This window comes from Myxocyprinus asiaticus, chromosome 48, assembly GCF_019703515.2.
Source record: "Myxocyprinus asiaticus isolate MX2 ecotype Aquarium Trade chromosome 48, UBuf_Myxa_2, whole genome shotgun sequence".
In the NCBI taxonomy this organism is placed as follows: Eukaryota; Metazoa; Chordata; class Actinopteri; order Cypriniformes; family Catostomidae; genus Myxocyprinus; species Myxocyprinus asiaticus.
Genome location: NC_059391.1, coordinates 14,403,050 through 14,471,756, shown reverse-complemented (window position 1 = coordinate 14,471,756; position 68,707 = coordinate 14,403,050). Strand labels below are relative to the sequence as shown.

At 37.6% G+C, this 68,707-nt stretch overlaps 2 protein-coding genes and 1 long non-coding RNA gene across 7 annotated transcripts; all 3 read right to left on the bottom strand.

Moving 5' to 3' along the window:
* Window positions 1-10,563: 10,563 nt before the first annotated feature.
* LOC127437772 (alpha-ketoglutarate-dependent dioxygenase alkB homolog 3-like) lies at window positions 10,564-23,779 on the bottom strand. Of its 2 annotated transcripts, none has more exons than XM_051692940.1 (10): window positions 23,688-23,779; window positions 23,165-23,269; window positions 20,474-20,547; window positions 20,351-20,385; window positions 20,209-20,256; window positions 18,369-18,475; window positions 17,143-17,231; window positions 16,769-16,978; window positions 16,145-16,243; window positions 10,564-11,193 (listed from the first exon to the last, which is right to left on the bottom strand). In XM_051692940.1, the coding sequence occupies exons 2-10, from the start codon at window positions 23,238-23,240 to the stop codon at window positions 11,089-11,091; spliced, it is 843 nt and encodes a 280-aa protein (XP_051548900.1). In that variant the 5' UTR covers window positions 23,241-23,269; window positions 23,688-23,779; the 3' UTR covers window positions 10,564-11,088. The 2 variants fall into 2 exon arrangements, with proteins under 2 accessions (XP_051548900.1, XP_051548901.1); XM_051692941.1 differs by having other exon boundaries at window positions 23,165-23,452; window positions 23,688-23,775.
* Window positions 23,780-27,631: 3,852 nt separating this feature from the next.
* Window positions 27,632-46,482, bottom strand: LOC127437771 (very-long-chain 3-oxoacyl-CoA reductase-A). 2 transcript variants are annotated; one of them, XM_051692938.1, is made up of 11 exons: window positions 46,188-46,482; window positions 36,513-36,559; window positions 34,935-35,010; window positions 32,761-32,868; window positions 31,593-31,657; window positions 31,445-31,489; window positions 31,073-31,107; window positions 30,480-30,561; window positions 30,261-30,326; window positions 28,978-29,127; window positions 27,632-28,839 (listed from the first exon to the last, which is right to left on the bottom strand). In XM_051692938.1, exons 1-11 carry the CDS (start codon window positions 46,363-46,365, stop codon window positions 28,732-28,734), a joined length of 960 nt encoding a protein of 319 aa, XP_051548898.1. In that variant the 5' UTR covers window positions 46,366-46,482; the 3' UTR covers window positions 27,632-28,731. The 2 variants fall into 2 exon arrangements, with proteins under 2 accessions (XP_051548898.1, XP_051548899.1); XM_051692939.1 differs by lacking the exon at window positions 27,632-28,839 and having other exon boundaries at window positions 28,985-29,643.
* A 1,491-nt stretch (window positions 46,483-47,973) lies between these two features.
* LOC127437779 (uncharacterized) lies at window positions 47,974-64,829 on the bottom strand. 3 transcript variants are annotated; one of them, XR_007896610.1, is made up of 7 exons: window positions 64,381-64,829; window positions 64,132-64,149; window positions 57,878-57,993; window positions 54,179-54,316; window positions 50,806-50,898; window positions 49,513-49,639; window positions 47,974-49,294 (listed from the first exon to the last, which is right to left on the bottom strand). It is a non-coding gene; the product is annotated as an uncharacterized LOC127437779 (long non-coding RNA). The 3 variants fall into 3 exon arrangements; XR_007896609.1 differs by having other exon boundaries at window positions 47,974-49,639; XR_007896611.1 differs by lacking the exons at window positions 64,132-64,149; window positions 64,381-64,829 and adding an exon at window positions 62,217-62,314 and having other exon boundaries at window positions 47,974-49,639.
* Between the last annotated feature and the right edge of the window lie 3,878 nt (window positions 64,830-68,707).

The following is a 68,707-nucleotide window of genomic DNA, read 5'->3' as shown; positions in this document are numbered from 1 at the left end:
TGACTTTCCAGCCAACATGAAACATGTTCACAACCGATTTTACTTCCAAATTTTAACAGGATATTCAACAAGAAAAATTATGTAGGATAGCACTTTATCCATCTGGTATTGACCGGATTGTGAAAAGTGGTTTCAATATAACATGGTTGGAGTGGAAGGATTAAAAAATAAGAGGGCTTGTTGACATCAGTCGAAAAGGAAAGTAGTTTTGGAGGCTGTGCAAGTTGTTACATTTTGAAAGATTTAGAAGACAAATGTTTTTTTTCCCCTTGTAATAATGTACACCATGCGTAAGACCAGGAGCATGCATTGAGAGGGTAAATAGGAGTCAATTTTGATTTCATGTTAAATTTATACCTGAATCAGGAAGACCAGCTAGTATTTAAAAAAAATCCCCAATGGATATTTCACTAAACTCTCTGACTGAGCAACTTAAAGTTGACCGAATGACCAAGAAAAATGACCAAGTAAATATTAATAGTGGAGTTTTTTCCCCCGCATTGCCTTGAGATGAATATCCGTGGTCAAAAGGGTGGAGTTACAGTGTAGGGTAACAGTGAATTAGAAGTGAGGGAATCCACAGAGATGGATTTGTTACATCACATCCACACCATGGTCAGATGCTTCATTGAAATGGTCAAACATTTAGTCATTAAAAAACATGCTGATTGTTAACATACAGTGACTAATAATTTATTGTTTATTACTGTATTGTTTTCAAATTAAGAGGTGTGTGCATGTCTGTAATAATGTGATAGACAGAGGTGAAAATACCACTTCGAGGCCCTGTATTTTGCTTGGACTTAACCTGGAATACACTACAGGGGCCAAAAAGTCATATATTTATAGTACTACATAGTCACAATTCCAATGAAGGCCACATGTGCTCCACAACAGCCAAAATTAGCAGAGGCAACATCCTGAATTCTCCCTCGTGGACCACAACATGCCAGTGTTGTAATAGATAGCACATAAACAGAAGCTACTCATTTTACTTCAACTAGTTATTTTATAACTAACTTATAAGTTATACTGTTCATATTTTCAGTATTTATGTCATTATGTACAGCTTAGTTTCATAACTTCATTTCATCTTCAAACAAGAAAATATCAGAGCCCATCACAGATTCCTTGATATGCTCCTACAAGGTGATGAATGATTTATCTTCATAGACTGTCTTAAGTGTGAAGTCAGAATTAATGGCACAGCCTTAGATTGATTTACATCTTACCTTTCAGATAGAACTCTGAGCATTAAGACTGGGAATTCTTCCTCTCCCTCTGCACCTTTCACTTGTGGGGTACCTCAAGGTTCCATATTGGGCCCTATTTTCTTTTCTTTATATATGCTTCCCCTGGGTTCACTTTTTAGGAAAAATACAATTTAATATCCTTGTTCTGCAGATGATACACAGCTGTATGTCCCACTTAGTTCTGATGATTCATATTCTGCCATTTTTACATGCTTTGAGGATACTAAATGCTGGACAGCAAGAAACTTTCTCCAGCTAAATGAGAGCAAGACTGAAATTGTTGTGTTTGGCCTCCCTAGCACGGTCTCTGAAATGACTAGCAATCTAGCGATCCTATCATTAAATGTTCACCCCTTTGCTAAAATTGGGGTGTGATCTTTGACTCGGCTCTAAATTTTGAAAAACAAATAAGTGCTGTGGTGAAGGGCAGCTTTTTACAACTCCAAAGGTTGAATGCTAAATTAAAACCATTGCTCTCATTTAAGGATTTGGAGATAGTTATTCATGCCTTCATCTCATCTCGACTTGGCTATTGTAATGCACTGTACATGGGTCTTGGTCATTCATCTCTGTATCACTTGCAGTTAGTCCAAAATGCAGCTGCTAGTTTGCTGACTGGAACAAGGAAGAGGGAAAGTATTTCACCTGTTCTAGCATCTCTTCACCGGTTACCAGTCCAATACAGGATTAATTTTAAAATTTTGTTATTTGTTTTTAAAGCTATAAATGGTTTAGTCCAGGGGTTGGCAACCTTATTGACACTGAGTGCCATTTTATATTTTCCAGGTCAATGGCTGTTTTCAGCTCATGAAAACAGGCTGCGTGATCATAAGGAAGGATTACATCAAGATGTAGATTGGAATGCAGGTGCGGAATTTATATAAATAAAATAGTCTACTCCTCTCTCGCCGTTGCTGGAGTGCCAGTGATTACCCCTCCATGTGCCAATGCTGGCACGCGTGCCACAGGTTGCCGACCCCTGGTTTAGCCCCATCTTATCTTCTGAGCTCCTTAGTCATCAACAATCCTCCAGGACTCTCAGATCCTCTGATAAATTTCTCCTGCATACACCACACTCACGCTTGAAGTTTAAAGGGGGTTGTGCCTTCTCTGTAGTAGGCCCTAACTATGGAATAATGTCCCTCTGGACATTAGATCCGCTCCTACTCTTCTAATTTTTAAATCACATCTGAAGACTTATCTACATTCTTTGGCTTTTGTATGAATGTATATTGTGTTTTTTATTGTATTTAATGTCAATCTTTTTTATTTCCCCTTAATTAATTGTAGTATTTGCCCATGTACAGCACTATGGTGTACACTTGTTTTTAAATGTGCACTATATTTAAATTGACCATGACCTTACAAAGCTCTAGTCCATCCATCCTGGAAGTAATGAAAAAACAAGAAAACATTAATTAGTTCTGTAGCAAGCTATATTATGGGAGCAAGCCACAATCTGAGTCTGGATCTCAGTGTAGTGCTGAGTGCACACTGTGAAGATGTTATTTTTGTTCCAAAGTTCTGCAGGGAAAAGGAGGAGTTTTCCCCAAAGACAGATAGAGATCTGGGTCTTAGTATTGGTGGGAATGGATTTGTGCTGGCGGCATGCATGTTGCTGTTAGTCTTATGTGTCCAGACTCGTGACGCAGCTCTCTGATCTGGGAATTAGGGCGAGTGACAACGTGTCTTCATGAAATTCAAGCACAGGTCAGCCAAGAGAGGGAAAAGGTTGGGCAGACTTTGTAACCCAGTGGTCATGTAGCAGACCTGGAGTTAATGCTGCCTTCAAATCCTCCCTGGAAGCTCCTACTTATGAGTTTCGTAAAGTGCGTTCAAGAGATTACGGTTAGAATAACCATGTTGGGCAATTTCATATTTTTTCTAAATATTTTAATACAGAAAGTTTTAATTTTAATAAAAACTTTGATTTTAATACTTTTTTAGCTCTAGTGCAAAAAATGCAGAGCAAAACATGTGCAATAGGCATGTAAATTACACTTTATATACACCGATCAGCCACAACATTAAAACCACCTGCCTAATATTGTGTAGGTCCCCCTCGTGCCACCAAAACAGCGCCAACCCGCATCTCAGAATAGTATTCTGAGATTATATTCTTCTCACCACAATTGTACAGAGCAGTTATTTGAGTTACCGTAGACTTTGTCAGTTCGAACCAGTCTGGCCATTCTCTGTTGACCTCTCTCATCAACAAGACATTTCCGTCCACAGAACTGCCGCTCACTGGATGTTTTTTGTTTTTGGCACCATTCTGAGTAAATTCTAGAGACTGTTGTGTGTGAAAATCCCAGGAGATCAGCAGTTACAGAAATACTCAAACCAGCCCATCTGGCACCAACTATCATGCCACAGTCCAAATCACTGAGATCACATTTTTCCCCATTCTGATGGTTGATGTGAACATTAACTGAAGCTCCTGACCCATATCTTTGTTACCAATCAAGAACTTTAACCACTACGCTAGATCATTCCCTCTTGGGACACGTAGACTTGTTAGTTCCAAGTCCAACTTATATTGCAGAGATGAGCTTACGTATCGGGATACAAGAGAGGAATGGTTTGCCTTACTTTGATGTACAACATCAATTCCAAAAAAGTTGGGACAGTATGAAAAATGTGAATAAAACAAAAAGTAGTGATTTGTATGTGAATTATATTCACCCTTTGCTATATTGAAAGCACTACACCTAAACATTATATGATGTTTTTCCTTGTGAATTTCATTTAAAAAAAAAAAAAAAAAAAAATTATGTACAGTAATTTCAAATCAGATGATTACAACACACTCCAAAAAAAGTTGAGACGGGCAATTTAAGACTAATAGAAATTTGACGAGTTAAAATAAGGCAATGTGAAACAGCAGATGTTAGACATGTGAGGCAATCATGTCATATACTGTAAGAAGCCTCCAAAAACAGCCTAGTCCTTCAAGAGCAAGGATCATTCGAGATTTGTCAATTTGCCAACAGATGCTTCTGCAAATAATCCAGCACTTTGAGAACAATGTTTCCCAAAGACAAATTGTACAAATTTGGGCATTTCACCCTCTACATTTTACAATATAGTTAAAAGATTCAAGGAATCTTGTCAAATCTTGGTGTGTAAAGGGCAAGACGAAAACCACTTCTGAAGCGTGTGATCTCTGATCTCTCAGACATCACTGTCTTAAAAAACATAATTAATCTGTAATGGATATCACAAACATGGGCTTGGGATTACTTTAGTAAACCTTTGTTAGTCAACACCATTCGTCGCTGCATCCATAGATGCAAGTTAAAACTATGCTATGTAAAGCAGAAGCCCTACATCAACACTGTCCAGAAGCTCTGCCAACTTCTCTGGGCTCAGTCTCATCTTAGATGGAAAGTAGAACAGTGATATTGTGTTTTTTGGTCTGAAGAGTCCACATTTCCAATAGTTTTTGAAAAACACAGCTGTCGTGTTCTCCGGGCCAAAGAGGAAAAGGACCATCCAAGCTGTTACCAGCGTCAGGTCCAAAAGCCAGTGTCTGTATGGGCCAGGGGTGTGTCAGTGCCCATGGCATGGGTTAACTCACACATCTGTAAGGGCACCATTAATGCAGACAGATATGTACACATTTTGGAGCAGCATATACTGCCATCCAGCACAGTCTTTTCCAGGGACGTCATGGCATTTTCAGCAGGACAACTTCAAACCACATACTGGCCGAATAAGTAGAGAGTGCAGGTGCTAGATTGGCCTGCCTGCAATCCTGACCATCTCCAATTGAGAATGTGTGATGCATTATGAAGCGCACAATACGACAATGAAGACCCCGTACAATTGTGCAGCTGAAGACCTGCATAATGGATGAATGGGGGAAAATTCCACTTTTTAAACTTAAACTTGTGTCTTCAGTGCCTAAATGCTTAATAAGTGTTATTAGAAGAAATGGTGATGTTTCACAGTGGTAAACACTTGACTGTCCCAACATTTTTTTGGAGCATGTTGCAATCATCTGATTTGAAATTACTGTACATTTTCAAACAATGAAATTCACAAGGTAAAACATAATATAATGTTTAGTTGTAGTGCTTTCAATATAGCAAAGGGTGAATATAATTTTCAAATCACTCCTTTTTGTTTTTATTATCATTTTTGGAACTGGGGTTGTAACATGAAAGCAGACCCTTGCAGCTGGACAGAGAGTACGGTTTTCAACACTAGTGTACAGGTGCTGACAACAAATCTCTGTGGTCTTGCTCACAAAAGGGCTAGTGGGAGAGAGGCTACTGGCAGCATGTGGGTCATATGACTTCCCAAAAAATATGTTTTGCACGCAACAGCATCATCCTGCAGTTATGAGGAGTGCATCGTGCACCTAGGAAATATTAAAAGCATACTCAATGCCATGTCAGAGTTTAAGTATATTTAAAGGTGCTCTGGCCAGTGACACCATGGAAAATGCACACAGTGTTGTTAGAAAGCCAGACTGAAAATCAATTAATGCTTCTTAAATGCAAGTACAAGAAGAAAGAGTGCACTTGCTCATCAATTTTGCCAATAATGACTCCTTTTACATAAATGATTCTATGTTCAATCATGAAACTCCACCTGGCACAAGCTGATAGGTCCTTTAAACATGTAATCTATCAGCCAATCGGCTCGTATACTCTACGGCCCAAGATGATAAGTCCTTTTGCATGTAATCTGTTAGCCAATCAACCTGCATGCTCTCTCTCTCTCTCTCTCTCTCTCTATGTCTAACATTTAAATTGCCTCAGTTGTTTGCAGGTAAGCTGGTTTCACTGCAGTGTGCTATGAGAGTTTTCACTCTGAAACCCTCCTCCTCCCCAGCAGCACTTGTCTAGAACTGCTTCAATCATGTCTAATTGTGCATCAGCAGCATGTCTTACATGCTCAACACAGCATGAGTATATTCTAGTAGTAGCAAGTCTTCATCCTTGCTCTGCAGCAGCAGCAGCATCGGCATATAGTCCGCCAAGACCAAAACTACCAATATCCATTGTCATATCATACCTTGTCATATCCATTATGACACTTTAAATTTATTTAGAGAATTGTCATTACTGAAATAACATTTTATACAGAAAACTAAAAAAAGCTTCCTTTCTGAAGAAAATGTGCTTACTAATGCAAAACTCACAGCCATAATGCCAGGTTTGTTTTTTTGGGGGTTTTTTTTGGTTTTTAATTGATACTGTGTCCCTAGGTGGTTGCTAGGGTGTTCTGGGTGGTTGTTTATTGGCCCAGGTCAAAAATTAATAAGATAGGACTCTAGTGTGATCCCTAGATATGGCTCGGGTGCCTCCTTAAATCCTTCAAACCCTTCACAGTCTTTAGAATTAAGTTAGATTGCTTAGAAAAGTAATGGAACACCTCTCTTCTTTTAAAACTCTGAAACACTATGTATGAGAGACAGTGACAGTGATGTGTATTTGCAAGCACCACTAACTACTGTGGACCCTTCCTCATCCTAACCCAACAGATACACACAAGCACATACAGAGAGACAGAAAAAAACATAGCAAAGTTAATTGTGGTGGAAAAATAATGGCCAGTGATCCCTTTACACAGCATGGGTCCATGCATTCCAGAACACAAGCACCATTTCCATGCACAGGTCAGTCTTTTAAGGGAAGCTCTGAAAGGCATTGAATTGCCTACTGACAGGGTTGGGAGGGTTACTTTTGAAATATATTCCACTACATATTACAGAATATATGCTGTAAAATGTAATTTGTAACGTATTCCTTTAGATTACTCAAGGTCAGTAATGTTTTCTAAATACTTTGGATTACTTCTTCAGCACTGGTAAATTTTTTCACTTGTTTTGACTATAAAAACTCTGCCAGTACAGTAAGACAAAATACACGTTAAAAATACATTCTCTGAAAAACCTCTTATGCAGTGTTGTTTCTAAAACAAGAGAAATCAAATTGATCTTGTTTTAAGGATTTTTAGATATTTTTACAGGAAAACCATTCAAAAATTATTACCAAGAATACGATTTTTGCCCTAATATCAAAGGTCTTATTAGAAAAAAAGAAATTATGATCCAACGTGAATTTTCTTGGTAAAGAAATATGATCGTGCCTGGTAACATGCATGTAAAATGGCTAGAAATAGCATATTAGCTTAGCGTAATGCTGACAATATACACAAGGTGTATTTCTATTTCTTCTGCTCCAAACTTATTTCAAACTTACTTCTCTGTCTGCTCATATGAATGTAACACATCATAAGATCATAAGAAAGTGTTTCACCGCTGTTCAAATGCACTTTGAATCGCATCATTTATATGTATAAATGTTTTCCATCTGAAAGGACTAAATATTAAATGAAACAAATGACAATAAAATGCAAAGTAATCCCTTCAGTAATCAAAATACTTTTTGAATGTAACTGTATTCTAATTACCAATAATTTAAATTGTAACTGTAGTGGAATACAGTTACTTATATTTTGTATTTTAAATACGTAATCCCGTTACATGTCTTCCGTTACTCCCATACCCTGCCTACTGAGCGTAATGGAACACCAAGTAACTCAAATTAAAGTGCTTCAACAAATTACTGGAAGACTCAAGCAATGGTGTGAGATATATGGTCTGCAGTTTCTAAACATTTTGATAAAGTTCTCTGGCTATAAGTTTGCCTTTGAGATGTCTGCCAAATGGCTGATTTCATCTGACAGTGCTCTGATGCTGTACTTCCCATATTTAGGGGTATTTACACTAAAAGAGTGACATAACAGTCATTTCCCATTTTGGACAATTTGAGCCTTGAACTAAAGGAAATGAATTTGTAATACTTTAACAACATACTTAAGATATCCATGAATTCTCTGAATTCTCTCTCGAAACAGCACTACATATTCAGTATAATTATCCTTTGAATTTAAAGGGAATTTTATCTCAAATGATTGCTAATGATTGCTCAACTGTCACTAAAGCATGTGGAAAGTTAACATCGTCCTTATGGAATCGTCTCACGAGGTTGCTGGTGAAATGTGTGGACCCAGAGACAGCCATTCAGCCAACCACATATGGACTCAACCATGACTCACCAATAACAAGAAAAAGGCTAGAAATCAAGTGTGTAGTTTACCAACTGTCTGAAAGTGAAAACAGACTGTGGGTAAAAACTGCTACAAGTTTTAAATACTAGACAGTCTTCAAAAGAGTTGGCAGCCCTTTAAAAGTGCACTCAGTAATTCTACTCCAATACACTTTTTGTCAAATTCTGCAAATATCTCCTCACAGTCTGCAAGCTGTCCGTTCAGTGGGTGGGCTGAAAAAAAATCTAGTATTTGTACACAGCCCTCACTCTGTAAATGGGACAAAAACAAAGTGGATCGGACCGATCCACACAACACTACTCCAGCCAATCAGCAACAGGGGGTGGTTCTTGAGCGTGCACAGGATGGGGGTGGGGGCAGAGTGAGAGGGAAATTCATTAGAAGAGCGATGGTAAATCTGGCTGATAAGAACTTTCTAAACTCCGAGGACAAATGGCTGAGAAACAGACCAAGGGGAAAAAAGGTCAGATGAATATAAACTAAAAAAGAAGGATTATGATAAGTCGAGGGCTGGGAGCCACGTCAACATCGGCGAGGCTTTTCAGCGGTGGAGAGACCTCCGAGAGGTAAAAGGCCAGAAGACGGATGCAGAAGATGGGGGGGCGGAGCTTCCAAAGAAGCCATGAAGAGAGGGGTGTGTTTGATTTTGGCAGTTGAGTTCGAATACCAACAGTGTTTCTCAGGAAACGCTAAGTGCACCTTTAAGATAAAGTAAACCATACAGTGTTGATAATCATATAGACCATTTGAAGAATGTAAACAAAAACAAAGGAATCAGAACAGTCCAGATGTATTTCCGGATCCTTTCAACAAAGTCTCTTTTTCAAGGTAAGTCGTCCACTTGGCGGCCGTTTTTGGAACGTTCTTAAGCAGTTTTGTCAGCTATTGTTCTATGTAAACAAGCAGCATGAAAGTGTAGCTCCTATCTACTTGAATCGGAAAGACCGAAATCTCCAAAATGGTTGGTCAAGATTATGATAAAAGAACACAAATAAGCATTAAAATCTGATAACACTGTGCAGCTTCACTTGAGCGGTCCGGCTTTCCTTGGCCTCGGCACTTAAGGGGAATAGCGGCCCAGCATCCTGGCCTGTTGCCCGCGACACGTGCTCCAACTCACGCCAGGTTTCTGGGGTTCGGGTCCGGCGACGCACCTAACTCGCACCAGACCCTCCCCGCTATATTCCTGGACCTGTGTTTAAAGGCAGCGGTGATGAGGCTCTTCACTGGGATCATGCGAGTTGGGGCGAAAATGCTCCACAGGAAGGGCGTGTCGTTCTGTCGCAACTGGTATAATAAATTGTGTTTCTGTACCTCAAATCACGCTAAAAACGCAATTATGCCATCTTGTATAGCTAATGCGCGTGCTTGAGTTGATTGACAGGCGATTTCTGTATCTAAAAGGTGACTGGCTATTTTACCTGTAAGGCGGGTTGACCTTTGGCTGCTATTGGGCGTTCCAATTTCTCCCATTAATTTTAATAGAAGTGGCCCATCTCTGCTAAATAGACTCTGTTTTGACGAGCAGGAAATGTTCATGGAACAATTATGTCACTTGAGACCAGTCTTTGAAATGGTCTATCCACATTTTTCCTGATCAACCACTGGGCGGTGCCATGGTGGTTCGAATTGCCAGTTTTCTATTTCTGGTCTCGAGATGCCACTAAAAAAAACTGCAAAAATGAGCGATCCTCTGCAAAAATGGAGAACAACAACCATTTATGTGTTACCTGGAGTAAAAATGAATTTCAGGCTCAACTTGTGCAGATGCTGGCTGTCATAACAACTCAGAATAATTAATGATATCAACGTAACTAAATTCGGACCATCGCTTCATGTCATACACACTCAGGTGAGGCACTGTTTTTAAAATAAATCTCAACTCTGTGAAGTATCGGCATGTTTTTTTGACCATTTTTCCAAATATAATACCTTAAACATTATTGAATCCGCTAAGAATTTACGCCGATGCGAGTGAAAACACTGGAGACCGAAATTGAAAACAGTCAAATTGTGGAACACTTCCACGTTCAGATAAAAGGAGGATAGCTGAAAAACATTTTCAAAATTAGCCAGTGCTGGTGTGCATGCAAAAGGGCATTTGTGAGTCATTTTGGCAAGGAGATTTTGATTGAAAGTTGTGATATCTGAAAATATCAAGCATATGCTGATAATACAAAGATGTTTTGTTTGCTGTAGTCATTTTCTCACCACAACTAAACTGAACAAATTCAGATTTATTGACCCACAAGATGTAATTAAGAAATTGCAGAACATACAATATTTCAACAGCAATTTACCTGTAAAAAGTCCCTTTGGGGGCTATAACTGAAATATGGGCTACTTGGCACTTTTAAACATTTATTTGACGTATATTCCACAAACATTGTAAACCAGTAATATATATATATATATATATATATATATATATATTTATTTTTTATAACAAAAACTATATTGTGAACAATTGCTTGGTGAGAAAATAGTAATTTATGTAAACAAAAATACAACAGTATCAATAGAACCAGATACATTTATCATTGTTTAGGATCTTGAACTGAAAAGAGAATCTCTACTCCTTAAATTTAATAATTAAACCATAATTACATTCAACAATACAGCCATATATATTAGTGCAGATCTTTAAGGTCCTCTTCTCTTGTTGATGTTCTGTGAATATGAGACAGACCTCAACCTTTTGTCCTCATTGACCATCTCTTCTGCAGCTTGGCGTCTCACCTTTCAGCGATCATCTGAATGATTTCCTACCGATATGCTCTGGCTCTGGGTATATGGTGCGGAAGGTGAGGTTTATTCGAGGCCCGCGGTCATGGTATTCCTTTGCCACCTGGTGCTATTAAAAAAATAAAAATAAACATTAATAACGTGAAAAGTTGCACTTACCATATAACGTAGTCATCTGATTAGTTTAAGATGGAATAAGGTGAGACTCCATGCACAACTTCATGGAGGTCCCTTCTGTGATTATGAATGGCTTCTGGGTTCAGTCTTCAGCTTGTCAACTCAGTCACCTAGTTTCATTGGCTCCCAACTAATGTACTGAGCATCTAATGCACATCCTGCCTGTGATCATTTGACACCAGCATTAAAACTATCTGCATAAAACATACAATATTATTGCAATCGTTTTTTATTGCTTTGTAATATCCAATCAAGTTGTGTTTTTGCAGCTGGTCAAAAGCATTTAACTATGAAGCTAGCAGAGGCTTTAAGTATTCAAACTCAAAACTTAATACAACAGCTAAATTAAAGGAATATTTCTGGTTCAATACAAGTTAAGATCAATCGACAGCATTTGTGGCATAATGTTAATTACCACAAAAATGTATTTCAAATCCAGGTTACAGTGAGGCACTTACAATGGAAGTGAATGGGGCCAATTTTTGGAGGGGTTAAAAGACAGAAATATGAAGCTTATAATTTTATAAAAGCACTTACATTAATTTTTCTGTTAAAAATCATGTATTATTTGAGCTGAAAGCAAAATTGTCATTTTCACAGTCATTTTAGAGTTTTAGGGTTTGTTGACATAAAATTGTCATGGCAATGAAGTTGTAAAATTGGTTATAACAACACAGAAAAGGTTAGTAAGTGATTTTATCACACTAAAATCATGTTTACATGCATATTGTTTATGTCTTGTGGCTATACTTATGAAACAGTATTTTATTGTTTACGGATTGGCCCCCATTGCCTCACTGTATCCCAGATTTGTGCTTTTTTTTTTTTTTTTAAAGAAAAAGGCAAGACAAAATTCATTTTTGTGGTAATTAATATTATGCCACAAATGCTGTCGACTCAGCTGAACTTGTATTGAACCCGGAATATTCCTTAAGCAATCGAACATAAGAATGAGTGTCTTGTTATCACAAATAACAGTCACAACTGTGATTTGGTTGCAAATACAAGTCCAGTGATGATATTATTATAGCTATGCTGTAATTTGTGATTTTGTCATAATGAAAATGAATTTTTCATTTTACAAAAACGTAACTCAAAGCATCTAAAAGGATCTATTGCTGTGACCTGGCTAGCTGTACTCCAGGTAGTCAGTAGAATGATACCACAAAATAATAATAATAATAATGTGACGCCATCATAAATAAATGCACAGTTTGAATGTTTTTCAACCATTCAACTGTTGTATAATATATGATTCCTCTGGGGATTTGGTGTTCAGAGCTATATTTTTGACCCAGATGTTTAGAACAACTCTTTGATAGTTATGCAACAGCCCTCAAATCCTTTATTTTGCACACTTTTTAAGGCAAGTCCAACCAGTCATACATGTGGCCTTAGTTAGTTTTATTTTGACAGATCAATGCGAGTTACGTCTACCTAATAAGAGCCTCTGAAAGCTTTTTGGCACAATTTGTGAGTGACCTTTTTCAAACAGTTTTCAGTTGTCGCCATAAAATATTCTTGACCTTTCACTGTTCTTTGTGCCTAACCAAAGGCCTGCGGTTTGACTTGGGAGCCGGAATCCAAAAGCAACTCTTCAACAGGACAAAAATAACCTCCAGCAGGATTTGACATTAAATTAGGGGGGAAAACAAGATCATATCTGTCCAATTTGCTAACCTAAATAAATAAAATAAAAAAACAGCCATTTGTAGCTAAATCAGTAGTTTTGTCTTGTTTTTTAATAAAGATATCTAAACATCCTAAAAAAAAAAAGAAAAAAGAAAAAAAAAAAAAGACACGTTGACTTGCTAAGCAGAATTGCGTGGAATAACAAGACTTGTTTTCAGAGAATATGTGGCCTATTTTAAGAGCACTAGCACTAAGCACAGCGCAATGCTTTTAGTCATCCGAGCTAAGTCAGTGGGCATGGCCATAAAGTTTGCTTTTTTTCATGCAAGCATGCGCTGAGTCTAGGCACAAGTGGGTTTGGCGAAACGCGCAAAGCTCTAATGGGCTGGGTCAAGTGCAATTTAATTCTGAGGTTCTTCTCCGGTTTTTACACCATCTACATCCTCTTATATAGTCCATTCCATTTCAAGCACTAGCGATATAAACAAAAACAGCACATTTATAAGATGCTGGAAGTAAAAAGGGACTACGTACACTGAATTACAAGAACAGAAATATGGACTTAAGTTCTTGTGCATTTACTGCATCCTTGTTGAATGTATGTAATGCATTTCTATGACAGTGCATTTCTATGCGCCTTTTAATTCAACCAAAAATATTTCTAAATTCAAATTAATCTTCAACGGAAACCAAAATATAATAAAAAAAATAATCATACCATATCCAAACATATTACACTCTCCAACTTCTTCCATCGGCCCTTTTTGCAGTGAATTTAAGATCACTCTATGGGTGCTTCTCATTTCCTAAATTGTGCATCCTCATTTCCTCGCTGCTCCATCCTTGAGCCCGTGAACTGGAATCCGATCAAAGTCCGCCATCATGAAGGACATATCAATTCTCTAAATGCACCGCGAGGAGGCAAAGATCGAGGAAGGAGGAAGCTTATTGAGGACACTTGAGCGAGGAAGCACCGGTGCATCATTTGCTGAAGACTTTTTTGTCGAAGCACTTGAATTCATAAATATGAACACATAAATTCTCATCCCTTTCACATCTGGTACAATAGTTTTAATTCAAATTTCACCTTCACAGTTTAAATAAACCATAATTGTCACATAGTTCAACAGTACATCTTGAATTATTTGGATTTATTATGAATATATTAATAAATAAAGTTTCAATGACATAAAGGCAAGCGCGTTGAGGTACTGCAGCTGCACAAAAACGTGCTCTGAAGTCACGCTTGAGTGAGAAGGACATTTCATTTTACAAATCTGTCTTGCTTTGATTCTTCTGTCCTCGTTTCCTTTCCTTCCATCCTTTCCTTGTTTCCAAAGAGGGTGGACCAAGGAAACGAGGAAAGGAAGCTAGGAAAGGAAACGAGGATACACAATTTAAGAAATGAGAAGCACCCTATGACAACAGTTGAAAAAAAAAAAAAAAATACCAATACGAATTATAACAAATACAATTTTAAATATAAACATAATAATAATAATATTGAAAAATAACCATGACCTATAGATAGTTTAACACAAATCTAATACATTTGTGTTTCATAAAAAAATATTACATAATATTGATGGTACATAATTTGATGTCCCACTATATTTTCAGAGTTTGGACATGAACTTTATTACCACCTGCTGGTGGAATCTCCAAACTGCAAATGCAGGAACTGAATTTAGCCATTGTGCTGAACACAGACCTGCTTTTGAAACTTCTTAGCACAATGACCTACTTCTCAGGAAAATAGCACATTTCATTAACATACAATACACCCACAGTTTGCGTGCATACTTCCACAAATAGCGCAAACACTCCCATCCACGCTCACTTGCGCTTTGCGCTCTCACGACAATTGTACTTAGAATTAGCACTTGCACGAAAATGGGAAAAGTTGTAGCACACTGCCATCGAGTCTAGTGCTACACACTTTGCACACTCATCAAAATAAAGCCCTATATCTTGAAGAAAGTGTATTTTTTGTTTTAAGCATAAACCTCACTAATTTTTTATTATACTTTAAAGAAGAAAAAAACTATTTGCCAATGGGCTAAGCAAAATAAACTTCTAAAACTAAATTCCATATATTCTCCGAAAACAAGTCTTATATTTTAAACAATTTACTTGTCTACTGGAAAACAAGACAAAAATATTGTTTTTATAAAAATATTTTTTGCATTGCTGTGCCTTTGGTAATGTTTTCAGTCATTTCTGAAGACTACTTTAGAACATTTGTCCATTTGAAGTCTTCCTAAGAAACAATGTGAAGTTCAGCATGTTTTGAAGAAACATTTCACTTTCCCTCCTCACACTATTAAAAACATCAGCCAAAAGAGTGTCCTCACTCAAAAAGCAAACTGCGTGACTGTTCCAGATCATCCCAAACAAGTGTGGTCACATTTCCAGAACACACTGTAGCTAGAATGATAGCCAAAACAAAAAGAAACTTCCACCCTCCACATAATTTATGGCATTTTTGACCTATCAACATTGTTATTAACGGTCAACTTGAAGGGATAGTTCACCCCAAAATGAAAATTCTTTCATCATTTACTCACCCTCATGCCACCCCAGATGTGTATGACTTTCTTTCTTCTGCTGAACACAAATGCAGATTTTTAGAAAACTATTTCAGCTCTGTAGGTCCATACAATGCAAGTGAATGGTGACCAGAACTAAGAAGGTAAAAAAAAGGACATAAAGGCAGCATAAAAGTAATCCATACGACTCCAGTGGTTAAATCAATGTCTTCAGAAGTGATATGACAGTTGTGGGTGAGAAACAGATCATTATTTAAGTCCTTTTTTTTTGCTGTAAATCTCCACCTTTGTCCAGCCCAACCCAGTTGGTGGCAGAATGTGAAAGTCACTTCCACACACCAGAATGTGGAAGTGAAAGTGTAGAATGACAGTAAAAAAAGGACTTAAATATTAATATGTTTCTCACCCACCCCTATTATATCGCTTCAGAAGACATGAATTTAAAAATTGGAGTTACTTGGATTACTTTTATGCTGTGTTTGTGCTTTTTGGACCTTCTGAGTTTTGAACACCATTCACTTGCATTGTGAGGATCCACAAAGCTGAAATATTCTTCTAAAAAGCTTCATTTGTGTTCAGCAGAAGAAAGATAGTCATACACATTTGGAATGGCATGAGGGTAAGTAAATGATGAGAGAATTTTCAATTTTGGGTGAACTATTCCTTTAAGAGCACTTAAAAATTACGCAACAGCTCATTTACCTGCCAGTCTGCCTGTGTGCAGCCTTCCATAAGCAGGAGCGTCCCATGGGTCAGTGGGATTCGCAGATGCTCTACATAGGTGTAGTTGCCTTTGTCCTCCTGGAACATATACACACTCTACGATCACATCAGACTGAAGTAACATCCCACACATAGGCTTGTATTCTACATACAGTCACAAAACACAGACACAACATTGCACACTCTAAGGTTGTCTGAAAAACAACCTTAAAGAATGCATCACAAAAACATTTTATATTTAAACTTAAAAGTGGATATATGATGGAAACATAATCACAACGCAGAAGTCAGCCAATCATAACAAAGGTAATTTACATATAGAAGTCTTAAAAGTACAGTAACAAAATAAACAGTCTATTAAATTCTAAGATCCAAAGAAAGGGTGGAAAACTTTCATGTGAAACTAAATTATGACAGGTTTTGATCCAAAAAAAAACTTCACTAATATTATAAGTGGATTTCTGGGAAATAAAATAATACAAAATTTAGCATACAGATCCCTTTAAGACACTAGGAATGCATTTTTACAACACCTTGATGCCCTTTTTAATCTAAAGATTAGCACAGCTGTGGAAGTTAAAAACAGCTACTTTGCAGACTCACAGGAAGCGGCTGCTTACGAAGACTGAACACTCTCGTGTCCCCCAGACTGAGAGAGGCGATAGTGGGCTGGGGTCCTAATGAAGGCTCATTGTCACTGTGCCAACCAATGCTGTCTTTCCCATCCCGGTACAGGTTACACAGTAATGAGTTAAAAGTGTGGCCGCTCTTCTGCTCAATGGCCCGACGCAGTGTGGTGAGAACTGGATGCCACTGTAACATAAGAGAAATATTGACAGAGATTTAACGCATTTAACACACTGACCAGAAATGACATTTTTGACTCCATTTGTATGCTGGTAATATGCATTACTTGCTAAAATGAAAACATGAGATAAAATGAACTGAAGTAACATATAGTAAGTGATTAGATGCACCTCAGGGTTGGCATCCATAGTGGAGCGTGAATATGTATAAGGCAGCTCTCCATACCAACAGGTGAGTCTGGGTTCCTCATATGCATCACCTGAAATGTAAATCACCTTGAATATGAAGTATATTCAGCATGTTGTTTCTCTTAATACTGTATATAAAAAAAATAATAATAAAAATAAAAAAATTCCTAGGAAAATGTGAGTGGTACTTGCTGATGCAAATCTCACCACCATAATACTAAGGTGTCGTGGGTGGTTGCCGGGGCATTGCTATGTGGTTTCAAAGGATTTCAGAGTGTTTTTAGCATGTCGCCAGATATTACTCTTGGGTATTTAAATTTTGAATACTTTTAGAACGGTAGATACGGTTTAGAACAATCTATTACAAACCCAAAATATAAGCAATAATAAGCAAGCAACACTAATAATAGACACGTAGACTAATAATAGACACGTATGCATTTACGAAACCAAATCTGTGGTTACAAACGAGCCGCATTGTATTTTGTGCATGCAATAATATTGCAGAAGACTCTCTCTTGAAAACCCAAATGCTAACAGAAAGCTACACTATAAAGGACACAGTTACACACAAGGCACCAAGATATAAAGATAAGAGCTTGGAAAAGAAAACATTTATCTTCTGTGGACCAAATAAGGTATAAAACGCAACTCGGCGAGTTGTGGAACCAGAAGATATTTGCCAAAATGTGCCATGATTAGTCACAGTCAAACGTGGGCTACTTCTGGTCCAAAGCAAATGTTTAAACATTTGGTACTTTTGGGAATTTTTCAAATGATGTCAGTTCTGGAAAAGGTAAACAGATGAGGGAGCTGGAGGCTGTGGTAGCACTGCCAATTCAGAGATGAAGAAGGACTGGAAAGTGTGAGTCACCATGAAAAGAGCACTCTGTGAGCATTGTGACAGACAGACACAAACATCATATGTGTGCATGATGTACGTGCACAGATCCACAAACAAAGATAGACACAGGTATGAACACACGCTTGCTTCATTCGCCTCTGTTTTTTGGCCTTGGGCCGGATTCAAACCTGTTTCTCCTGCATGAGCACCACAGCTCAATGTATACTCATGTGGTACCACTGGACAACGGTTCTGACCTTGTGCCTCATTTTATATTGAATCTTTTATATTGATCATGGACAACAAGAGGATAATATCTTTTTCATATTTCCCCCAACTTACAGTGACCAAATATACCACTCACCCATCATCCTGTAATTGGTCTTTTGTGACCAGGGCAGTTCAGCGAGAAGCTTGCTAAACATCCAGTCCGCCTCCTCTTGCTGCAGGAACCCAGGTATGAGCCGCAGTCTGGACAGAGTAACAGTAATCACAGTTAAAGATAGTAAATAATATATATATATATATATATATATATATATTTTTTTTTCCCAATTTGGCATGTCCAATTCCCAATGCACTCTAAGCCCTCATGGTGGCATAGTGACTCGCCACAATCCGGATGGCGGAGGACGAATCTCAGTCGCCTCAGTGTCTGAGACCGTCAATCCACGCATCTTTTTCACGTGGCTTGTAGAGCGCGTTACCACGGAGACATAGCGTGTGTGGAGGCTTCACGCTATTCTCAGCAGCATCCATGCACAACTCACTACGCGCCTCACCGAGAGCGAGAACCACATTATAGCGACCATGAGGAGGTAAAGACAGCAAATCTTATGAGAGCTATGCTTAAATCAATGCTGTTAGTGTTGAGGATAAAAACAAGGGACCATATTTTACACTTTTGTAGAAAGTGACCACATCACCATCTTCCACTGCCCATCCCTCTGATTCTTAAAAAAATTAACGATGCACTAAAATGAAATGTTTTGGCCATAATCGAAAATTCTGGAAGCACTGGGCCAAAAATTATTATTTTTTTTTTTTTTTGGAATAACTAAAATTCAGTGGTACTTTATAATAAGGTTGTATATGTTAACATTAGTTAATGGAACATTTAACATGAACTAACAATGAGCAATATTTTATGGCAATTCTTAATCCTTGTTAATGTTAATTTCTAACGATTGTAAATTATAGCATTAGTTAAAGGGATAGTTCACCCAAAAATGAAAATTCTCTCATCATTTACTCTCCCTCATGCCATCCCATATGTGTATGACTCTTTCTTCTGCAAAACACAAATGAGGATTTTTTTTAATAATATTTCAGCTCTGTAGGTCCATACAATGCAAGTGAATGGTGACAAGAACTTTGAAGCTCCAAAAAGCACATAAAAGTAATCAGTAAGACTCCAGTGATTTAATCCGTATCTTCTGAAGCGATATGATAGGTGTGGGTGAGAAACAGATCAATATTTAAGTCCAGAAATCAGAAGTTCTAAAAAGCACATAACCTTATGCTGCCTTAATTCTAAAAAATTCTCCTTCTAAAAATCGTTAGAATTTGTGTTCTGCAGAAGAAAGAAATATGAGAGAATTTCCATTTTTGGGTGAACTATCCCTTTAATACATTACTATCTTATAATATTTAATATGATCTCAGAATATTTTCAGAGTGATTAAACTTGTGCTTCCTTCAGCTGGCATTCCTACAATTATATTAAATTATTGAACGATATTTAAAATGTATATTATATATATATATATATATATATATATATATATATATATATATATATATATATATCTTTAAACTCTACACATGTAAAAACTGACTTTCAGCTGATATAAGCACATCTCTAGGCCTACATAGAAGAAACAAAGGCCTAAAAAGAACAAAATGCATAAATTTTAATTTCTTATGATTGGCTAACCTTGGTGTACTGCCATTTTTCATGCTGTCATGTATCAGGATGACAAGTTGATACTTTATACTGAAAAGGTGTTGATGTATGAATGTGGGCAGTCATATGTTAATGTGACTTCATAAGTTTACATAAATGTTCAGGGTTGACTGGGGAGACAAGGGAGTAAACCTGCCAGTCTAATTGCATACAGCCTTCCATAAGCACTTCCATAAATTGGGTCATTTGGGGAATTTAAACCCTATAAGGCACAGCTCAAAGTTTAAAGTTTTCTCACCGTGACACTCCAGAAGGACCTTGACTAATGTCATATTCACCAGCCTTTCTGAGAGAGAGACAAATAAAACGTAGATTGGATATACATTTTGTGTCAATCAAAAGGTTTTATTGCTTGATGTGCTGTGGACTGAGTCACTCACTCGATCACTTTCTCTGCAGGTATCACTCTGATAGGCTAAAATAAAGATAGAATAAATCAGAGATACTCAGATTTCACCACTGCCTCAGCAAACTACTTACAAAAGCTCCAAAACGGCTCTTACATTAGCTGGCTGATGGAACTCAAATGATTGTGGTCCTGCCTTCCATGACCCTGGTTCCGATTGGACATCTTGAGCTAAAACACATTACGGCCTTAATTAAAAGCTCTCAATAAAGTCATTTAGAACACTGATTCTTGAGATGAGGGACAAAACATGTCTTACAAAAGTCATCTTTACGTTAAAAATGAAGAAATTCATAATAAAAATACTGGAAAATTTCATCTAAAGGAAACGTATATACTCAGGGCATTCATTACTTATTTTTAAAATAATTTCATTAAAAAAATTTTAATGCATGCTCTATACTTGGAAGCACATGTAACTTAACCTGTCCTCAGCAAGAGGTCACGATCTTAAACTGCCGAACAAAGTGTTAAAAAAATTTAACAAATTCCTAAATATAAATATCAAATGAAAGGTAGGGATCTGTACGATATCAAACAATACATAAAGTAAAATTTAAATTATATTTAGCATAAAAAAACTGTCAAAGTTGTGTCCTCACTTTGCATCAACTCTGAATAAATCAGACAATGTCATGGTCAGCTATAACTCTCAGAGTACCTCTTTCCCACTTCCTGCTCATGGTGGATGCAACAATAGGACACGTAGTCTGATGTGTGTGTGTGTGTGTGTGTGTGTGTGTGTGTGTGTGTGTGTGTGTGTGTGTGTATATATATATATATATATATATATATATATATAAACAAACAATGTTTAAGGGGGGCCTGGGTTGCTCAGTGGTAAAATAAGCTGGCTATCACCCCTGGAGTTCGCTAGTTCGAATCCCAGGGCATGCTGAGTGACTCCAGCCAGGCTTCCTAAGCAACCAAATTGGCCCGGTTGCTAGGGAGGGTAGAGTCATATGGGGTAACCTCCTCTTGGTCGCTATAATGTGGTTTGTTCTCAGTGGGGCGCGTGGTGAGTTGAGAGTGGATGCCGCGGTGGATGGTATGAAGCCTCCACACGCTATGTGTAATAAATCTCCGTGGCAACGCACTCAACAAGCCACGTGATAAGATGCGCGGGTTGGCGGTCTCAGAAGTGGAGGCAACTGGGATTCATCCTCCGCCACCCAGATTGAGGCGAATCACTACGCTACCACAAGGACTTAAAAGCACATTGGGAATTGGGCATTCCAAATTAGGGAGAGGAAAAAAAAAAAAATAATAATAATTTTTTTTAAGTATCTGCAGTCACGGCTTCAACATGTCAACACCATCATTCCCATTGTGATAATTTCTGTTAAGAATTGTGAATAATTTTGGCATTTTAGTTTAGGTTATGGAGACAGCTTCAACTGATGAATAAAACAAACAAAACAGCTCCAGTATACAACACATGGTTAAGATGGAAAAATATTCAATTTTGTCAACTCTATCAGAATTTTCAGAATAGTGTGAAAACTGAAAAAAGAAAATATGTAGAATGTATTTTATCACTTAACTCCTTTACTGAACACTATTATTAGATCAAATTAAAATAGCACGCTTTTTGGTGTGTCTGATGGAGTTGACACAAATGACAGTTAGATGTAAGTTATGAAGTGAATAAATGTTAATTTTCAGAAAAAAGCATTTTATAAAAACCTGTTCCCTTATGTGGTTTGTTAGCTGAGACCTCTGTCTACAAATATATCCATTTCAAATTAATAGATCAGATTTTAAACGTTTTGTCCCTAATCTCAAGCATCAGTGAGCAATCACACATTTAACTATTTGTAATAAAATTGACATACGAAGAAAACTATACACTGATACACCGTCGAGACCATTCTATTGAATATTTTACATTTAAATAGCATGCTATTTTTTTCCATTGAAATCCATTTATAATAGCCAATGTTTCTTGCAACAAAAACAGTCATGATTTAGTTTTACATTAACTCTGAAGGTTAGAAAAAGGGTAAAGGAATAGTTCACCCAAAAATTTTAATTCTCTCATCATTTACTCATCCTCAGGCTTTCCAGATGTGTATGACTTTCTTTCTTCTGCAGAACACAAATTAAGATTTCTAGAAAAATATCTCAGCTCTTTAGGTCCATACAATGCAAATAAATGGTGACCAGAACTTTAAAGCTCCAAAAAGGACATAAAGGCAGCATAAATGTAATCCATGCGACTCCAGGGATTAAATCTATGTCTTCAGAAGCACTATGATAGGTGAGAAACTGATCAATATTTAAGTCCTTTTTTACTATAAATCTCCACTTTCACATTCACATTCTTCTTTAGTTTTTGGCGATTTGCATTCTTCGTGCATATCACCACCTAATGGTCGAGGTTGGTCAAAGGTAGAGATTTATTGTACAAAAGGACTTAAATATTGATCTGTTTCTCACCCACACATATTATGCTGCTTTTATGTGCTTTTTGGAGCTTCAAATTTTGGTCACCATTCACTTACATTGTATGGACCTACAGAGATGAGATATTCTTCTAAAAATCTTCTGCATAAGAAAGAAAGTCATACAAATCTGAGGTGGCATGATAGTGAGTACATGATGAGAGAATTTTCATTTTGGGTGAACTTTTCCTTTAAATAGAATGTTTGGCAACAGTTCCTTTGGGATTTCTGCATGAAAATTACTGTCAACCTGTTTACCATGATTAAACCTTTTGACGTATAAAATAGATTTAGCTGTACCGGTATGACACAGGTAGAGTTCATTGTGATCAGGCTTTACCTACCAGTTGGGTGTTGTGGTTTGGGAAGAGGTTTGGCCCAGGAGCCCTGGACCCTCGCTCGCTGCCTTTTATCAGTCATAATCAAGTCTTTAAATGTTCAAAACTTACCTGAACAGAAGAAAACAAAAAACAAAATGCCGGTGGGCTTTACTGACTTTGAAAGAAAAACGATATCTTGTAATGCTCACAATGGCTGCTTTAAAGGATCTTGCTGCCATCTTCAGGTATTTCTAACTCATAATTTAACTCATTTTTCATAGTGGATATTTGGCTATGAGTTAGCTGCTGTTTCTGAGAACAAAGAAAAGACAAGCAAGAAGATCAGCCAAAAAAAAAAAAAACTGGAGGACTGCCTGGCCATATTATAAAATGCAAAGCAAGTATTTTCTAATGCAACTAAACTGATGACATTTACTACACTTACATTTGCAAACTGTCAGAACATGGACACAGTGTTAACGCTTTAATGGGCTGTATCAACACTTTTAGCTTTACCTCAAACATAAGCATTTTTAATAATACTTACACGTTAGTTTCGACGCGAGAATTTATTTATCGCATTCTTCTAAGCGCTTTATATCTTGGATAAACACCACATGGTGTTCTAAGAAATCTGTCCGGGTTATTACAATAACCAGTGAAAGTGTTCCTATGCACAGCTGATACACTAGATTACTAGTTGTATATAAACATGTTTATATGTATCTAATATGCATGTAAATATGTGTTGCATGTATGGTTTTTAGCACCGCACCAAGTATGCTCTATGTAGTGTGCACAAGGTAGATTACCTATATTAAAATGTAAATGTATCTAATTGAATTTAGTTTACTTTTTAAACATTTCAAATCAAATCAAATTTTATTAAGGAGCCTTTACAGTTTTTTTTTTTTTTTTCACCGTTTACAGAGACTAGCACTGTCACAGGTGTGAATGTGATGTTGTGCCCATTTCATTTGTATCTTATCATATAAAAAATCACAGCACCTTTAAGATAGACTAAAGTGCTGCTTGTGAAACTTCAAGCTGAAGTTAGGAGGACAAAACATTGAGGAAGGATGTAAAACAGTTTGAAAGTTCTAGCTTGAGATCTGTTGTTACGTAACTGAAGAAAAAAAAGTCAGGTAAGAATAAAGATGAGTTTAGAGGGGAGGGAATGTTACATTTGTGAATCAATCAATCAGTCAGTCACAATCAATCTTGAGAAATGCATTTTATGGAATTTTATTCTGTATTTTACAAGCTTTGTATGTTTCCCTCAGGACAATATGGGTGGTTAGGGTGAGAAGGATGTGAGACAAAGGACTGGGGGCGGACTGGGAGGAAAATTCGGCCTGGGATTTTACATAGAAACTGGCCCAAAAGTTGTTGAGGGGTGGGGGGGGGGGTGCTGTCCTTTTCTGCATATCGCTGCCCCCTTCCGCATATTGTGGCGCCGTTTTGTGCCGCGTTCTGCATAACGTGGCGGCCTATGCAGCCCCATTTCGCGGCCGGCACACCGGTTCTCCCAATGGCCAGTCCGCCACTGGGACTGACTGAAATTATTACATATAAACTAATTATATTTGTATTTGTTAAAATAAAAAGCATGAATTAATTAGGGATGGCACCGATCCGATACCTGGATCGGTATCGGTCCGATACTGACGTTTTTACCCGGATCGGGTGTTGATCCGACGAGCCTGATCCAAATCCGATACCAAATGTTGGCCATGGACATTACTCTCAAGCTCAAATAATGACATAAATAACCTTCAAATCACCATTAAAGTAGTCCATATAACTCATGCATTTCATACAGACTCTTACAGTCATCCAAAAGCTTTGTGAAAGGCTGTGTTCTTATAATAAATATACAGTCAGCATGCACAACTAAGTTGTCTCTAATTATTATAATAATAATTATTTATAATAATAATAAATTACAAATATATATATATATATATATATATATATATATATATATATATATATATATATATATATATATATATATACAGGTGCATCTCAATAAATTAGAATGTCGTGGAAAAGTTCATTTATTTCAGTAATTCAACTCAAATTGTGAAACTCGTGTATTAAATAAATTCAATGCACACAGACTGAAGTAGTTTAAGTCTTTGGTTCTTTTAATTGTGATGATTTTGGCTCACATTTAACAAAAACCCACCAATTCACTATCTCAAAAAATTAGAATATGGTGACATGCCAATCAGCTAATCAACTCAAAACGCCTGCAAAGGTTTCCTGAGCCTTCAAAATGGTCTCTCAGTTTGGTTCACTACGCTACACAATCATGGGGAAGACTGCTGATCTGACAGTTGTCCAGAAGACAATCATTGACACCCTTCACAAGGAGGGTAAGCCACAAACATTCATTGCCAAAGAAGCTGGCTGTTCACAGAGTGCTGTATCCAAGCATGTTAACAGAAAGTTGAGTGGAAGGAAAAAGTGTGGAAGAAAAAGATGCACAACCAACTGAGAGAACCGCAGCCTTATGATTGTCAAGCAAAATCGATTCAAGAATTTGGGTGAACTTCACAAGGAATGGACTGAGGCTGGGGTCAAGGCATCAAGAGCCACCACACACAGACATGTCAAGGAATTTGGCTACAGTTGTCGTATTCCTCTTGTTAAGCCACTCCTGAACCACAGACAACGTCAGAGGCGTCTCACCTGGGCTAAGCAGAAGAAGAACTGGACTGTTGCCCAGTGGTCCAAAGTCCTCTTTTCAGATGAGGGCAAGTTTTGTATTTCATTTGGAAACCAAGGTCCTAGAGTCTGGAGGAAGGTTGGAGAAGCTCATAGCCCAAGTTGCTTGAAGTCCAGTGTTAAGTTTCCACAGTCTGTGATGATTTGGGGTACAATGTCATCTGCTGGTGTTGGTCCATTGTGTTTTTTGAAAACCAAAGTCACTGCACCCGTTTACCAAGAAATTTTGGAGCACTTCATGCTTCCTTCTGCTGACCAGCTTTTTAAAAATGCTGATTTCATTTTCCAGCAGGATTTGGCACCTGCCCACACTGCCAAAAGCACCAAAAGTTGGTTAAATGACCATGGTGTTGGTGTGCTTGACTGGCCAGCAAACTCACCAGACCTGAACCCCATAGAGAATCTATGGGGTATTGTCAAGAGGAAAATGAGAAACAAGAGACCAAAAAATGCAGATGAGCTGAAGGCCACTGTCAAAGAAACCTGGGCTTCCATACCACCTCAGCAGTGCCACAAACTGATCACCTCCATGCCACACCAAATTGAGGCAGTAATTAAAGCAAAAGGAGCCCCTACCAAGTATTGAGTACATATACAGTAAATGAACATACTTTCCAGAAGGCCAACAATTCACTAAAAATGTTTTTTTTATTGGTCTTATGATGTATTCTAATTTTTTGAGATAGTGAATTGGTGGGTTTTTGTTAAATGTGAGCCAAAATCATCACAATTAAAAGAACCAAAGACTTAAACTACTTCAGTCTGTGTGCACTGAATTTATTTAATACACGAGTTTCACAATTTGAGTTGAATTACTGAAATAAATGAACTTTTCCACGACATTCTAATTTATTGAGATGCACCTGTATATAAATAATGGGTTCCAGAAATTACTGTGATTGAAAAGTGAATTGATACTAATAAAACTAAAATGAAATAAATAAGAGAGAGAGAGCAAGAGAGCGAGAGAGATCTGAAACCATTTACAAGTCCAGATTCAAGTTGTGTAAAGAGAACTGGCTTCTTTTCTACTGAAGACTTTCACTGGAATTACTGTTATTTTTGCTGCTGCATCCTGCAGACTAGTTAAAGTTTTGCACATGCTCTTATGTATTGTTTTCCTATTTTATAATGAAATAATGTATTATTAGAGGTTTTTGTTTCTTTACACAAAGAGTACTCCCAATCAGTTCCACACAGTGAATTCTAGATGTTCTAAACTCATTAAGAAAAAACACTGGTATCGGATCGGGATCGGCCGATGCCGAGAGTTCAGGTATCGGAATCAGACCGGAATAGAAAACATTGTATCCCTAGCATTAATGCCACAGTTTTATTAAATATTCTTAGACAGTGGATTTTATAACAACTGAACGTTGTCTCTCAATGTAGCGCTGTATATTATTAATAGTACTACTAAATAGTAATTGAATGAGTGTACTTCCTTTGCACACTCTGCCACAGGTTAACTACCATGCAAATGCTATTGCATGTTTAATTTCTAAAAGTATTTTTCTATTTCATTTTACCAATATATGTATTATTAGAGCACGATGCTTTGTAAATGTGCTTACAGGTTTGGTATGCATAATGAGTCTAGGTGAAGTTCAAACTGCCAACTTTCTCGAACTGATTTGAATCTATTTTTGGTCCTGCATGATTGCCTTATAAAACTAGTGTTTCATTAAAGTCAAACAAACTCGTACATAATAATCTTACATTTGAAATGGAAAAAAAAAGAGACACTAAAAACTTGGTGTCATAATTTATTAAAAAAAAAAAAAAAAAAAAAGACATTACAGAAAAAAGTCATTTTATTAACAAGTATTTCAGATTGTCATGCATGAGTTCAGCAGCACATTGGGTTCCACTCTTCGATATGTCTGGAATGGTTTAAAACTTGAATGTTCTCAGAGGCGACTAATGAGGTTCAACCACCTGGACGTTTCAGCTTGACTGGCATTGCTCCGAAAATAATCATACAGAGATCTAAAATGGAGGTTTTCTTCAAATAAGTCCATGGATGATTCCAAGACAATTAGTGGTATAAATCTACATCGTAAAGTTATGTCAGAAAGCATAGTTGTGCTTTAGGTCTACCATACAAACAGATAGCAAAGATCCATGACCAACTTCAAATCCTACAGTATAAAAAGGCACACAGGTTTTAAATAAACCAAGGCTGACAGGTAAACTTTGAGCCTGAAAAGGCCAAATGGACAAAAAAAAATTATATATAATAATAATACTACAACAACTTCTAATTCAGACCTCTGGTTTCATATTGATACAGTACAACAGTGAAAGATTCAAAAATAGCCACTATAGATTTGTTCCAAATGCTTAATTATAAAAGGATAGCCCCCATTTATAACTCGGAAGGAAAAAGGCACGATTACAGAATTGTAATTGGCAGTTAAGTTAACAAGAGGGCAAGTAAAGAGTCCCAGGTAAAAGAATGACAACAAAAGTTCAACAAATATAAAACGCCACCACCATCACATAAATATACATCTGCTTACAACAGCAGTGGCAACAAAGTCCTCCTGCAACACTTTTCACCCAATACAGAAAGTTATACGTCCCCATTCAAGGCAATCAGCAAGCCAAGAGAAGTCATGATTTTCAGCAACTCTTCATTCTCAAGGTGTCACTGTAGAACGTCAGTCTAGACATTCATCCAATAATATAAGACATACAAACAACAACAAGAGTCTATTACGTGTTATAAGACAAAGCACTTCAAAGACTCAACATTCAGAATGATTTCTGAATCTCAAATCTCGGCACATACATTCTGTAAAATATTCGGTCACATTTCATTTCCATTTAATCTCTGTCACAAAATGTTCTCAAAACTATCGCAGCTTTCTCCTTCTGAGGTAGCCACTGCGCTGGGCCTTGTTCAAACGCAGACCCAAGTAGAGGACCAGCTTGATGGGGGCCAAGGCAGTTATCACCCAGCCCTGCAGAACACAAAAGATCAAGAGTGAAAACATGGTTGGAGGATAACTTGGTATCTACCCTTAGAAGGTCCATCTAAGGGTTTAAAGCCTTGCTTTACAAAAATTAAATGTCTGGTTGAAGTTGAGCTGTGGTCTTACCATGACTGCATGAGGGAAATAGCCATTGGTCTGGTCCTGCAGTCCCACAGTGGTCAGTTCAGCAGCTACATAGCGTTCAGGTGTGGGCTTGTCCAGAGTTGGCTTCCTGATCTTTGTCATCTTGGTAGCCACAAAGAAAGGTAGCACGCTCTACGTTAGGAACAAAAGACATTTGATGTCAAGATGCAGGTATGGGGCTTTGGAAGACCTGTACACCTACTTATTCATGCAATTATCTAATCAGCCAATCTTGTGGCAGCAGTGCAATGCATAAAACCATGCAGATATGGGTCAGGAGCTTCAGTTAATGTTCACAACAACCATCAGAATGAGGAAAAAAAATGTGATCTCAGTGATTTGGACCGTGGCATGTTTGTTGGTGTCAGACAGGCTGGTTTGAGTATTTTTATAACTGCTGATCAGTCTCTAGAGTTTACTCAGAATGGTGCCAAAAACAAATACATCCAGTGAGTGGCAGTTCTGCAGATGGAAATGCCTTGTTGATGAGAGGTCACCGGAGAATGGCCAGTCTTGTTTGAGCTGACAGAAAGGCCATGGTAACAACATGTCAAACCTTGAGGCAGATGGGCTACAACAGCAGAAGACCATGTCGGGCACTTTATTAGGACCACAGTGTTCCTAATAAAGTGCTCAGTAAGTGTATATCTGCAAGATATAAACAATGAAATCTTCAGATCAAGCAATTCAAGAAATCAAAACTGACCTCACTTCATTCGTTCATGGTCTTACTGTGCACCATTCATGAGTACATGTAATTTGAAAGACAAAAAAGGTGTGTTCTTGTAATTTTTCATCAAAAACATATAAACTTGTTCCGCCTCTACAATGACTTTTCAGCTGATGTCACAAAGCCCTCTTATTTTCCAACCACTTCCCTCCAATCACCTGTCATATAGACCACTTTTCATGATCCAACCAATTAAAGGTGAATGAAAAAAAAAACCTATATCTCATCCTACATCTTTCCTTGTTGAAGATCACATTTCGATGGAAGCCTGTTTTCCACAAAAGACAAATAAATAAATAAATAATATATAAATAAAAAAAAATCCACCACAGAAATCATTATTTTAAGATAGGATCTCAATATTTTGATTTAGTATCTCATAACTTTGATAACATCTCAAAATAATGAGAAACTATTTTATTTTGTGTTGAGTTTTATTTGAAGTGGCGGAAACAGACTTCCATACATTTCCTTTGGAAATTTGGGTTGTCAATAACCTTTCATGTTGTCGTTAAAAAAAAACTAATTGTCTCACCTGGATGATGATCCCTTTACACTTGTACTCTGCTTGAAGCCCACGTGAGAAAAAGTCCACAAAAGCCTGTAGATAGAGGATAAGTGTCAAATAAAATTAATCTCAGAAAACTTTAGATCTACTTTATGACCAAGTTCTCTCTACATTAAGTAGAAATTTTTTACACAAACATTATATGACCACTGATATTTCTGTAGAGACTTTGGTGAAAGTACTCACCTTGGTGGAGGAGTAGATGGTCAGCAGTGGAAGAGGGAACATACCACTGGCAGAGGAGATGTTGAGGATGACACCTTTAGCTCTGAAATGAAAAATGCAAACTTTTATTTTTATTGTTCAATTGATTTGACATTGACTTTCATTGTCATAACCTTAACATGATAGGAAAAAAACAGCAATGAGAATCCAACAAGAGACTGTCACACTATACTTCACATTAACATGCCTCTAATGATGGTCGCCATGTGTGTTGCCATGGCACCAGCTTTCTCATGCAGTACCCCTGCAGCCGCAGTAGATTGCTGGGGAGATCAGAGGGTTGGACCTATTTGTACAAAATTTGCCCAGCTCTGTTATTGGCTCTAGAGTTGCACATGACTTTGCAGCAGCCAATCAGATCGGGGAAGTGTTGCTTTTCAATTTCACACAAAGAGTGGGGAAACAGGAGGGTAGCAGCACAAGAGGAAAAACCTCCCGTTTTAAAAGCTAAATTGAATTTCCACTTAATGACAGAATTTGTGTTTGGATTTCCTGACACATTAACTGATTGTTTTACCTAAATATGCAAGTTATAATTAAATCCAAGGACTTACCTTGCCTCCATTCTGGGCAGCACCAGACGGGTCATCTAATGAAAGGGAGTAAGTCATAGACTCAAGGGCACAAAAATGACTTGAGACAATAATATATACTGTATTCTTGAAAGAGAGAGAGAGAGAGAGAGAGAGAGAGAGAGAGAGAGAGAGAGAGAGAGAGAATGCGTGGGTAGTGAGCACAGGCAGCGTTGGTGGAGATCAGCAAAACAGGGAAAGTGAACAGGTACAACAGGAGGAGGAGGAGTGGATCAAAGCAGTCACATTGCAGCACTTTTAAATGTAACATTTGAAAATGTAAAAATCTAAATTATTAATTTCTATACAATTTAGCACCCCAAGCTCTTTGTTTGTGAATAAGTCATAACTTACTTGGCACACCGAGGTGATGTTGACATTGATCATGGTGTTGATGAACTGTGAAAGAGGAAAGGAAAACAAATAATGAATGAGTGAATATTGCTAAACAGCTGCATAGCTATTAACACTAAGCCAGTAAGTTTTAAAGATAGTTACTCACGTTGTCCAGATCAGGGATGTGCAGGAAGAACTCAGGGTAGGGATAGGAGATTCCCACATTATTAACTATTAGGAACAAGTGCCAAAAAAAAAAAAAAATTATGATGTTAATAAGCTTAAAGTGAGAACGTTCACATTCCAAATCACCACTAGGGGGAGATAAATCCTCATAAAAGATATGCGAGCACTAAAAATAAAATAGAAACTAAATCACGATTTTAGGAGAAAACACACAAGTCTTCTGACAAGACCAGACCAAAGAAAAGTTCACCCAAAAAGAAAATTCTTGTTCCCTTTCATACATCTTTTTTTTTTTCCTTTTCTTTTTTTCTGAGGAACGCAAAAGTTAGACAGAATGTTTGAAATTGAAAGCCTTGGTCGCCATTCACTTTCATTATATTAAAAAAAAAATAAATAAAAAAACATCATATACATAGATCAGCCACAACATTAAAACCACCTGCCTAATATTGTGTAGGTCCCCTCGTGCTGCCAAAACAGCGCCAACCCGCATCTCAGAATAGCATTCTTAGATGATATTCTTCCCTAGAGTAAATTCTAGGGACTTTTGTGTAAAAATCCCAGGAGATCAGCAGTTACAGAAATACTCAAACCAGCATGTCTGGCAACAACAATCATCCATGCAGTGCATAAAATCAATTCAGTTAATGTTCTCATCAACCATCAGAATGGGGAAAAATGTGATCTCAGTGATTTGGACCGTGGCATGATTGTTGGTGCCAGATGCCAAAAACAAAAAACATCCAGTGAGCGGCAGTTCTGTGGACGGAAACGCCTTGTTGTTGAGAGAGGTCAACAGAGAATGGCCAGACTGGTTCAAACTGACAAAGTCTACGGTAACTCAGATAACCGCTCTGTACAATTGTGGTGAGAAGAATAGCAGGTTAGGGGGGTTGGCACTGTTTTGGCGGCACGAGGGGGACCTACACAATATTAGGCAGGTGGTTTTAATGTTGTGGCTGTTTTGTGTACACACAATGAAAGTGAATGAGGCTGTCCTTCTGCCCAAAATTAAATTTTGTATTCCATGAAAGGAAGTAGTCAGTCAGTATATGGTTTTGGAACAACATGAGAGGGAGTACACTTTTTGTGTGTGTGTGAGTAATGATTTAAGGGCTTGTAAATCTAAATGTGTGGAAGAAACTCACCAAGCACTCCAATTTCCAGTCCAGAAAGACCTTTTTCAATTTTAGGATAGATGTCAACCTGACCATAGTCCACTGCAATGGTCTTCGTTTCCACTTTGTACGTGCTCTCTGTAAATTGGGACATTAAAATCAATGGCATTAGCGTTAACATCTTGAACCATCAATTTAAATCCTTAATTGCAAATTTATAAAAAAAATAGCAGCAGACCAAATATTGGCATTTGGGAACACTATCTAAGATTCGGCATCCCTGCTACTGCTGATGTTCTAAAAATAACTTCGCTGGGACTTTGCCGAATGCACCAAGACATGGTGCCTTCTGGCCGGCAGGGGCCGCCACATACATACACGCGCGCGCACACGCACACACAAAAGACATTTGGCGGGACTTCCTACACTTCCCTTCCCTCCTATGCTTGTTAAAAGGTTCCTGTATCAATTCGAATTTACTGTCCAAAGGCTCATTTGTCTAAACACTGTTCCAGTGAGTTATGAGAGGAAAATTCCTCTCAGGTCTCATAGCGAGGAGCGGTTATTCAAAGAGGTCTCATAAGAATGAGGCATTTTGAATAGACAAACAAGCATCAAATACTTTTTTCTTGTGCATCAGAGTTCTGTATAAACAGGGGGATGTTGTTCTTGGTACTAACCCCCTGCATGAAGGGCAGTCAGTGCAAATGAATTAGGAGAGCCAGATTTGGCAAATGACTATCCAAACCCCCCTCCTATCCGTGGGTTTCTGGCATGACCATGATTCTGGCTGACTTGGGAAATATTTTAGCCTCTCTTCAGGTTCAACATTGAGTGTCGTGTCTGTATCCAATAGCTAAGAAGCTTTGCAGGAAAACTGATTGTGATAAGCGCATGTGACAACAAAAAGCAATTGTTTCCAAGAAAAGCTTAACGGATTCCTGGCAAGGTGTGCTAATCTTTGAGTTGGTTACTAAGGAGGAGCTAATCATGAGATAATGTTAGCAGGTGAGTTAAGAAACTGTCAAGGCTTTGATACTTTATTATTCAGTGAACACTGAGGACATCCTCAGGATTCGTACGACTTTTCTAAATTTGGCTAATTCGTATGATATCGTGCGACTACACTCATTTGAATTCCTATGACTTTCACTACAGCCAATGACGTTGCTGGACATAATTTCCATCTAATACGCGACAATTACTTGCTTCTGTCACACACAATAGCTTCCTATCATGTTTACACACTTTACTGATTGGTTAAGTTTAGATAAGGGGTTTGGGTAAGGGCATAATATTGATAAGTATGTCCTTAATGCCTTGTGCGCGGAACTCGCGCTTACTTCCGCATTAGACATCCGAGAATTTGCACGTGATGAAGTCGGACGAGTTTGTGAACAACATCGTGCGAGACCATACGAAATAGCCAACTCATAATTTATGTACGAATTCTCATGAGATCAGGTTGGTGAGGACGTATTACTGCTTTCTTCAGTGGGTTAATGCTGCATGTTTGGTCAGGCTGCATGGTAATACAAATAAAGATTTGTTCGCAAATACTGAAACAACCTCTAGTACAATTTACTAGCTTCAGTTTAAGATATTCATAGGATGTGAAATGTATCATAATATAGTGATTTTAACCATCAAACTAATCAAAAAGTGTTGATTATTGTTAAGATATTCTTAGGACATGAAATGATTGTTGTTGGTGTCCAAATAACACACAGAGACACACACTATGGACCAACGACTGTAGGACCTTAAAGTTACATCTAAATCTAAATGCCAAAAAAACTTTGCTCTAGGATTGGCTCTCTTTAAACACTTCTCACTTATTGGAATAGCAAAAGGCAAAACGGTGCTTCAGCCTTATTCTGAGAAGTTTCGTGAATGACCCCTGGAGCTCAACGTGCACCTTTGACTGTGCACTCCTGCCAGGCTGCATCAGCTCTCTGCCCAGTCAGTGAACCAGGCCCCCCACCCTGCCTCTTGGGCCAGAGCTAAAAATATACCCAGTTTCATTAACATCAGCAGGACTGTCTGTCATTCACAGAGAGGACATCTGCGGGTTGCGAACACACACACACACACACACACACACACACACACACACACACACACACACACACACACACACACACACACACACACACACACACACACACACACACACACACACACACACACAGCGGAACACTGACCGAGAAACTTCGCCACATCGTCAAGCTTCTCTTGGGAGCGGCTGATGAGCATCATGGAGAACCCTTGTCGAGCAAGCTGAATAATAATAATAAAAATTTTTTTTTTAAAAAAACCTTGAATCACTTCATAACAGAGAAAAAATGCAAGCATCTGTAGGAGCAATTCCCATGAAGACTTCCAAAAAAAATTAGTGCATAAATTTATTATGGATATATACGGTCTAAAAAGTCTGTAATTATTTAATGTTAGGTACTTTCTACTATCCCAGCTTAATATGGAAAAAACTATAAGTAAGCCATTTGTAGGTTGAAGTGTAAACACTGTTGCCCTTTTTGTTTGAGCTGTCCAACCAGCATGATGCAACAAGATTGAATTAACCATTGGTGCGTATATGGGGCTTGTGTGGCCAATGGAAGACAGGGGGAGTGTTTAGGAAACTTGTTCGTTAGCAGACTTTATTTTTGCAATTCCATTTGGTGACGCTAGTGGAGCCGAAATTACACACTTCAACTTTAATTTACGAAAAATCTAAGTACGTGACTTGGCGTTAACTTAAAAAAAAAAAAAAAAAAAGAATCTGGGTTACAGTGAGGCACTTACAATTGAAGTGAATGGTGCCAGTACATAAACATTAAAATACTCATGGTTTTAAAAGTATAGCCACAAGACAATGAATATATATATATAGCTAGCTCTGGAAAAAATTAAGAGACCACTCCAAATGTTCTTTTTCTCTGGATTTACCATTTATAGGTATGTGTTTGAGAAAAATGAAGATTTGTTTTATTCTGTAAACTGACAAAATTTCTCCCAAATTCCAAATAAAAATATTGTTATTTAGAGCATTTATTTGCAGAAAATGACAACTGGTCAAAATAACAAAAAAAATAAATAAATAAAAAAAGAGCCATGTTTTCAGACCTCGAATAATGCAAAGTTCATATTCATTTATAAACACAATGCTAATTTTTTAGCTTAGGAAGAGTTCAGAAATCAATATTTGGTGGAATAACCCTGATTTTCAATCACAGCTTTCATGCGTTTTTGCATGCGTTCCACAGGTGTTTCACATTGCTGGTGATTTATGCCACTCCTGGCTCAAAAATTCAAGCAGGAATTCAACAGACACTGGAATGGAATGACTGCCATACATGTAGAGATACGGATTTAAGAAACATTTGGAGTGGTCTCTTAATTTTTTGTCTTAATATGATTTGCCTGTAGACCCTCAAAAAAAAAAAAAAAAAAAAAGGCCACATTCACTTCCATTGAAAGTGCCTCACTGCAACCTCGATTTTTGTTTTATTTTTATTTTCTTTTTAAGTAAAGGAAAGACAAGTCTAAATTATTTTTGTGGTAATCAATTTTATACCACATATGCTGTCGATTAAGCTTAACTTGTATTGAACCTGGAATATTCCTTTAACTGTACAAATTACGTGAGGTAATGGGTCTTTTTCCAGCAGCAGTCTTCTAGCCACCCTCCTTTTCTTGGCCTCAGAGTGAAACCTCTGTCTTGTGATGAGTCGCTGTGCTTTCTGTGGAGCGAAGAGATAAATAAGAAGAGAAACCCTTACCTCCTCCGCATAGGATTTCCCAATACCATCCGTGGCTCCAGTCACAACTGCAAAAAGGAGAAAGAGACAGGATCAGTGTTTGCGGCATCAAATTCCTAATAAAAAAAAAATATATAAAAATACAAAAAAAAAAAAAAAAAAACACACAACACACACCCCTTAAAAGTAAGGTACAGGTAAGCTAGGCAAACAGGTATGAACAAAAATCTCCACACCTGCAAAACTGCTGTTTTAAGGCCATGAAGTTGCTGAACAGCCATTGGCTTCTGTGTTAAGACTAAATAGGCCAGTCAAATAAATCTCCCATTTTTTTTTTTGAGACAAAGCTAAACTGGAGATTCCACCAGGACACACGTGGTCAGAATTTATTGCGTAATGTTCCCAAGATCTTTTTTTGTGTAGCATTTTTTATTCATATTGACCCCAAACATCCCTGAGAATATAGAGTTGGAGTTATTTTAACCGATGAAACTACAAGAGTTAAAAACACTTAAGCCTCCAACAATAAGCGGCCAATCTCAATCTCCCAAGATGCTCCAATTTTATAAAATGTATATGCACACAAATCATTATTAGCACAAAGACACACAATTTGAGATGGCTGATCAAAGTGTGGCATGGGCAGTGGTCATTTGTAAGATCAGGGTTGTGGGGGATTATGATGTCTGTAAAGCACAACAGCACAGGAGGGGTGAAGAAAAAGAAAAAGAATAGGTGACTGCGCAAAGTCAGATGTGGGGAGAGAGTATGAGATTGAAGAGAAGGGACAAAGAGGCCAGATGTTATTCACAAGCGCTTTCAAACTCATCCTAAGAATGAAGCGCTTCCTGGATCAAAAAGCCTCAATGAACAGCAAAGATCTCTGAACCCAAGTATATGTTAACTTCCTTCATTTGATAAATGGTTATATCTATATAACGTAAATCAAGCAATTCCTCAAATGTCAGAATGATGGCAGTTCTGCAGATACATGGTCTGAGACATCGCTCCAAGGAACATTTGTGACACTGGGGCCTTTAAAGCAAATCCCACAAAAAAATAAGACTTGTGAGGTCAATATGCTGTACATGGGCCTCATTCCACAAAAGTTTAGGCAGGTACTTCATTTTTCTAAACATTGAGGAATTCCAAACTCAAGACAATTGTGCATGCATGCACACATACCAGAACACTTTAAACACATAGCAAGAGGGGCTTTGGAGGAACAATTTCATGCGAGAATGCAGGTATTGATAGAGGAGTTGAGAACACAAGTTTGGACATTCTGTATCTTGACAAAAGCACCGCAATCCATAGTTTAAAACTTATTACAACATAGAGATCATAACCCAAGTTCATGTTCGCTTCCTTCATTTGATAAATGGTGACGCAACTTGATCCATCAGAATGAATAGTACATTTTCTGCAGACATGTGCTCCAAGATGTCGTTCTAAGAAACATTCCTGTAATACTGGAGCATTTTAGGCAAACGTCATTAAGAAGAAATGAGACCATAAGGTCATGGCACAGGATGTTTAACATTGGTTGCTTTCCATGAAAGATCAGGCAGGTGCTTCATTTTCCCAAACCTTCAGGAATACCAATCTGGTCTCATGACGAGTGGTGAGTACGAGTGGCAATAGAACAAGTTGGCTTGTACAAAAGTGTTAAACTTATACTCTTAGAAAAAATAAATGAAAAGGAACCATCGAATAAGGTTTACGTTTTTTTTTTTACCCTAACCTAACCATGTTTTTAATAGGAAAATATCGTACCACTGAAGACAACATTGGAGTTTGGATCAAGACAAGGAAAGTGTATTACAAGTTAAAGATATACATTTGTATTGCATAAATAAATATGGAACGAGTAACTAAATGTTTCCCTTCCTAAAATAAAGTGAATGATAGGAGGCTAGCTAAAATTTGACACAGTTATTGTATCAATTTAAAATTCTGTTTGTTGATTGGTTGGTCTCTATTGGAATAAAAGTTGCACCTTTCGTACAAGCCAAGTCATACCTTACAATTTTGCAAGTTGTCAGATGATTTTGGGAACTCCACACTTAAAAAGACAATCGTGCATGTGTGCACATACACCAGAAAGTTTCAAACAAGCAGCAAGAAGGGCTGGGGGAGTGAGTTATACCAACTCCAACCAGAAGACATGGGATACTTCATATGCCATTGCCTGAACCTTGGACTTAGGATAGACCTCACCGAAATTACCGGCCAGGTTGAACTGCAATGCACCTCACTGATCTCTGCCTGCATCACCTTGGTCTAATGATGGACTACACTCTTAAAATGGAATACATAGACAATCAATTAATTGCCAACAAAAGCCTTCATCAGCCAACTAACAAAGGACAGTTGCATCTATGTGAACTTCTGCAGTTAATCAAGGATGAACTTCAAAAGACATTAGGCATTAATCTTACAGTTCTTACAAAATATTTTTACAAAATCTTACAAAACACTGGCCTTTAACACTTACTTGGTTTAATTATTTTAAACCATGTCTTGCACTGCACATAAATAAGTAATATTGGCATTATACTCATGATGTTAGCCAGAGGGGAACTGGCCCCCACAGTGAGTCTGGTTTCTCCCAAGGTTATTTTTCTCCATCTTATGGAGTTTTGTGTTCCTTGCTACAGTCGCCTTCGGCCTGCTCACTGGGGTTCTAAATACAATTATTTATTTTTATACACAATTTACAATCATATTTAATCAAACTACACATGATGACTAAGACTTTATAGATATTATCGATATTGAAATGATGTGTGTTGTGAAAAGCGCTATACAAATAAAAATGACTTGATTTATAGACATAAAAGGGTGGCGAGCACTTTTGGCACCTCATCCTTTACTACATAATTTTAAAATGGTAAACGAGCATCAGTTTCACTAAAATCCATGATGACCAATCAAAATCTAGTCCTATATATCTAGGGACTGTTTCCACTCTACCAGAACTGTGACATTTTGATGGATACACAAGACAGAAATCATAAAATGGACCGCCACCCATCAAAACCCAAGTCTATCCCACAGAAACACCCACAGCTCCCAGCAGGACATAATTCCCATCATGTGAGCAATACGTCTGTGACAAACCACGAAGATGCACGTAAGCAGCAACGTGAACAAGGAGCACTGATGCTTGACCAGAGACGCTTATTTGTACACAAAATCTGTGTTTATGTAGAAGAGGGTCAGATGGATGCATGAAAAAGACCAGTTTAGATGCTGCAACAATGACCTTTGGAAACAGCAAGAAGACTTCTAATGGTTAAATGCGTCAGACCTTCAATTAAATAAAAAATAAAAAAAAGAATGAATAGACCCAGGAGCATCTACTCGCCCCTCTTTAAGCAAGCTGGCACAAGCAGTCGTGCTTGGTTACACTCACGAACAGTACATTCAGAAATACGGAGTTGCACAGGCGCACTTGCCCTGCTCAGACTCAGTATTCCTGCACTAAAAAAAGCAGCTGGGTGAGTAAAAATAGCTGCCTCGTCTGGAACAGCCGCAGCACTTGAATACCAACAAGATGCTGCCCGCTCAACCTCTCTCTCTTGCACGCTCCCTCTCTGCAGCCCCCAGCAACAGCTCATTGTGGAGCCCTGGGTATGCCAAGGGAAAAAAAGCTGACTGACGTTTATTGAACAGGGAATTATGCTTTACAGAATTAATAACCAAAATATCTGAGGCCAGTGTAGAGTAATTAAAATGCGGGTGCGATGCAGTCCTCGCCTGCACCTTCAGACCGGCTTTTACTGTATGCATCACTCTCCATCTCTCTCCCCCTCCATGAATGAACCGATCCGTTCTTGGCTCAGTAGGACTGCAGAATGCTAACACCTCCGCCCACTTCCCCCAAAGCAGCAGCATCATGCTTTAAATAGCACAAGCCAGTCACATGGCCAGCAGGAAAACTACACAGCAGAGCAGTTCGGCACCCAAAATAGAATCTATACTCAGATGAAGGTGGATTGAGAAAAAAAAAAAATGGTGGTGGTGGTGTGTGGGTGAGAGGGTGCAATCAGAAATAGCTGCAAAAAGTCACATGCTTCTTGCAAAAAAACAAACAAACAAGTGGAAAAAGCAATAGCTCTCTATGCAGCCATCTTCCTCTTGCAAAAAATGAATTAGAACAGAAAAGGGCAGAAATAATTCAAAACATCTAAATATAGACTAGTTAAATTTTGATACGCCACAGCGATAACAGAGGGAGACTGGAAAACAAGAGGCAGTTGAACCTGCCACTGGATTCACGCCCAAGGTAAAAATACTGTACAAAAAGGCAATAAAATAAACACCTCTTGGACACTGCAGACCTTTCACATAAATTCTCAGTTCTCGGAGCTGAATAAATTGCAATAGCAAAAAAAATTAACTGGAAAAAGACACATTCTAACAAGAACATAAGTATTATTATATGCATTGTAAGCTGCTAAAAACAGACTTGGCACAGTAAACAATTAAAATGGGTGCAAATGTTGCATTTACGTTTCTGAAATTGAATTAAACAATTCAGGCCAAGGAGATCCAAATAAACATATGTTATATTCAACACAATAGCTGGTCTGAATGGCATGCGAATTGAAAGTGTAATGTTAAACGCCAGATGGAAGATTTCCTTTTTATGGAAATAAACAAATAAATGAGCAGAGTCGTGACAGAAGAGAATAGGGAAGGTGGGGGCTCACAGAGGGTGAACAAACAGATTCAGAAGGGAAGTGGGGGGATTCATAGTGATGGAGACGGAGGGGATGAGCAAGAGACGGAGGATGGAGATAGGCTTAGATAGAGAGGAGGGGGCTGAGAATAGATGAGGGGTAGCAATTTTACCCAGCATCCTTGGTTTCTGCACGTGGCAACAAGCGTGTTAGTCACATGAATGGCAGCGTTCCCTTTGAAGACCCCACCACCCCTGCCTCTTCAAGAGCCAGTCACACTGTCATCATTCACGGTGCACAAGGGCTCACACATTCACAAGTTGCGCATTCCACATTCACTCACTCACATACACTAGGGAATAAATCTCATTCACATTGTCCCTTTTACCAAGCATGAATGGGCTAATGTTGCTATTCACAAACCTGTGCATCCACAATGGGCAAGTAAACAAAATTTGAACACAAGCACTCCTATAACAAAACTAACACTGCATTCTACTAAACTTCACCTGTGCCTTGAAATGCTGGCCAGAAGCTGGTCTGAAACAAAAACTCCCACCATTTGCATGTCAAACCAAGTTTGTGTGAGACAAACGCCCCATCCCTATGAATGACTACAGCTCTAATACATAACTGGGTGATTCTCAAACACATTTAGTGTTCTAAGGAAGGATGAAGTGAGCCACTGGAGGACAGAAGAGATGGACAAGGGTGGGTGGCAATGAAGCTCTAATTCTGGCTGCTAGGTCAGCATCACTACTCGGCTGAGGGGAAGGCCAACCTACCTCATGCACACAGTTCACTGCACCAGTTAAATAAAAAATTACCAAGAAAACTAAACCTGGCAGTATGAATCAAGCATACCTACCCATACATATACAGTAATGGGTGTGCACTGTAAAAGAGAGGGGCATTCTGATGTAATCCATGTTACACATGTGGATGAGACAAAACAGTTCTATTAGGGTGAATGTTCGGAAACCTGTCAAGAACATGTCTGGGTCTTCTTTCACCCCAAAACCATAAAGGAATAAGATTGTAAATTTTTTCTTATAGAAATTAAAGCCTATTTTACAGCCATTAAGTTTGCATTGTGACATTATTTATAACAATGAATCACCCCCTTCTCATTAAATGCAATTTTCATAACAATAAATGACATTTAAATAGTATTTATTAGTAATAAAGAATATTTATTAGTGATTTAACACCATGCCACTTTCCATGGCTATTTTCATAGTGGGAGCACACACACACACACACACACACGATTTTGGAGTGAAATGTGACATGATATGTTTCTGTGCTCCCAAGAACACCATCATATTCACATTTAATGATTAAACAAACCTGTGAAAATGCTTATTGTCCAAAAAAATTAAAAATAATTCTGCAAGCCATTAACAGTTATATTGTCTTTTAATGCATCTGTGAATCCTTTTTAAAGAAAGCTGCACAGGATACCTCTGAAATGTATAATTTATTGGTGTTATGAGAGAGAAGCCACACCTGACTAATAACAATGTTCTAAAAAAAGACTGCTCCTACTGCTGCAAGCAGATCATGCACAATAGCATAACCACACTGGCTTTCAACAGTTACCAAAGTAGTGCAGTATCCAAAATTAACAGCAGGGGTCTCCCGTAAAATGTAAGCGTCTCAGTCGAGGAATGCCTGAGGAACACACCACTTCCTCATAACTCCCAAGTATGACTCACTATATGACTCACCTTCAAAGTACTGCAAAGTCAGCACGCTGCACCTTGAAAATGTATAGTTTTGTGATCTCCGTAGAGACTTAATACCCTCAACATGCGAGTGAACGCTTATATGATGAGGTACTGAGGGAGGGGAGTGATTGTGTGTGAATGTGTCAAGGAACCATACACATAGGCTACCTGACGTGTAAGAGTTTCGAGATTAGGAAATGGACTGTTGCTCAACCTGACAAGACCTGTGCCTCTGGATTGGCCGGAAGAGGGACTAGTTTCTCCCCCCCACTAATTTACCTCTACCTTACCTGTGCGCAAGCACTGTGAGGTGGAATTACGCTAAAACTAAACGAGTCTGACTGGTGCCCTGCTTTTCTAGTTTCAAGGAGTGGCTTTCATCACCTCAGTTATTTGACATCACACTAACAGAATGTACGAAGAAAATGTTTTAAGAGGTTTCAAAATGTCACTCTGAAATGGGGTGGTGTGGCATAGCAGCCGATAACTAAAATGGGTGTGGGTTTGAACCCTGTAATGTGTGATACGTATATTACCACTATTAATGGACACTATGGAGCTCAATGTAAACACCAATGTTGTCATTACCGAAAATAAATAAAGTGGTCTTAAACATTACTGGAAATGTCAAGTTTTGGGTTCATAACTCAAATATCCAAATTCCTTGAACTTATTTTTCTTAAATACATAGATTTAACAGTTTAGGTGTTAATAACTCTTAATTATTGAGAACAAAATTGAGACTATATGGAATACCTGTAATGCCTCACGCTTGTATTATTTAATTGTTTCCTTGGTGAAAGGGAACATATGGTGGCAATTTAATAGTTAAGAATTCATAGAGGTCTCAGCTCTTTTGTAGCATTATTTATATTGTTTTATTGCAAATAATTGTTTTGTGTGATGTCACCATTTGGGTGATTGGTGTCCCCTTTGGTCAAGTTGGACCCTGTTAACACCATCTCAGTTCTCTTTGTGCATGTGCAACTGAAGTACATGTATACATGCACTTCTGTGGAGAAATACGTTTTTTTAATTTATTTTTTTATGACTGACCTTAAATAAGTTATAATCTTCATTACTTAAGATGTCTTATTGTATTACCTAAATTACCTAAAGTTGAAACTACAACATTTAAAAAGCAAGTCTGAGATGAGTCTACTTGCATATAGTTATCCTAGCTTAGTTAAGTTAATTCTGTATGAACACCAAGTTAAGTGAACTTAGTTACAAGTTTTGGAGATGCCATTATTAAATTCAACTGAGGGAACAAGTTTGCTCAATCAGTTGAGTAGAGTCAACTTATTAGGGTTCCAGTTTTTTTTTAAAACACAGTCTCTTCAATAAGCTGTATGGTTGACGAAACTTTGAAAAAAAGTTTTCCAAAAAATGTTTAGTTGACAACTTCAGACACACACGAGTATGTAAGTCTATAAGTGTGTCCCAAACGGCACACTTCTGCACTATTCTACGTCCTTTTGCAGTGTAAGTAGTGAGAGTAGTATGTTTACACTGAAAATGCAGCAAAAAGAAGTGTACTTTAAGTACCCGGATGATGCACTTTTTCAACTGTCAAAACAGAGTGTGTGTTGAACACTTCGTGCACTCAAGAGCTCGCGTACATAGTGGAAGGGGAGGAGTTACCTGGCTGCCTTGCTGGTCCGACAAAACAGTTGTAAATAATGAAGAATGTAGCAGCTAGTGAAACTTCTGTGAAGACATCACACTGCATATGTATGTTGAATGCTTTACCATGTTAAACGGCGAATGCGTCCGTGTCGTAACAAACCATTAATTGTTCCATTTGGGACAATACTACACTTTGAAAATTCATACACAACACGGTTAAGTGGATAGTATATTTTGTTAGTGTATAGTGTGTCATTTGGGACACAGTTTATCCCTCAGCCTCGTTTTCATTCCCATCACAAATTAAATATGGCGCAACTCTGAAAAAGGTCTACAATGTATTTGAGCAAGGCTCTGAACCCCAGGTTGTTCTAAGGGATCTGTCCCTGTAATCAGTAGCTTTGAATAAAAACATAAGCTAAAAGACATCTTAGATTAAAAAAAAAAAATACAAATCTTCAAAAGCTCGTTGTACTCAGAGGAACTGCGAACTTAAAACCGCTTCGATGTGCAATGACCAAGCCGACCGCTGGGGGCGTTGAATGCTGATACACCTGCTGCCAGGGCATCATCCCCCAACAAGTGAAAGACTATGGCAAGATAAGCCATAGTCAAAAAATATTTTACAGTGAGACGAGTTCTGAAGTTTCGGTGTTCAGAGTCCGATTGTGCTAAGGAGACAATCGTTGCGCTGAACGTCATGACATTTTAGAATTTGAGCATCACACAAGTCTCCCCTCACATGCCGCACGTGGAATGGACCCGCATTATAATTAAGACTGTCGTTTTAAACTGCGTCATGTTGCCAAAACCAAGCTCTGTGCCCCCAGTGAGGGGATGAAGCGGTCAACAGTCGACAACACCGGCCAAAAAGACATCAGCCGAGAGATTAAGACGCAATTTACCCACGAAACTGTCAAAGCGATCTAGAAAAGCGCGTTTGTCGGGACACACATTGGCACAGCGCAGCCGGGAACTGGATAATTGGGTCAGGCTAGGCCAGGCACATAAGATTCAGGAAAAACTAGAATTACGAATATATATATATATATATATATATATATATATATATATATATATATATATATATATATAGTCTTTCATATATATATATATCGATATATCTGCCTCATTTACAATGGTTGTGGTTTGAAATGATTTAAGAAGTATTTGTAAATGCAAACTTAAAATATAATCTAATTAGTCAAATCCTTAATATGTTAAAAGCAATGCCATTTAAAAAAAAAAAAAAAAAAAAAAAAAAAAAAAAATCAGGTATCAACACCTGACTGACTCGGAGTACATTGGTATGTGCGCATAATATATGAATGTATGGCGCAATCAGTCAACCGGAGACACACGTCGCCTCCATTGACCATACGCATAAAATTCTAATGCCTCAATTAGTCTGGTGATCTAATATTTCCTTAATAGTTATACATTCAGCTGAGAGGTATAAACATTTGTTCTTTTAACGATGATGAGGCGAGGTGTTAAATTGCATCTGATGCGGCAACACGGCCAAAAGTGACAATTATAATACTTTCCCCAAATCCTCAAAGTTCATCATTATTTAATTTAAGGCTTCAAACACGTACTACATTTATGCCACCCGTTTCTTTCACAAGCTTGTAGGTCTTTCAACTTACCTGCCCATTTTCCCAATTTGGGAGAGATTAGATCCCCGTTTCCCAGCACCCATATCCTAAATCCAGTGAGAATCTTGTACAACATCCACAGCGCCAGCAAGGCCGTGATAAGAGCACCGACCCAGAAGAACGCTCTCTCGGCAGGCTGAAGCGTCTCCACCACGTTAAACGACTCCATGTCTACGGCTGGCTGTGCGTGGTGAATGACCTAGAAAATTAGGCGTTATGCACTGCTATAAAGCTTCAACTTGTGCGCCCCTTTATAAGCAGGTTGTGGCATCACACCCCTACAACTCCTCCAACATACTAGTCTATCCAGATTTAACTGCACACATCCCACCTACTCCATCGCCGCCCATTCAAACCCACGGCCATTGTGGATTGGTCGAAACCCTTGTCCGCCAATGGCAACGTACCATTCTTTGGTTCTCGTGTGCGTCAATCACAAAGAGCCCATTCTCATTCATTCGGTTCTCCGTTTCAATGGGGCGGACCGAAAGCTGTTCCGACTGAGAAGCGATTGGACAAACATTACGGTAACCTCCATTCAAAGAATGCCATTGGTTGTATTTAGGAACTGTTTTTTTCTGTTTCAGTCAGGGTTATGAAACCTCCAAACCCACGCTCGCAACGATCACCCCCCACACTATTTTATGAATGAAGCTTGTTGCTTATTGGTTAAAGGGACTCGTGCTGTCCCGCCTCTGATGTGCATTCGGTAAGTTAGTATTTATCGACAGGAACGCCAGTCATTCATTCACTAGAGCTGTCACTCAAATGAGTCATAGGCTGAAAAAAAAAAAAAAAAAAAAAAGACCGACATGTTAATTTAGTTCGAGAGACAGAATAGCACAGACTGTATTAAAAGTAACAACTTTTTTTTTTTTTTTTTGTATACTAAAATTATTTAGAAATATTTTTTTTTCAGTCTTACATCAGCTCAACAATGTAAACTACAGTAGCCTACAACCATGTAAGTCTATCCTTCTCAACCTCGTTTCCATTCCCATCAAAAAATAAACAAACAGGGCGTTACTATGAATAAGGACTGATATAAAACTCCATACTTGTTTTTACATTTTCGAAGCTATTTTTGTTGTGTAGACATATTTATTTATAATAAATCAACCAGTGAACTCCTTGTGGATAGGACATTCCCCAACTGCCGCATGAAACTACAATTACCAGACAGCTCTCTGTTCTGAAACATCGCGAGAACTTACCGCGCGAGTAACGCGGAAGAGAGGCTGGTTATGTAAACACGAATAGTACTAGGTATATGCAAGAGAGCAACCTACAAAAAATCCAGAGCTACGGTTCTGAAACACACTTTTAATTGACTCGCACGCGCTTGCATCACAGGACTGTCAGTTCGTCCGTGAAACACGAGTGTTGAAAGCAATAAAATTCGTGCCATTCGGATGTTTTGCTCTAGCTTGTCAGGGCTAGGTCAGACTACCATGCAGACTGGATCACTCCAACACATCCATGTCCACAATCGCCATTCAGTTCTCCTTACGACCCGAAATTTAACCTAAAATATAAGACAACCGACACGTGCACAATTCAAGTAACGCACATAACATACAGACAACAGCGTGCTGAGTACAAAAAAGCATTGGTTTCGTCGAGAAAAAGCATTTTAATCTCTGTATTTTGAATTGCAGCATGATCTGGCTGTGCAAGGTTGTAGCCTATGCATTGCCCTCACTTGTCTTTTTCATGTAAGGCTTTAAACACGAATGTTTACAATGTGCCAGATGTCATTTTAGTTTTGTAGATTTTTATTTATTTTTTTCATTTATTTTTTACACTTCATCAATTAATTAAAAACAGACAGATACAGAACAAAAGCAAGCAAGACTGTTAAATAATGCAAAACATTTTATTTGCACTGAGTCAGGGAAGGAAGAAATCTGTTTATAAAATAATATTGTAATTCAAAGGTCAGTAAAGAATGCACAAGAACGACAAACTTCCATCATTCGGATTTTGCAATGTACACCCACTTTGCCACTTGATATCACATTATTATAAATTTCATGTAGAGATATAATTAGACAATTTGTCAGATTTAAACAGTTAATGATATTTTTTCTCGGTGTCCCTGCAGTGCACTATACATAAAACATATAGAACAACATTAAAGTATAAAATTCAAAACAGTTACATTCTGACGTAGTACACTGCATTATTTAAATATTTAAATAAATACAGGCATATATCACGAAAAACATCAAAGCAGAAAAAAAGAGCACGTCATGAAAATAAAAGACACGTGGAGCTAGATTAATCCGATACACATAGAGCGCTAAAATGTCAATGTTTGAATCACAGTAGGCTATATTTTGCGATTATAATTATATACATTATAGTATACGTAAAATCTGGATTTTTTTAATTGTACTGCCTTTGTGCTAACATACTGTACACATACAATTTTCGACATTACTTCCTTCACAGACACACACTCTCTCACTCACAAAAACAAACACACACCCTCTCAGTCACTCTCAATTTTAACACACTCGTCCTATTTAAATTCCTGTTTAACCTCCTCGACACTTACTGATCTTTCCCCCCTTTTTTGCCATTACTCAGCCCCCTATGACCCTATGATACTTTAAATAAGGTGGATATTAGAAGTTTACCATCTAGTTATCCTAAAACCACGTCATATTTTTTGTTAGACCACAGCTTAACATAGTTTTTAAATACTAAGCTAATACAACTTTACTATACGTATACAATACACCATACATATACAGTGAGATAACGTCTAGAAACTTTAGCTTTATTCAGTAGAAGTTATAAGCTTCTTTGTCCCGTTTGCGCACATTTCAGCACCACGCGCAGTGGACAGCGACAGCTGCAGATTGCTACAACAGCCTTAAAACACGCGCAGTTCTTAGCACTCGCACAACAATTTTAAGACATACATACAGAGTATTATTTACAATGGTAAAAGAAATGCTCAGAAGAAAATTAGATTAAATCAGATTACCTTTGTCTTGTCCTACCACGTCTTTCAAATTAAAACTCAACAAACCAACACAAGCGTTCACGTGATCATCTGGTCTACACAATTTCACTCAGGGCGTGAACACCTACAGCAAAGAGGATATCATCTGTACGTTATTTTATGTTTACGTTTATTATGTATTTCTTTATTTACCTCAAAAAACTATGTTATCACTTTTCTATTCCCAAGAAAAAGCCTTCGCTCTACATTTATACAAAACAGAAAACAATACGTCTGGAACTGACAACGTAAGCAATGTCCAGCTCATACAAGAAGTCCTTTACAAACAGAGATTTGAAATACCTGAAGGTGTTATTGTCCTCCTACAATTTAATCAACTTGCTGAATATCCATTAACAGGTGTAAAGCAGAATTACAGTCGCTGATATGAGGTTAATCTTCAAGTTACAAGTTTTCCCAGGTTTGGATCCTGTAAAAACACAAAAAGTAAAAGAGTGTATATATATATATATATATATATATATATGTATACACACACACACACACACACACACACATATATATATATATGTGTATATATATATATATATATATATATATATATGTATACACACACACACACACACACATATATATATATATATATATATATATATATATATATATATATATATATATATATATATATATATTGTATATATATATGTATATATATATATATATGTATACACACACACACACACACACACACACACAATACTGGTCAAAAGTTTTGAAACACTCATTCTTTATTATAATTTCTTTATTCACATTTTAGAATAATAATAAAGTCATTAAAACTATGGAATAACATAAATGGAACTATGGGAATTATATTGTGACTAAACAAAATCCAAAATAAATCAAAACTGTGTTATATTTTAGCATCTTCAAAGTAGTCACCCTTTGCCTAGAATTTGCAGACATGTACTCTTGACATTTTCTCAACCAACTTCTTGAGGTATCACCCTGGGATGCTTTTTAAACAGTATTGAAGGAGTTTCCATCTATGTTGGGCACTTATTGGCTGCTTTTCTTTATTATTTGGTCCAAGTCATCAATTTCAAAAACTTTTTTATTTTTTAAAAAAAAAAGTTTTTTATAATGAAATAAATTAGTATAGTGGCACAATTATATTTTTGTCTACAAAACTAATTTCAAACATTTAAGCATATGCATTCAGATCAAAAGATTTTTAAGATCATGAGAAACATTTCAGTCAAGTGTTTCAAAACTTTTGACCGGTAGTGTATATAATATCAACAACAGTAAATAATATCCTCTGTGTTATGCATAATTTATGTAAGATCTAAAAATGGTTAGTGATGACATAGCACTAAGCATATCATGCTTTTAAATAATATATTTCAGGCTTTTATCAACACCACTCTTCATTCAGAAAATCTATCATCTTTATCCATCGGTTTCTATTTGATTTCTAAGATGAATGTGATTCTAATCTCCTGTATAACAGTTATGGAAAGATACTTTAGTATACTGACAACCTGACACAGGTCACTTGCCACATTACATGATACAAATATATACTCAATAGCACAAGAATATATACTTATACAATATGTGAGAATACCATACCTTCTTATTTCTTTGTCCTCCCATGAGCATGTTCTGATTCAGATGACTAACTACAGGAACTCGACTGTTCTCACGACTGAGGCCTTTTCCACGCTAGACATGTTTCAAAAGACAAAACATGCAAAAACAGATCAAGATTGATCATATCATACAACAGATATTGGAACATTTAGAGCCATGTACATATTTGGTTTTGTGTGTGTTTTAAGAATATAATGTTTCTTCTTAAAAAAGAGGCTGAGAAGCATCTCACTCATTTGCACATGTGCACAGTCACGCACAGACACATAGACAAATAAACATCATGTTAGATACCAATTAATATAAAACATTTGTCAAATCATTCAATAATATTCTGTTTTCATCATAAGTCTAGGGACACAGGTCTTCTTAAATTTCACAATACATAATTTTTCTAAATCAATATATTTGGGTGAACTGATAAACTAACTTCATACTGTATTTTGTATTAAAACAAAACCTCTCAAAATTATTCAGGGTCAATTTTCAGAATCAGAGAAACCTCCACTTTGAAAAATTAGTTTGTAAAGTATGTTCTGTGTCAGTTCCTACTCACGCTTGTCCTTAAAATTTAATTGACATAATATATACATTGCTGCAAAAATGCATATTAACATTATTTAAAAAAAAATAAATCTAAATTTAAGTTAATTATTTTGGACTGTGCAATGCTTTCTGTACCTGATATTTTGACATTGATAATTGCATGTTGCGTGTGATTTTATTTGGCTCATCTTTTCTGCCATCTCTTTCTCAAAGCTCATGTGCATGTTTCACAGCCTCTCAGCCATACACTTAACCATATATACACACACACACATACACCCCTTTACATACAGCAAATTTACTACACATACTCATATGTCCATGCATTCATACACACTCAGTTGTCCACACACACACACAGGTCACCAAATAATTATATACATCCCTCCAGCATACAGTAACACTTACGCAGACAAGTATACATTCATACAGTCTGTACAGTTGACAAAAACACACACGTCCCTTCACACTTATATCCTGAAACATTTACACACACACACACTCACCCATATGTACACATACTGTGTCTGCGTATATTCACACACATGACGTTTAACACACACACACACACACACACACTCACACACGGACCTTGCAATAATTATACAAACATAAACTAGCACATTCATACTGTCACGCACATTCCCTAAGCATTCTTTTTGGTAAGTAAATGTGCACACACACACTGTTACAACTGGCAAAACCAAACACACATTCCGTCACATTCATATTTTTGATCATTTACACACACACACACACACACACACACACACATATATATATATTTTTACATAAGAGGTTTTGCAAATACACAGAGACCTTACAAATATTATACTAAGCACTCTGAAATATACTAAAACTTACACACACATACACACCCCCTAAGCATTATTTTTGGTATTTAAATGTACATACACCTCACACACTGTTTGTAGAAAGCTAGTATAAAGCATTCAGGCATGCACTAACACATATGTGTGCATGCATTGGTTTACAAGACATTTTCTACACACACACAGACCTTAAAATAATGTTTAAAAGTGCTCTGACAAACACTAACATTCAAACACACTCTCAGTGAGTTGTTATTCAAACAAATGCAGTCTATACTGACAAAAACAATACACCTCCCTTTATACTTATATGTGAGTGCAGCACACACACACACATAAAGTTTTGCACACATTTTGCCTGCACATGAATTAGCTGCTCACAATAGACATGACAACTACGTCACGACAGTCAAGTGACTCTATGTGTTTCCTAAGACAATCCTGCTTCTTTTAAAATATGCAGATGCCCACAAAACTCTTCCCTGACACTCTTTAAGGATTGACTGGGTATAGTATCTTAAGTTATCAACATAGAATGGTGACAATTATTTTTCGTTTTACGTCATCTCTCAAACAGTATAGTAAATAGACCTAATGACTGTCTGAAATGCTGAAATCTGAAAAATTATGATACTATTATATATATATATATATATATATATATATATATATATATATATATATATATATACAGTATATAGCTTTGCTATTCTACAGTCTGCTGTGGCCTACCGCTCTCTGAAGTTAGTACATTACATTTATTCTTGTATGTGGTTAAGATGTCAGTTTTCTGCTCTCCATCTTTCCCTGGCTCTAGATTTCATATGAATAAAACAAAAACACACAAACAAAGACAATAAACACTGAATGCAACTCGTGCAACACCCCCACCCCCTTGAAAACGTCATGTATTTACTCAAAGCACCAGGTGAAACTGGGTTACTGTGCAGATTAATTCACTGGGTAAGATGTTCACTTAAAATTTGTATTATAAAACTAGTAATAGATGACAATATCATCTGATTTTTCAGTTCAAAAGATAAGCACTTTAACACAAGCTAAAAGATATTCTGAGCCTTTTTATAATTTTCAGACAGTCAGCTGAGTTGCAGTATCATTAAAACTAAAAACTAAAAACAAAATAGTATGAAGTTAATGTATTTTATCTACATCAACTAAAAAATCACATGAATTATAACTAACATATTTGTTCTAAATTTTCTGTGTAGTGGTTCTGTTTTTTAACATCCCTGTGTGCTTCTTATAACACTGTGATTAAACTGATTAAAAAGTATCAATAATGCAAACTTTTTTTCTTTCTTTTTGCTGTAAATTGATTTATATATGTGTCCATATTGGTCATCAATGTTTCCTTCGGTACCCCTTCTTCCTTTATGTGCCTATCGAGCCTTCACTTTTGCCACGTCTCTATGGAATCTGACCTGTCACATCTACATTGTACTTTAAGGATTAGCGACAACCTAAAAACCTTCTTGTCTTCTTTAAACACATGTAGTAGGGATCTAACAGTCTTATGGAGTGAGAAACTCCAGTGACAGCAGACTATTCTGCAAGCATGCAAAGACAGAATTGTGTTCCGAATTGTTGCTCACTCAATATTTTGACAAAGAGAGAGACATTTATATTTTTAATGCGATTTTATGACATAACACACCCAACAGACTGAATGTGTTTTTTTTTTCTTTTCTTTTAATTCTTTGAGTCTTATTTAGTACTAGAGTGCTTTAGTTTTCTCTGTTACTACTTGTTTAATGCTTGCTTTAACTGATCCATTTCTGTACAAATATTTTGAATTACATGTTTGATCAGTCCAGATTTGGGGGCATTAAGTTTCACTCATCGAGACCCCTACGGTGTACAAGGATGTAATAATCCAGAAAGTGTGTTTTGCATTACAAGTAATATGGATGCAGGTCACACCCATGCTACCCCGAATAGGTGTCGGTTGATACCTCTTGTTTTGATCGACTCCCTCCTTTTCCTTTGTCAGCTTCCATTCCTGTTAACTGTCCATCTCCTTCCTCGAGGAACGTACTCAGTTGAGCCCCTCATCTCTCTTTTGCCTTGATGTCTTGTCATCAGAAAATGTTCTACAAATACATAAACAATGATCAAGAAACTTCATAAAATATGTGTCTTGCTTACAGACACGAACATCCACCCACACACACAAACACATACATATACTCAGTGTTTTTCAGTGTTTAACAGAACTTCATTCATGCCAACATTGTTTACATGAAATATGTTTACAAAATTGTTTATTGTTTCCTATTTATTTTGAAATAAATAAATGATAATTCTATTTAATACTTAATAGTTTTTTTTAATGGTTATTGTTAATGTTTTTGTACTGTATTATATTTTAGATGGCTCTGAATGTAAAGTGACATTTATCTCTCCATCCATATAGTACAAATTACATCTTTAGTTATATTTCATAAAATTATTTCTTACTGTATTATTTCAACAAAAAGATAAATGATCAACCGTAATATAATGACAGCAATTCTGGCACAGAGGAATGTGTTTTAGAGAGGGCCATATTTTAATGGATGTTACCTCCAAAAAACTCAACTTTATATCCTTTTAGTGCTGTTTATTCTGGACAAGATAACTGATAACAGAAAATAAAGAAAAATCTATTTGACCAAAATAACCATTTTGACATCTGATATTGCTCAGACACACAGTGGATGGAATTAGGTAAATAATCTGGGCATTGAAGTGCACAAGTGCACTATATATACTATATATACTTTTTTTATATATTTTTATTTTTTATTTTTATTGAATAATGTGTATCTATATAGTGCGTATTGTATACTGTACAGTGTATGTTATTATTTGTATATTGTTGAGTGTAATTATGTGTATATCAGATGTTTAAATTGTGTTGTGTAAATTTGATGTTTATTGTTAATTGGTATATGTCTCATCACTGTCACGACTGCTATGTTGATCGGAACTGCACCCAAGAATTTCACACACCATTGCACTTGTGTATATGGCTGTGTGACAATAAAGTTATTTGATTTTGATTTTTTGACATACTACTGAAAAAGTTATCAGATAATTGACTAAAATAGTTTACAGTATAACGACTACTTTTGCACTGTTGTGTAGAGGGCACATTGGTGCCGAGTGAATACGTGAAAGAGTATGACTTCTGCAGTGAAGTCGTGACACATTCTCATGACGGGACCACCCTCTTAGGTACAAGAGGACACTCCCCTCCCCTCCCCTAAAACCTCCGCCCAGAAGTGACTCATCCCTCACACCTTTCCTGACTCATCCATGAATGGATGGATGGATGGAATGTGAAAAGAGAAGAAGAAGGGACAGGGGAAAGCATATGTAAATTTTCCTTTTGTCAGTCCATGTGGCTTCCATTCCTGTACACTTTTTCAAATCCTAATTATTATTTTTTAATGAAATCCTTATATTGGGATCATGTTCATGTAGACTGATTAGAATGGCAGTTAAAAGGTATTAGATTTGCATATAAGCTTTACATTGTGTAATGCTGTAAACAATTTAGGAAAAGTTGCATAATTTTTTGGACGTGTTAAAAAAATGTATGTGTCATCCTTTTGTTATGAGACTTTGTGATGAGGAGAATATTCTGAAACATGTCTTTAACATGACAGTTCCTTTTAAAGCAAGCAAGCAAATACATCAAGAGAGACCAGAAAGGATGAGCTGGAACAAGAAAGGGTACAAGTGTGAACAAAAGGGCATAAAAAACAGTGTCCTTGGAGACTAAAATATCTAGATAGGTGAAGTTCAAATTATTCAAGAGTTGCCAATTGTGCCAAAACTCAACCTTTGTTATGACATCAGTCTGAGCTTGTTCAAAAACTGCAACAGCAGATTATTTTTCATAATATAAAATTAGGAAAAGCTGTTATCTTGATCCATTTTGGGTATGATGTTTTTGTTGTCCATTTACAACCTAGTCCTTAAAAGATGGTGTGTGTTAAAAAAAAACAAAAAAAACAAAACTAAATAATTAAAAAAATAAAACAAAGAAAACTTACACAATAGATTTAGAATAAAAAAATACAAACAAACAGAAGTTTAAACTCACTGCAAACCTACGGTTAATTTACCCTTGAGCCAACAATTCATCAAACTACGTAAATGTTCTTAACAAATGTGTGTTATTGCATGACCATGTACAGCCACACCTTCAGTAATGCCAACTCTCAAAGCATAGGTAAGACAAAACAATGCATACGGTGAGAACTGCCTGCTGGAAATTATGACAATAAAGACAAAAGACGTTTCCAGTATTTATTTTTAGGGAGGTAAAAAATACACAATAAACTGATGAATAAATTAAATGTGCACATTAGCCAGGCTTTCAATCCACCTCTATCTTTACTGCAAATATAATATCATATAATATACCTTCTGCATATCAGAGACGTACAAAATAGTATTCATAATATTATTCAAGATTTTCAAAGTTTAAAACAATGTTTAAAGACCAAATCAGACAACAGTCTCAAGGTGTGGCCGTAATATATATATATAAACCTTGACTCTTTTGATGTTTTCTAGGGTCTCATATTACTTCCAACCTGCGTTAATGTTGTCTCTCACTCTGTACCCTTATGATACATTTGTCTTTTTTTTCTGTTTGGAAAACAAGGACTAAAATGATCCTTTTCATCTATACTAAACTAAACTGAAGTGAAAAAACTGTCAAAATACTGTTCAGAGTCACACACCAAGATTAACCCTAATAAATACTGCAATTGTTGAATAGACTGATATCAGATTTAACACATATGTGGCTTCATTTGTTTGGAGCTCAAAAAGTTTTCAAGGCTATTATAACTTAATCAGAAGCTACAGCCATTTCATAAAAGACTTCCAATACATATCTGTGCAATAAAATAAAAGGCATGCAACGAGAGCTACTCAAAAACATACTTGAAAAACACTGTACTGTATATTTTCAGACTGTCCTAGTAAAAATAAAAATAAAACATAGCTTTTTCTTTCTTTTTAAATTCATGCTTCAGAAGCATGCAGATTTTAAAACCAGTGCATGTTTGTATGGGTGTGTATGTGTGTGGTCTTGACAATGTGTCTATGTACGTTTTACATGTATTTATACTTGTAAGAGTGTGTTTACATTCTAACTAATTGTTGTACTATAGCCTATTGGATGGCATGCAAATCAGAACAATATTCCAAATCAAAATAGGATTTTTAAAAAACATATCTGTCTTTCAAAAGCGAGACAAACACAATTCTACATCCCTTAATTTTATATCAAGACATTTTTCAAACTTTAAATAAAGAAAGATATGAAAATTGTCCATGCACTCTTAACACACACCTGTAAGGTCTTTATACACAAGGCGCAATGCCCACCTTCATGACTTACAGATGTTTTACACTGAGCTACTGTAGTTCTCAGACATTACACAGGCCTGTAGCTGTTGAATCTAGTACTGAACATGGGGTTTCATAGGCACAATAACAAAGAAATAACCTTCAGCAGTTCAAACCTTGTAATGTGGAGAAATCAACTCTTTTGAAACTGCGCTTAGTCGCCTTTTAAAGAGCTGAGGTAGAAAGAAAGAAAGAGAGAAAGAATGGACAATCTCTCGAAACCAAAGAAGAGACAGACTTACAAAGGCAGTGACGTCACGGTCACAATCAAGAGGATGGACGGAGCGTCGCGAATTCAGTTATTCGTTTCACCTCCCGTCCTTTAGCCGATGGATCCCTCAAGTTTGTTTGCTTTTCCCTTTGTAGAAACACAAGAGCACCAAGTTGGACATGAATGACAGTGGCGTCTTTTGAGAGTTTAACAGGCACTTAAATATACACAACACAGGGTTTTTTGGCGGGAAAGTGTTCAAATGAATGGGAAGAGTTGACAGGCCTAATGCCAAGGGACAAAATGCAGTATGAATGGAAAAGCCGTTTGTAGGTACACCATGCCATTCAATGCACACAGAAACACGTTTCATGAACTTTTCCATTGGGGTTTTAGATATACACAACAACAGAATATAATTGTATGTCCACCGCACTAAATGTGACGTAAAAACGTTACTAAAGTTTAATAAATGCATTTACACAGTAAAACAGTAACGTTTCTAGACCTATTTTATCAGGCATTCATGCAGTCAGATATTTTATAATGATTTTAAATGATCAGGACAATAAACCCGCGTTTCTTTTTACCAGACCACCTGTAAATCCACCTTAATGCCCCACTGCCCACCTCGACTCTCTCGTCCGAGCATCAAATGAATCACTTGAATCGAGAATCCTTGTTCACAACTGAATCAACACGAGCAGCCCTTATATTGTTTAATATTGCTGCTTATGTCTATTAGCAAATAGATGATTTTTCAAAACATTTTGTAAGGTTTGGCCAGAGCGTCGTTCTCATTTCCTTTATGTATGGAAACCTTTTTCAGTCGCTTACGTCGACAAAGTGAAATCCTGTCAGATGGCGTTCTGATGGAGTTTCTTAATATTGCTGCCAACCAATATCTGGAGGGCCTCGTTTGGTCTCCACGTCATTTGGGGAGTTAGGCCTGTTTTTGTTATAGCCTACTTTAATTGCTCTCATCTTTATAGCCATATAAACGAAAGGTAATGCCCTTCTGTTATAATTGAATAATGTGTGAGGGAACAGATACTCTTAAGTCGGAATTAATGTTAGTCTGACCTGAAGGAAGTTGGGGTTGTCGTCACTAAGGGACTCAAGAGCAGTTTGCAGATACTGTAGCACATAATGGGGGCATTTGTATTTGGCTTAATCTCAGTTATAGGACATGGAACAAGTCTGTATTCTGTTGGTGAGTGGCACACCAAATGGAAAGTGGGGACCAACGGTGCCATAACTTTTTGATTGAAGTGACACAGATCACGTCACTTTGTAGTTGCTGAGAATCTCTCAATGGACTATTTTTTGCATGGCATAGGCTATATAAAAATCTTTATCATTCAACGTGTCTACGTGTTATATCCTGGGTATGTGTAGGTGTGTCATATTCCATCGAGGTGTCATTTTCCAAAATATTGTATGTGTGTGTGTGTGTGTGTGTGTGTGTGTGTGTGTGTGAGAGAGAGAGAGAGAGAGAGAGAGAGAGAGAGAGAGAGAGAGAGAGAGAGAGAGAGAGAGAGAGAGAACGAAAGAGTGTGTGTAAAAAGAGGGAGAGAGGTAAATGTAAGAAAAGTAAGCGAAGAGATTGAGTGAAACCTTGTTGTCTTTGGGCACCTACGGTGACGTGTTCTCTCTCTCTCTCTCTCTCTCTCTCTCTCTCTCTCTCACACACACACACACACACACACACACACAGCTGTTGGTGCAGCTAACATTGTGAGGACTCTCCATAGACATAATGATTTTTATACTGTACGAACTATAGATTCTATCCCCTAAACCTAACCCTCACAAAAAACTTTCTGCATTTTTTTTGTTTAGTATGTTTTTAAGCGATTTGAATTATGGGGACACTAGAACTTTCCTCATAGACCACATTTATATCATAATACCCTTATAATTTCCCGTTTGTAACCTAAAACATATACTCGTAAACCACCCAAACCCGCCCACACACACACGTTGGTACTCCTATCATTACATACATAATGGTTTTTATAATATACAAAATGTTTTATATCCCCTAACCCTACACCTAAACCTAACCCGCATAGAAAACTTTTGGCATTTTTAAACTGTCAAAAAAAAAATAAGTAAATAAAAAAATAAAAAAACACACACACACACACACACACACACACACACACACACACACACACACACACACACACACACACACACACAAAAAACACTGTTTAGTATGTTTTTAAGCCGTTTGAAGTACGAGGACACTAGGGTGCCACATTTATAGCATAATACCCTCGTAATTACTAGAGTGTAACCTAAAAAAAAATGTCCTCGTAAACCACAAAAACCAACTCACTCACTCACACACACACACACACACACACACACACAGCCAATGGGGCTGATATTTTCATTTTAAATCTTTGTAGAATTATAACTGTCCAACAGGATGTACAGCTTATATGTTATTGCGAACAGGGTGGGGTCATTTCCACATTGTTTGGATTCTAAGTGAATAGCACACTAACGAGATGCCCACCAACAGGCATCTGTGTTTTCCCACGTGCAAACTGGAACCTCCTTGGTGGTACTGTGGTTTTGTTTGGGTGACTTTTGTAATCGTATTAACGAGAGCAAATATTCTGGCAATGGAGACGCCAGATAACTCTCGACAGGAGGGATATCAGACTTTGGGGACGTAACTGGGAGAGAAGTTCGGCTTTACATTTGAATTTGAGCCGCAATACACAGCGATGACATATTTCTGGTAAAAAAAAATAAGGTGACAACAAAGAATCAGTAGAAAAAATACAACAACAATAATAATATTATTAATAATGATAATAATAATAATAATAATAATAATAATAATATTAACAATAATAATAATGCTGAATAAATTCAAGTAGGTATTTTAATCCACGGAGTGTATGGAGTATCACACGCTGAAAATTCGGTGAATGCGCCTTCCGCAAATGCTTTTTGGGGTAAGGGCTTCCCAGCTAGATACTTATGAACAGCAAGCCCAGACCGCAAAAAGATTCGCGAAAGACAAATCGCAGTCTGCGTGCAGCAAAGTCCGTGACATCAAACAATGACATCCAGGTGGCTTGTGTGCATGGGTCTCCCTCGTTTCCCAGTCCTATTGTGTTCCGACATCGGGAAAACGAGACACCGAAGCCTTTTCCCGTGGCTGAACTGTATCCAACTCATTCACATTCTACAAGCATGGGAAGCTTTCAGAGCGGCAGCGTCCAAATGCCTATATTCTGCGTGCGAGCGCTGTCCGCGGTCCTGAATTCACTCATTCCCAGTAGTTCATTTCCCCTGTCTTTATCCTCGCTCCTACCTACCAACATGCGCAGAAATAATTACATCTAAACAAAAACACAGACACACATAATACAACTACAGTTGAGCTCCTCTCTTTTTGCCTGGCAATTTTGTTGCTACTATGATATATATCCTCTCGTTCGTGATGTCGCTTGGTGGAGAACTGAAGTGCTCTTGGTGAGGAGAGAGCAGTCTGTAATCTGCTCGCAATAAATAGAGAGCAGCGAGAGATCTTATTGGAGCAAACAAAAAATCGTCATCCACCAATCGGTGTCTTGCTCATATAGGGACCCCCCTTTTTGAAAAAAAAAAAAAAAAAAAAGAGAGATAGAAAGAAAGAAAGAAAAGGGAAACCAAATTGTATCCTAGTTGGCTCAAGTGACCAGAAATATTCCGTGTAAGACAATAATACTGATTTTTTTCTTGTTTTTTGCAAGCGAATTTGTTCGCCCTGTCACGTTTTCGAAATGGGTTGCTACGTCTCTATGCATGCACACACCATGTAGGGGTGGCGTGCCTTCATGTCTGCAAGTACATCGCCATGAATATCCTTTCAAAACAGAGATACACATTTGGAGCGATTGCACACGATGTTCAGTGGTCATTTTAACAAAACGACTAGCGACTCACATTACTTGTCCATGTAAAACAAGAAAGTACCACATTGCCAACACAACGACAACAACATGACAGGCTTCTGAGGCAATTTCATTGCATGACCACAGAGAGTTCACTGGCGGATACCACTCAGCGAAGACACGGGGGTTTCTAAATCAACAGCAGAACATAACAAATTCTATATTATTGTGGCAACACATCTTACTGCAGACACAACAAATAAACAAGTTTCGTTACTAACCATTGCAGAAATTTACAATGCTATTTTACAGCAATATTTTACTAATGCACCTAAACCATCAATGCCTTACAATAGTATTAAATAAATATTAATAAAGGTATAACAACACAACAAAAGGAGGTCCTCCCATTGGCACCTGTTTTGGCCATACAACTAATCCAGCTGTGGAACGTGACTTCATTTTACTTACCCGTGAATTTCTTTTTCTGCATCCACACCACATATGTATAGCAGAGTCATTTGTCAAAATTCACAACTGTCTCTGGTCATCCCTTCTTGGAACTCTATGCAAGAAACTATACGAAGTGGGAGGGTCACGATCTATATCTGGACACCCCACCGCCCCTCCCCCCAGTCTAAATTCATCCCAAACCAAGATTCCCCCCTCCCTCCCCTTTAATCACTGATTCTTCTTGCGCCTTCGTGGTGCAAGGGGAGGTTGAGGTGGCTAAAGGCAACGAGATAAGGCTGAGATATAACAGGTGTAAAAAAAAATCAAGCAGATTCCACCATATTGAGGATTTTATTGGGTGGTCGCATCATTTGCGGACGTCTCCAGACAGTCACGATTCTCCCCCTTCTGTCTGCACCGCACAGCGACTGCATCTTCTGACGCAGCCAACGCGCACATATTACTCACTATAGCAGTCACGACTCGGATAAATTCGTATTTCCACTAAAATTACAACGCCAGCATTATATTAGGAAGATCTTGCTATGTCTGGGATAGGTGTGTTTTACAAAGAGAGCCTACTGTGTCTTTGAAAAGGTCAAGGTAATGAGTTTTTCTGTAAAGATCGTCTTGCAGGCACTGGTTGATATAATTCCTGAACATAAAACGGTACAGTACTCTGGCATGCACAGTTCTAAGTATACGACGAGTATTAAAGCGAGTTGGAACTCGATAGTTAACATGTAAATATTGGTTTTGGACATTGCCCCTCTCGAATGACCTGTAAATATGAAAGACCATCCAAAATTCGTTTGGATCTGTATAATTGAACTCTCGTAGTGACACTGATTTGCAGCCGGGAAATTAGAAAAAGAAAAAAAGTCTTATACTAAGCTGGTAATTTCTTCAAAACAAGACAGTTTGCAGCTATGCATTTTCGGGGAATTGTGTGCGCAGCAAGATTGAACTTACAAATTAATTAAGACATGCTTTGATCAAAACAACACTGCCGATCAGTGATTGTTTGCGGAACTGCACAAATTGTGTTGAATGCTCAGTAAACGCATTCGTTTTTGGCACAAGTCCAGTATTATGTTCCATAGCAATAGAAAACAGTCGATTGCAGTACTGTATACTGAAAATGACGTGGGCGGAAGAGTAATCCATGTGAATCCGCCGATAGCTACACAGTCTCAAGCACATCTGATGGAACGGTTCAAACAGCACAGGCGGGAAGCTTGCAAATTTGCCTTAAAAGTGTTGCATTTGACCTTGCATTTTGAGAATATGTGGCGAGCAAGAGGTGACACTCTTTAATGGGTGATGCCCAAAACAGGGCTGACCATTTACGGGTGATTTTGTTGCGGGGCAAAGGATGCACGGAACCCCTTGACGCCACACACGGTATTTTCGGCACCAGTTTATGGGCAGGCACTGGGTTTCCCTCGTCGGCTGTGCTGGTGTTCACGCTGAAAGCATTTTTTCGCTGCATCTTCCAACTATAACTATTAGCCTATTTTCTTCTTCTTCTTCTTCTTCTTCACATATCTAAGAAATACAGTATGCCTTCGCTCAAGTGTTATCGGTTTCTATTCACACTTTCAGCTGTAGCGAAGAAGCAAAGCGGTAAAAAAAAATAAAAAATAAAAAAAAAAACGACTCAACAGCGCCGTCAGACAAAGGAGTTTGGATTTGCTTTTTGGCTCACTTATTTACCATTCGCGAGATTCCTGCTCTGAGAAGAGATTGGTTTATTTCATTTTTAAAACTAGGTGAAAATGACCAAGAAGTACACATGCTATGCATGAACTAAATGGTTGGATCTACGACGTTTCAGTGGCGGGAATGGCACATTACCCAACAGCATGCATGCAACAAAACATGCAAAAATCAAATAAAAATGTATCGAACCAAAATTGTGGTTCATACTTACCAGTGCTGCAAGCCCTTGCTGAAAGCAGGGAAAACATATACGTGAGTATAAATTCATTCAGTCGTGATCACATTACAGAAAAAACAACAAGATCACATACTGCCCTCGATTCATATCTATCCTCAGCAACACGTCCAAGTTTTCTCAGAATCGCAGTCCTTTTTATACAAGTGATACACTCAGCCTATTTCTGGACCAAGATCAAACACTGATGCTATTTTTAGCGGCCAGTAAGAAAAAAACACTCACAAAGACATCGCTCAGGAGCGTTACGTGAAGTGCATGTAATGTACATTAAATTTGCTTCTCCAGCTCCATGCAAGGGCTCCGATTTGCCTCCGTCGCTGCAGTGATCCCCCCCACCCCCCTCCGCAGCTTCAATGCTCATCAGTTCTTCAACCTCTTATGGCTAAACAATTCTTCAATATTCGCTTAAGATCGGTCAGGGTCTGTCTTGGCACGAGTTGTTCCCGCTCTCCTTTTTCTTTTACGTCGCTCACCATCCTCTTTATTATACGCGTCTAACGCGGTGTCTCCATGCAACTTTCGCTTGGAAACTCAGGACGGATTCGCTGCTCGTAAAAAAACAATACACATACGGAGGGAGAGCGCGAGAGAGAAACTTACACGGACTCGCGCGCGTAAACTGCATTATCAGTTGCACTGCAAAGAGAATACGATTTGTCTTAGGAGTAGTACACAAACGATGATAATTAAAGCTCGCAGAATCTCTCTATATTTTTTGGGCTGCGTCAGTTACTAGGCATTGACGTCACGTTTAGGTTCTCCCACTTCACAGTCTATGGCTGCTGATTACAACCATAGCTGTCGTGCTCTCAGACGGTTTCACAGTAATACAAAAGGCTTGAAACAAGCTAAAACGCGCAAAATGAAACTCAGACATAGGTGAACGATAGACAGTGCCCGCGTCGCAAATGACAACAGCCCGGTATCCAAGTGCAACCCCTCCTTGCAGTCGCCTGCCATCGTGAATAACACCTTTGCCCAAGGACTCCGCGGCAGACACACCACTAGCCTATATATTATCCTAAAAATAAAGGTTTTAAACCTGGTAGTTATCCCATCGATTGCTAACTACTACATGGTAACACAGATGTTGACTTATATGAACACTGGTTGTTAAGAAGGGGATAGTTGGAAAACCATAAAGGAGCATTAGATACATCTGAACCGAGAAAAAGTTGGTGCGGTCAACTCATTCATACTACGAGGTGTCTCTCACATGTTCAGTTTCAGCTGGATGTCGCAAGGCTTTTTGGCGAACGTGCAACGTTGCAAACGAGTCAAGATTTGGGCTCATAGAAAAGCAATCGAATTACCAGCACAATTACAAAGCATATACCAGTACAAGCTGAAATGCGTATGTGCAGCACACAAAGTACACTAATATGAGCAGTGCACTGGAAACATATTGAAGTAGCTTCTTTCAGTATGCCGCATGGTGTCGCCAAACACCATCCAAGATATTCTAAAACTAGTGGCAGCCCACTTAAAACTGCTATAGCCTATATAAATCGTCTTAAAACAGTACTTCAAGTTTTTGGTCAGTCATTTGCTAAATAAGTAGTTAAAATCCATTGAATTTTCAAAAAAAATATGGCCCCTAAGTCTGCGAAGTTGACTGTATCTGAGCGCCGAGTGTCGCTGTCCATTGTGCTAAACAGGGGAGTCAACTAAGAGACGAATCAAGCATGTGTTTAATGTAGTTTTTCTCTACAGACACAAACTTTAAAAAAAAAAAAAAAAAAATGCTTGTCAAACCTATTTGTATCCATAGGAGATTCAAGTACAAGTGTAGAGATAACAATGTAATATTGGGATGTGATTGGATCCCTTCTAAAACACTATAGCGCGGAAAGGGATGTTCCAGCTACTAAAATGGGAAGATCATGAATGAGCGGAAGGTGACGAGTTATATGGGGACCTGTAAATATTTGGTCATTATTTTCCCCTTTTAAAATACACAGTTGTTCTGTCAAGAGTGCAATAAGTGTTGGCTTGATCTAAAAATGAATCTGGATGTTTTTACCCTACGCTAAAGCTAAAGAAATGCCCTGATTTCAGCTGTGTGCTTGATCTCGCTTAGAGCTTCTCCTCATTTAACCCACCTTACTTCAAATTTGACAGGGACAACAGTCTGGTCTGTGACTCAAACTGTTGCTGAGACATAAAGAGAATATCACAAACCTGCAAACCATTGAGCAGCAATTACAACTGTAATAAGTGTTTTAATAAGTGATATTGCTATTAATGTAAAATCATGAAAACAACGGGATATGTCAGCTACGAAAGCGCATGCTCATTGTATGGTTTGAATGGCAGCTGCATGTCAAGAGCTACTTAAGCACTTTAGAAAGCACCATCTGTGCTGATATTAAAAGTCTTGAGTGAACAAACATATAGGCTAGACTGAAAAAAACAAAACAAAAAACAAAACATCCAACTACAGGACTGTTTTGTGTTTAACTTATGTACGGTGCTGACTGGAGACAACCTTAATGTTTGATCGTCACCACCCTGATAGCACACGTACATCACCCAGACGTCTATTTGATGTGTGTTTACATCTGGAAGACATATTTATTTATTTTTCTCGTTGTTTGCTCATCTACATCATTATCTTTCTCTATAACATGTCAATAAGTATGTCTCGGATGTCAATAATACATTCAGCAGATGTCTTTGAGGCGTTTATGATTTAAATGTTTGTAAATCTGATCTTTTAAAGATGTTTAGCATATGTTAATTAGATTGTGATGCTTTCTAGATGAAAAGAACATCTCTGAGATGAACGTGTGCTATCTGGGCATTCATAAGGTTGAGCTTCAAGGAGGGTGCTTTTTTATATTCTTCCTTTTGCCTTTTTTTATAAGACAGCAGAGTGTACAAAAAAGTAGGAGGGAAAGAGATTGGGACATAACCCAGGTCGGACTCGAACCTGTATCCCCGTGAGCCAACAGCTCATAAGGAGGTTACTTGAACACCTTACATGTAGTATTCATGTAACACCCTAGATCCCATGAGTAGCCTCCATTAAACATAAAGCCAAGATTTTTGCACGATTTTACCTTTGTCAAACCTAATCTGGTGTTGCTGACTCTAACATCAAATCCTGAGTTGCTCAAATGTTAAAAAGAATATTCCAGATTTAATAGAAGTGAAGCTCAATCGACAACATTGTGGCATAATGTTGATTATCACACAAATTTATTTTGACCTATTCCTCCTTATCTGGGCTACCATGGAAGGGAATGGGGCCAGTCTGTAAAAGATAAAATACTGTTTCAAAAGTATAGCTATGAGACATAAACATTATGCCTGTTAACAGGATTTTAGTGTGATAAAATTGCTTACTAACCTTTTCTGTGTAAAAGTATATGCAATTTTACAACTTCGTTGCCATATGACGTAACACAGTAAACCCATAAAAATTACGATTTAAACACTTTACAGCTCAAATAATACACAAGTTTAACTGAATAATTAATATAAGTGCTTTTATAAAATTATAAGCTTCACATTTCTGCCTTTAAACCCTCCAAAAATTGGCCCCATTCACTTCCATTGTAAGTGCCTCGTTGTAAACTAAATGTTTACTAAGCATGCGTACCAGACTCAGTATTTTAGTGATAGCCATTTACAAAACCTTTTTGAGAGTCCAGAAGTTTGTTGGAAGAGATGGACACAACCCATCAATCTTGATTGCTTTGGAAAAGCCTGCCAGATACTGACAGTTTGTTTTTTCACAAGTAGTCTTGATCATTATATTTCTCTTAGTCCCACTATAACATAATCCAAAACATTTGCTTTGGGTTTTCATCACATGTTTCTTTTTCCTTTGTTTGATGACACCACCCATCCCTATCTACTCTTTCCGTTCTGTTCCACTAAGAAGAGACACAAATATGTTCTAGGAAACAGACACTGCCCTGGTGGTTTCTATTGGACAGTTGAGAGGGGAATCAAAATTGATGAGGGTTTGTTTGAATTTCAAGCTCAGATTAAGAATCTCCACCCTTATAGCCCTTTCTCTCTGTTTATTTTTCCATCTCTCCTGTCTAAATGATGTCAATGGAAGCCGAGCTATAGAACTATTTATAGAATCCCCCCCCCCCCCCCCCCCCCATCAGAATCACATGGTTCAGAGCCAAGGCACAATGACTACCTCAAGAGAACAGTCTGCATGAATAGAGATGGTGAATATTTATGAACGGGCAAGCTGTCACATGATGTTCTTCCTGCGTAACATGTTAAGATCGTGTTAGAAAGTGAGTCTGATTTCATGCTGTGCACATTCTCACCATACCCTTAAATTTGGCAGTCATTAATTTATTCAATAATTACCCCCTACCCTCCAGTGATGAACTCATTGATTCAAAAGTTGGCTGGGACCTGAACTTCCCAAATTCTCACATGCATCTTTCATTGAAAATGGCAAACCCAAACTTAAGCGAAATGTTAAGGGTCAGAGGAGAACTCCTTGTTGCATTTCTCAGCTGCTGCGTTGCCCACGTTGCATGATCCTTCACGTTTCATCCAGCCCCTTGTCTTCATT

What these genes read in the sequence shown, in the direction of transcription:
- LOC127437772 (XM_051692940.1), bottom strand. Translation starts at nt 23,240, where the DNA reads ATGACTGATAAAAGGCAGCGAGCGAGGGTCCAGGGCTCCTGGGCCAAA. An exon ending in AGTTCCATCAGCCAGCTAAT is followed by an intron (nt 20,386 to 20,473) that starts GTAAGAGCCGTT and finishes TCTTTATTTTAG; the next exon opens with CCTATCAGAGTGATACCTGC. An exon ending in CTATGGATGCCAACCCTGAG is followed by an intron (nt 16,979 to 17,142) that starts GTGCATCTAATC and finishes CTTATGTTACAG; the next exon opens with TGGCATCCAGTTCTCACCAC.
- LOC127437771 (XM_051692938.1), bottom strand. Translation starts at nt 46,365, where the DNA reads ATGGAGTCGTTTAACGTGGTGGAGACGCTTCAGCCTGCCGAGAGAGCG. An exon ending in ACTGGAAATTGGAGTGCTTG is followed by an intron (nt 31,658 to 32,760) that starts GTGAGTTTCTTC and finishes TGTTCCTAATAG; the next exon opens with TTAATAATGTGGGAATCTCC. An exon ending in CCATCTACTCCTCCACCAAG is followed by an intron (nt 30,327 to 30,479) that starts GTGAGTACTTTC and finishes CTCTATCTACAG; the next exon opens with GCTTTTGTGGACTTTTTCTC.